The 72,089-nt window shown below is 33.4% G+C and overlaps 6 protein-coding genes across 7 annotated transcripts in view; 4 read left to right on the forward strand and 2 right to left on the reverse strand.

The window, feature by feature from the left end:
• Positions 1–351: 351 nt before the first annotated feature.
• LOC132714776 (solute carrier family 40 member 1-like) lies at positions 352–4,603 on the forward strand (the record flags this gene model as incomplete). The annotated part of the gene is made up of 5 exons (XM_060697694.1): positions 352–622; positions 1,085–1,303; positions 1,770–1,943; positions 3,718–4,140; positions 4,512–4,603. Coding segments are annotated over 5 exons (1,179 nt in total), but the record flags the coding sequence as incomplete, so codon positions are not given.
• Positions 4,604–8,660: 4,057 nt separating this feature from the next.
• Positions 8,661–17,915, forward strand: LOC132714789 (solute carrier family 40 member 1-like). 2 transcript variants are annotated; one of them, XM_060697713.1, is made up of 9 exons: positions 8,661–8,761; positions 10,171–10,277; positions 10,508–10,566; positions 11,460–11,619; positions 11,773–12,018; positions 15,188–15,406; positions 15,704–15,883; positions 16,212–16,613; positions 17,548–17,915. In XM_060697713.1, the coding sequence occupies exons 1-9, from the start codon at positions 8,757–8,759 to the stop codon at positions 17,898–17,900; spliced, it is 1,731 nt and encodes a 576-aa protein (XP_060553696.1). In that variant the 5' UTR covers positions 8,661–8,756; the 3' UTR covers positions 17,901–17,915. The 2 variants fall into 2 exon arrangements, with proteins under 2 accessions (XP_060553696.1, XP_060553697.1); XM_060697714.1 differs by having other exon boundaries at positions 15,707–15,883.
• Positions 17,916–23,250: 5,335 nt separating this feature from the next.
• LOC132714792 (uncharacterized) lies at positions 23,251–34,165 on the forward strand. The gene is made up of 5 exons (XM_060697716.1): positions 23,251–23,629; positions 26,628–26,806; positions 27,801–27,878; positions 32,987–33,133; positions 33,445–34,165. Exons 2-5 carry the CDS (start codon positions 26,638–26,640, stop codon positions 33,999–34,001), a joined length of 951 nt encoding a protein of 316 aa, XP_060553699.1. The 5' UTR covers positions 23,251–23,629; positions 26,628–26,637; the 3' UTR covers positions 34,002–34,165.
• Positions 34,166–35,685: 1,520 nt separating this feature from the next.
• Positions 35,686–43,676, reverse strand: LOC132714791 (translational activator of cytochrome c oxidase 1-like). Its single transcript, XM_060697715.1, has 6 exons — positions 43,584–43,676; positions 40,507–40,869; positions 40,025–40,131; positions 39,160–39,296; positions 38,151–38,343; positions 35,686–36,372 (listed from the first exon to the last, which is right to left on the reverse strand). Exons 2-6 carry the CDS (start codon positions 40,838–40,840, stop codon positions 36,154–36,156), a joined length of 990 nt encoding a protein of 329 aa, XP_060553698.1. The 5' UTR covers positions 40,841–40,869; positions 43,584–43,676; the 3' UTR covers positions 35,686–36,153.
• Positions 43,677–45,192: 1,516 nt separating this feature from the next.
• LOC132714793 (tubulin alpha-3 chain-like) lies at positions 45,193–56,069 on the reverse strand. Its single transcript, XM_060697718.1, has 3 exons — positions 55,951–56,069; positions 54,395–54,617; positions 45,193–46,664 (listed from the first exon to the last, which is right to left on the reverse strand). The coding sequence occupies exons 1-3, from the start codon at positions 55,951–55,953 to the stop codon at positions 45,412–45,414; spliced, it is 1,479 nt and encodes a 492-aa protein (XP_060553701.1). The 5' UTR covers positions 55,954–56,069; the 3' UTR covers positions 45,193–45,411.
• Positions 56,070–67,512: 11,443 nt separating this feature from the next.
• LOC132714794 (E3 ubiquitin-protein ligase TRIM33-like) overlaps positions 67,513–72,089 on the forward strand; it is a 7,563-nt gene continuing 2,986 nt past the window's right edge. The window contains exon 1 of the mRNA XM_060697719.1: positions 67,513–72,089. This exon is cut by the window's right edge and continues 2,986 nt beyond it. Within this exon, the coding sequence (XP_060553702.1) occupies positions 71,005–71,988 (984 nt within the window). The 5' untranslated portion in view covers positions 67,513–71,004 and the 3' untranslated portion in view covers positions 71,989–72,089.

The raw sequence follows: 72,089 nt of genomic DNA on the forward strand, positions 1-72,089 counted from the left end.
ATTTGTTCTGAAGCCATAATAACGAGAATCAAACGTTGTTAACTGCTTTTTAGTTTGATTTCTAAATATATTTTCTAGTACATCTTATGATCTATGAAAACTCTTAAAATATCTCAACATGTTTTGATATTAACTTTTTTCTGTGGAAGTGACACTTTATATGTAAATTATGCTGATTTGAATATATTAACAATTAACTCATGTTCATGCCAATACAAAAACCATTGTAAAAGTGGCCGTCTAACCGTTGTTTACGCTATATTATGACATAGTTAATTTTATTTTTATTTGATTCTATTTTTCTTTGTTTAAGAAAATTCGTTATAACGAGATTTTTTATGACCTTTTTAAAATGCTTTATTCTTACTTCTGGCAGCTGCAAGAATATCTTTGATTGTCCAGAATTTGAGTATAGCGGTGTGTGCAGCGGCGGTTTACTTTGTTATAATTTACAAGTCTGAGATAGAGACACAATGGCCGGATTATGGACTACAGACTCTGTGTTACGCTGGCATCATCCTGATTGCCGTGATAGCCCAGTTAGCCAGTACTGGCAACACCATAGCTGTAGAGAAAGACTGGATAGCAGAAATTTGTGGAACAGACAAAGATCTCCTTGCAAGTTAGCATAATATTTAATGTCGACTTTCAAAACAAGTACATGTATATGTTAACATTGTTAAGCCATTAATCAAAGTTCCGTGGTCGAGTTGGAAAAAGGTTTCACAGTTTCAGCTTTTGATGCTATCCTCTTTGAGTTAAGATTAATTAAGGTATCCAGCTAGCTTAAGAAAGATCGATTTTTCTATGATTGTGTTCGCTCGTGCATGAAGACTGACCTTTGCTGTGTGGTTGTGATAAAATACAACCTTAAATATATAGTTTATTTTAAGTAAGACAAAATGCTTGCGAAATTATGCTTCCTTATAAACACAAATTTTGAAATATCTTGTATTAATGAATGCCATTTTTTAAATTATAAAAAAAGGATAAATATGACGCAAAATGTCGACATGTTATAAATTTCATGCCATTTACATTTTGTGAGTATGAATACCATTTTTAAAATGAGTTGTCTTTTCAGCTACAAGCGCCATACTAAAGAGCATAGATCTGATCACGAATATTGTAGCGCCTATTGCTACCGGCCAGATCATGACATATGCATCTACCGAGATCGGCGCCATCTTTATTGGCGGCTGGAACGTCATTTCCGTTTTCGTGGAGTACTACTTACTGTGGAAGGTCTACACTGTCGTTCCCGCACTCCGGGCAGTGAAAGATAAATGTGTCGTGGATAAAGGTAAACTTACTTCTCACAAAATGTGATTGTAGAGCTTACAAAATGCTGGACAAGTAATAATTATTTGTAAGTGATTGTACTTTGTAATGCATTCATCCTTTGTGAAATGAACAAGTAAGCTATGACATAGTAGAATTAGATAAATTTTTATTGAGTATAAATTTTTACTTTCATCTGTTGACGGACCAAAGACAAAACTTAATCCATAAATCGGAATTAATGGCATAGGAATGTATTGCAAACTGTTATATACATGTAGTACTTATCATATTTAAATGGACCGGAAGCTTCAAATTCTACTTGTGAAATAATCAAAACATCCAAGATAAAAAAGTAATAAAAATGTAATGAGAAAAGAATGGAGTGTCTTAAGTTCGAAAGCATATTCGAGCTGTTATGAACATTACATAACTGGTGAAAATAGACTACATGCCCTGAACTGAACTTACCTATCTTTTTCTTTCAGATATAGAGAATCAGGAATCTGGGAAATGTGCCTCTTGTATGAAAGGTTTGTTGGGAAGTTTCTTGACGTTGATCCGCGGCTGGAAGACATTCATGAAGTACGAGGTGGCTTTTGCTGGTCTTGGGCTAGCGTCCCTGTATATGACAGTTCTTGGTTTTGACAACATTACTGTTGGTAAATATTTTTATATGTACGGCATATATCACTTGCAATTATGTATTAGTAACAGAAAACATTTGATTAAAAGATACAAAAAAGTGTTTATTATTAATAAAATGATATTTTTACACTGACAGCCTTAATACATCAAATTTGAAAATCTTACGTAGACTAACTTTGGCACTTAAAGTTGAAAAAAAAACACAACAAATGAAAACTAATAAAAAAATTTATCATATAAACCGCGGCGCAGGAGTGCAATAAAGCCATTTAATAAAAACGATATTACACTAGTGACGTGACGTCATTTGCGCTATATAAACATAGCGTTAAAGCCTCGGTCTCACTTACTCCCGGCAGAGCCCAGGACCATCCCGGTAAGTTACCGGGATGATCCGGGACGATCCGGGATGAAATTATTGTTGCGGTCACACTTACCCCGGCAGCACTACGATAGTTCCCTACTAACCACCCAGGATGCGCTCCGGATCATCCAGGCAGAGCCCAGGTGAAGCTACGGTTTATGCCGGTGCTTCCCCGGTCGTTCCCGGATGACGCCGGAAGAGCCCGGTTGACCCAGGCAGAGCCCCGGTCGATCCAGGCAGAGCCCCGGCAGAGCCCAGGACGATCCAGGCAGAGCCCCGGTAGAACCCCGGTGGATTGAAAACGCCCGAAAATGATAACTTTGATACATAATTTTTATTTAATATAATATCTATTGTTCCAGAATAGTAATTCATGATGATTTTCTGAAAAATCCTTATGCCATACTGGAAAGAAGAGAAATGGGAAGGCTTTTAATACACAAACAAGTTCAATGATCGCAAATTGTCCTTATTCTTTTGAAATGATCCGGGCTTTGCGGGGCTCTACCGGGATCAACCGTAGCTCTACCTTTTATCCTCCGGGGCTCTGCCTGTAGTTACCGGGGCTCTGCCGGCATATACCGGGCTCTACCGTAGCTCTACCGTAGCTCTACCGGCTATATCATACCCCGGATCATCCCCGGTTTGTGCCGGCAGAGCTACGGTGCTTTCCCGGTATAACCCCGGTCGTTCCCGGCAGAGCTAAGGATGAAGCCGGCAACGCTATACCTTCCCGGATCATCCCGGACCACCCCGGTGATATTAAATATTTTATTCCATCCGGGGTCGAATGCCGGATGTTCCCGGATCATCCAGGACGTTGCCGGCAGAGTTACGGATGTACCCCGGTTGTTCCGGTCGTACCCCGGTCGTTCCCGGATCACCCCGACGTCTACCGGGGCTCTGCCGGGATGTAAGTGAGACTGTAGCTTAAAGCGCTAATGTTAGCGTCGTCATTGAAAAATTACTCATTTTACTGTTCTTATTTTATATATGTGATAAATAGAATATTATATTCGTGTAGATTTAATACTAAATTTATTGAACTCGTTGAATAAAACAATATTATGCTCGCCAGAGGCTCGCATAATATGATTTTATTCAACTCGTTCAATAAATTTAGTATTAAACTACACTCATTCAATATCCTCTATATACGTAAAATTAATAAAGAACCGATATTTAGTGGAATTCTTTGCCCGATCTGAGTTGTAATTTTAGGTCATTTTGCACAATAAAAATGATTCTACTGGAATAAACGGAGGGAGCAAATGATCTTTTGCACACAAGTTAAATTATTGGGATAGATCTCCATCTCCATCCATGGTGTACAAATCTCGAAAATAATATTTCCAGTCCCGTCATGTCAAAAAACCTCAATGGAATCTCTTATAAATAACTTTATATTTAAATTTCAAATATAGGTTTTGCGTATACACAAGGGATAAACGAATCCATTATGGGTGGTTTAATGGCCGCCGGTGCTTTGGTAGGAATCTTGGGTACCATCATTTATCCACGCATGCGCAAATGCATAGGACAACAAAGAACGGGTCTTTTTGGACTGACTTCCCAGCTGGCTTTCCTGACGTTATGCGTTGCTTCCGTTTGGGCTAAGGGGTCACCGTTTGACCTTAATTATGCAAGTAAGGCAAGTGAGAGTGATGACGTATTGGACACAAATTCGACGGCATTTCCGCCTCTTTTCAATAGCACTTCCATACCACCTTTGTTCAACAATACCACTCCTGTACCATTTAACGACACATCATTGTCCGAAAGCGAGACTTGGGAAGATTACATATCAGTCGGCCTACTTATGACAGGAATTATCGGAGCCAGATGCGGTACGGGAGGGCTCTTTATCTTAATAATACCTTTTGAGCTTTATTAAGTTTATTTTTATTTTTTTCTGAGTTCACTCTAAAATTCTTTTTCTGTACCTCAGTTTAAAACCGTTTGTATTAGAATAAAATAAATCAAACAGTTTAGTTACAAAATTTCATGTTGCCTATACATATTAAATGCAAAGGGTTTCTTATTGTATGTGGTTTTTATGACCTATAAGTAAAGGTAATGTCAATTAAAGCTGAATTGAAGACTACATAATTAAGCTGAATTGAAGACTACATAATTTATTTATTTAATTTGTCCAATGCCTTGCACAGTTTATTTATTCCTAATTGGCTTCTGTTATGTGACGTCAATTATATTGCAGGCTTATGGATAGCTGATTTGACAATCACTCAGCTGTTTCTAGAGGCTTCGTGGGAACAAGAAGTGGAACGTGTTCGTGTTAAAATTCACTAATCAGTTAATGGACACGTTGAAAATTCTCAGGGTGATCGTGCGCACCGGAACCGGGGAAGGTGCGGTCTTTCGTGTTATTTCGTTTGATTTGGCAATGCGTTAAGATTGACACAAAGTATGTTTGCAGTGTGCGTGGACAGTTATCAAGGGTGAATAGCCACTCGGAACCAATAAGCGGTGTTGAATGTTCCGAAACTGAAATTATTATTAAAGATGACAGTGTCAAGTATAAAAAAGACGATACAGATTATATGTAGAATAACACATTTTCTATCACATTTACATGTATACATGTTTTGAACTATTAAATTTCAAAATATAAATGTAAAAAACGCATGTAGTAGTTCTATTGAATTACATTTTATTCATATTTTTTGATGGCAAGGGACTATTTAGATACTATTTATACTATTTAAACGTATAGATATGCATATATTTGAATAATAATGATAGCGTAGTAAAGTGTACATGTAAAGTATGTTGAGGGAGCGACTTTCTAGCTCTCTTAAACAAAAGTAAGCTATTTCGGGGAACGACTTTCTTCCTCGCGAGAACAGATTAGCTATATGTTGAGGGAACGAGCTTCTAATCCGCGAGAATAAGCTTTGTTGAGGAAACATTTGTTTCTTACTTGAGGGAACAGGTTAACTATATGTCGCACTATTGCCACTAGATGTTGCAACCGCCGCTATATGTCTTAAATTATTTTTTATTCCGTTACCGTTAAATGTCACAACACTGCCGTTATATGTCGCTGCTTTTTACAAATTCAGCAGGTAAGATAAGATTTGCACATATGTATGTAGTCTTACCAGTGTCAAAATTGTCGGCTGCTCAAGTTTAATCTTTTTCTTGCAGCCAATCACATTACCTTTTCTGTTATTTGAATGTGTATTTTGGCAAAAATGCCCCCAGGCTAATATTTGAAACAGAGTGTGAAATATATCTTCAATATTTAATGCATATAAAACGTTTTAGAAACGTTCATGTTTTGCAAAATTGAAATAATTCTGTAACACACATTTAATGAAAAGTTAAAAAATCTTTAAATTCAAAATTTGCCAAGAAATTAAATATGATCTTTTTGAAATTTCATAGCGGACTTTAATTAATGTAATCTGATAACCCGTTCGGTTTGCATTTCTATGGTTGTATATAAACCAATTCAAGACATTTCTGGGTAAATTAGCCTACTTATTAATAATAATAAGATATTGGCATATTTTGTAAAGTCGGCCCTTTAATAAAAGGGCGGACATCTCTTTGTCCCTTTCTCTCAAAAGAAAGGGAATCCTGTGATGCGTGTATGTGGTCGCACGGTCACTTTCCTTACACAATGTCCTCGATGCATGTATGTGGTCGCATGGTCGATAACCTAAAATAAAATTACTGCTTTGCTGCAAAATCCTAAGCTTAATTAGGACTTTGCTACGTCTTTTTAGTGTTAAAAGCCTAATAAGGACGTTTTCACTTTAGATAAAAGCTATAAAAGCCTTATTTGGATTCTCCTAAATGGGAGAGACAAAAATTTATTTGTTTCTACCAGTTATAACTAAATAAGAAATTTTACTCATAAGAAAAATTAGGAGAAATAAACCTAATAACAACTTTGTTACTCCTAATAAGAAGTTTTAAAGGCCTAATTGGGATAAATAAAATCTTAATTAGGAGAATCTCCAAAAGACTAAGTATATAGGATTCCGGTTTTTCGTAGCGGAATATTTAGCCACACCTTTTCCATTCATTGCTCACAATTATAACCACGTGTTCATTAAAACTGTAAACACTGGAAAGGTCCATATAACCATCGTACCATCGCGTTTTCACCATAGTGTCATCGTAGCTTCGTGTTTTCACCATCGTACCATTGTGCGCATCGCGAGTAAGGACGAAATAAAAAAATCACGATTGTCAAAACGGAATACTGTAATATACTTAAAAGATGGAAATTATATGCACCTAACAGACAGCGAAGTTGCAAACTATTCTTAATTCTATGGTTTTTACATTATAAGTGGAAACAAAAAGGATATTTAAAGTGTATTGGTCTGTAATGGAAAGTATGCAATACCATCAATATTTATGTTGATAATATCAAATACTATGTGTGATAACAAATCATGAAAGAATCTTAAACTGTTCTAGAAGAAAATAATAGTAATTCATCATATAAAAGTCATATCATGTAGAACAAGGTAAAAAGAATTCTTCAAGCAATATTTCGTAAGAATATCGAAATGATATGTTAAATTTCTATTGCTTTCATCATTATTTGAAATATTTCTTGAAAATGTGCCATTTTGTAGACCCATCCACTTAAAAAAATTCGCATCTTGAGTCGGCAGATGTATCGGGACATTCTTTTATGTCTAAAAGTTACTAAATACTGTATGTCGATACATTTACTAAATGTCTATATGTTTATTGTAATTTAATAGTGTTTGGCAATTTTGATCTGAGACTCTTAGCTTTTCGTTAGTTTCCGTAATTTGTTTCCGTAATTTATTACGATTTACTAACAGAATTTTGGTGAAAGTAACGTACCGATATGGCCTAGTGGTTATTATTTTACATCTGAGTGAAAACGTCTTCAACTGGTAAAAGCTGTCAATTTCGTTTCTCCTCCGTGGGGGAAAAACATCCTAACAAATTTAAAATGAGTTTGGTGAATTCGCTTTTCTAGCATTTCATTTTCAAATCTGGTACCAATTCGCAGTTTTAGAAAATTAACACATAACTGTTTAGCATTATAACATTAAAAGAATTTCGTAAAATAAAGTCATTATAAGTTCTTATGTTAAATAAAATGTTCACTATAAAGTGTAATGAGTCTAAACGCTGTGTAAAAATGTTTTCTGGGATGGAATATGATTAAACAGAACTTAAATATTATAGCAATTTATATCCTTAGAACTTTATTTAAGAATAACAAGAACTCTCCTTTACATTTTATTTTAGAATGGCCAATGAGATTCCCTGATTTCAGTTTGTAATTTTAAAATGACCAAAAAAATATATACCATTTTCCTATCCCATCGTGATGATTTACTAATAGATACGATTTCGTTGCATATTGGCATGGAAGTGCTATAACTTTAATTTACCTGTTCTTTATAGGTATATTTAAACATATTTATTTAAGCTCGATTGCGAAACAAGTTCTTGCAAGTTATATTAATCACTTTAGAGTCTGCTTCCTGGAACCAACCATTACTGGTGCCATATGAAGAAACATGGTCGTGACCCGAGTAGGACTCGGACCCATGATTTCTGGGTTGAGAGGCAGACACCTTAACCACTAACCACTTAAGACACTTAACAAAAGCAGGTCATCGTACACCGCCTGGTAAGGTTGAGCGTTGGACTGTACATTTGGTTCGACTTCCGCACGGTGCATGTCAATTTCGTTGTGATTGATCATGAAATCCTTTCCCAGGAACGATGCGGTGGCTGAACAGTCTTCTGGTGAATTTAAAGTGGCTTACTGCCGTGATCCTGTGACCACCTTCACCAGGCCATGACAAGGATGATGAACTGGTACAAACTCGCCTGCGTATCATCAAGAATAAATCAGTATGTTCCGCATTTTGTAATAACTATGGTGGCTGATATATGCCATGCCGTATTTTTGCTTCACGGAGCGTATTGCGAAAACGCGAAAATACGACAAGTAAGTCGTACATTTGCTCCGCGGGGCGCCATGCGAAAACGCGAAAATACGACAACACTATCTTTTTGTCGTACTTTTGTTATTTCACCTTTATCAGGGCGCCAGACGAAATTACTTTAAATTGTACAGTCGGCCCGCGGGGCGCCAGGCAAAACAAGAAGAACTTACAACAATGTGTACTTTGGTGCTAAATACGACAAAGTGGTTACTTTGATGACGGATTTTCATGGTTTCGTTTGGAGCTCCTCGGAGGGACAATACGACATGGCACAAATCAGCCACCATATATTAGTGATGCAGCTGACTATGCATATTTTACAGTTATAGGGAGAGTGAGTGGACATTAAAATGCAATTAATGAGGTACAAAAGAAAAACAAACGTATAAAGATATATAGAAAGGTAGTACAAGTCTAATCAGTAATTATGTGGCATTAGCTTGGTTATTGCAAGCGCTATTGTGTTTTTTTCTAACTTGGATAAAATGTCGTAAGTTAAAATATTTCTTAGGCCACTGTGTGTTTTTTTTAATTTTAGTGTCAAAATAAAACATGCGATAGGAGCAAGGAATATAAATAATTAAAAGCAAAAACTTTCAACATTTAATAATACATATAAAATAAAGTGAAGATTTTTCACTAGAGCAGCCGCTAGATAGGGAGGAAAATTTTACATTTAGGCTGATGAAGTTGCTTAACATTTGTTTCGTCACTTTTTAAACATTTTATGACAATCAATGAAGCTCAATATTCTAACGTTTAATGTTAACAAATATTGTATACGAATATCCAGATCCGGAAATTGTGACCCCGGACACTTAATTCGAACGTTCGGATATCCGGACTCCAGATGACATCCCTACTTTTTTCAAAAGTCAAACATTTTTGAAATACAGACATTGTTTTGGAAATAATTCTCAAGTTTTAATAATTGAATAATTTTAGTTCTTGGGTTTTCGTATTTTTCAATCTGGCAAAATTAAGGGCAGGAGGGTGTGAGATACAACAACAATAATAAGTAAATTAATAAACAGAAAAATGAATGAATCCAAGATTGTTGGTCTTCTGCTGAAGCAAAGTTCTCATTGGTTTTCTTTAACGTGTAATCCCTATCATACGCAACACACCGCTTAAAGCTCTAAAATCGTTTTAAATCAACTATGCGTGACAAAAGGGCAGAAGGGGAGTAAAATAATTATAGAACAGTAGGCTTTGTGACCATTTAATTATACAGTATTATAGAGGAAAAAATGTCAAATATTACGTTCCACAATGTGCATAACAACTTTTATTATATACTTAGAAATATTAAGAAATATTGATGAAATAAAATACGAATTTTTATTTTCCGTATTTTCACTGTAAAAATTTATTTTTCACTGCAGTGAAACATATTTTCCGTATTTTCACTGGTGTCTTGCCGGACTACTTTCTTTTAAATTCTGCCAGTACTCAAAATTTAAGGTTAAGTCTTGCAAACTTTAATGTCCAGAAAGAGAAAAATGTATATAATAAACAGAAAATTCAAGTTTTTTCTATAAATACATGATTTATTTTCATCTTGTGGCATGAAAATTACCATATTTCACTTGTGGCTACCGCCACTCATGAAATTTTTATTTTCATACCACTCGATGAAGATAAATCATGTATTTATAGAAAAAAGTTGAATATCCTCTATGGCTTAGGCATAATTTCTTTTTTTAAATCACTGTTTACTTGATCAATCGACGAGAAAAAATGAATAAAACAATGTAGGTGACTTGACATCCTTAAATATTCATATGTACATGTTATATTTCAAATATCATTAAGATAATTTATGACTAAATATTTTGAAACAAATTTGAATTTTATACCGACAAAATATTTTCTTCATTGCACACTGATTATTTCAAGGAAGGCTACCGCTGACAAGAATGCACATGAGGAATTTACTCATACTGACGCCGACGACGACTGTGAGGATGGTCGACCATTTGATGACAGTTCTCCTTTAATTGAAAGTATTTATTTATTTATTTCCATCAAATTTTTTTTTGAAGGAATACAATTTCTTTATAATTATCATTATTATTCTTGCGTGCGTGCGTGTGCGTGCGTGCGTGTGCGTGGGTGTGCGCGCGCGTGTGTGTGCCTGCGCGCGCTTGTGTGCGTATGCGTGTGTGTGTGTTAAAAAGCGGAGGGAAATACAAACAGCACGGAAAAACAACTGACAATTCCTCGTTTTTTTCAGGTGGGTCATCTAACTCTGTGTGCCGATATGTTTACTTCAGCCATTTCCTGTCTGCTTGGGTGAGTATATGTGCATCTGTACTTGTTAACTTGACCACTCCCGATGCCCCACTCCCTTTCAACCCTCTTGATAATTTGTGTTTTATTTAGTGCTCAACAATGCCAATTTTCTTCTAAGAAAATTGATTGAACCATTACTCATTGATAACTTTTAGTGTTAACAACATCAAGGCTTATTTTTTTTTATTGTTAATGGACATTTTTTGTTTTGTTAAATAGTAAAATACATGTAGTAAGTCGCAGAGCTATTCCTATAAAATTTATCAGAACTTTAATACACGAGTTCTTGATCATATTTCATTGAAACTACTCTCTACATATGACCTTTTCACCGTAAATTTTCCATTATTTTGTTGTGATTGAATTTTACATAATTATAATTATGTGGACATCAGAATAAACTTATATTCGTACGGAAATGACGTTTTTGTTCATTTGATATTGTATAAATTAATATTTAAATGACATTTTTGCATCAAATTTTGTAAATTAAAATAACTTTGCAACAAATTTTGTTTGACTACATAATTGAACTTTTAGTATAAATAAATCTAGATCATTTTGTCCTTACCTTTCTCAACTCGACATATATTAATAGCCATTAATATATGCAAACATTCGTTTATTTTTGACTATATAACCCCTGTCAAGAATCTTTTCAAACTATTCGATTATAATAGGATCGAAAAGTTAAATAATACTCTGAAACTTTAATACTAGTATTACATAAAAATATTAGATACATATTATATATATAATCAGTTCAATCCAAAGTTTTTTTTTAGTTTTTTTTTTAATTTTTTCTTTACACATATTACATAAAAAGAGTGCTAGCCATATAACATAGAAAAGAAAACTCTCCGCCATATAACAAGATGTCGTCTGTTATTTAGGGTGCCCGGATGTGGCAATTTGGTGCAGGGCTATTTCTGGTTATCATCAATCCGGACTCTTTGTTGCTTACTGCTGTGTATGGGTTTGTTATGGGTGCAGCCATGTTGGTACTGGGGCCACTGGTGGGCGACTGGGTGGACAATACTCCAAGATTATCTGGTATTGTACATGTACTATGCAGTAACAGTAATTTAAAATTTGGAAAAATGCCAATTTTCTAAAAATTTATCTAAATTATAATTATTTGAAATTTAATAAAATATTTCAAAATACCAGTTTGATATTGTGTAATTGCCGAATCTAACATTTCAGCTGCACGTTCGTCACTGATTGTACAAAATCTTAGTATAGCAATGTGCTCTGTTGTCGTGTATTTTGTGATAATTTACCGCACGGATATAGAGGAACAGTGGCCAGATAAATCACTTCTGACTCTATGTTTTGGTGTTATTATTCTTATTTCCACCATTGCACAGTTGGCAAGCTCTGCAAACACGATAGCGGTAGAGAAAGATTGGATAGTTGAAATATGTGGCTCAAACACTGACCTTCTTGCAAGTAAGTCTTCCGTATGTCTGTGCTACCAAGTAAATTACCCCGGTAATCTACATATGAGTATTTACAACGGCTCCACTAACCATGGCTGGGAATCAAAACTGCGTCGTATCCTACAAAATGTAAACAAACGCCGCCATCTTGGAACGAAAAACGTATGTTTTGGTTTATAACTTTTTTTGTTGGAAATGACTGAAAACCAGATATATGTATTAACACGCTTCACTATTTTCCGCTTCGTTCGGTATATGTTGCTTGCACAACTATTTTGTAAAACAAAAGTTATAGCGAACTTGCAACTCGAAGCGGAGCAGAATTTTTATGAAATTGTGTGGATACGACGCAGTTCATATTGCTTTATCTATCGTTTTTTCCTTCAAATCAAAAATATATTCGTTTTCAGAGTTCACCATAAACTTCAAAACATAATTTTGCATCATTTACTAAACTTTCACCAAAAAGAGATGTTTATTTTCCAAGAAAATAATGATTTTTACGAAATGATACGACGCAGTTGAAAATAAAATATGATACGACGCAGTTGTATTTTCATTGCAGGCTGCATATTGGTTAAACTATTTAAATTATGTGCTAGGTATGCTAATAATGTCCAACAACATTTCTTGTTTACAACTTAAGTCAAAAGCAGAGGTCACTCATTGGTTCCATAAAAGTGGAAATGTAATACAATTCTATTAAGGCTGCATTTTTCGGTCGCATTTTAGTACCTATCATAAGCATCTACAAATTCCGAAAAGCTGTATCAAATGCAATATATATTGAAACACGTGATCGCACACCCATATGACAACGTGTTCCAGTGTTGCCTTAGCATGCTTCTAAAAGTGTTCCCGTGAGTTCGAAATGGGAGTGATTACTATTTTTGATACAAAATTCAATATTCCAGTGTAACCTCTCCTGGACCCTGTATTAATCAAGAATGACCCTTTTTTTTTAAAAAAAAAAGAGAGAAAAAATTACAGATTTTGAAAAGGTCCCTTGCTATCGGAAGAGAGCTAAATGTATGCGCAAATTGCATGTCTACCTTTGTTACTTGTAATTAGCAATAATTTCCGTCAATTCCGTTATTACTTACGTCTTTTACGTAACGATTTTATTGTATTCATTTTCGTAATAATCGGTGAGAACAGATGAGCAACTGAACTTTAAATTTTTAAAATTATATTATAAATGGTTAAGCTACAATATAGTTTTGCAAGTAGGTTATGCGTTCCGTTTAGTCATTTTATGTTCAGCGCTGCTGAACTTTACCGCTGATTTTGTCGTATCGCATTTCTTTATCGCCGATGAGGAAAGGTCTACGGAATGTATTTTCTATATTTGCACTGAATTAATTAAGTATAATTCTTCTCCATTAAAAAACTTTAAATTTTCAAAATCGAGTTACATAAGATACAACTACAAATTATTTTGTAAAGAAGGTGTCCGTTTTGCAAAGGTATTTTACGCTGTGCACCGATAAATTTGATACAGATATAGGCAGACATGATCTTTCAACAGTATTGAAGAAGTTTTCACAATATTGAACAGACAATTTAGGTCAGATTAGCGCATCGAATTTTCAACAGACTAGAGAAATGGCATCTTAACATACCTTCATACTAAAGTGTGATTTTTATTTGATAGTGAATTGCCTGAAAACTTAACAAACCATCAGGGACTTTTATTCTTTCGTATGGAAAACCTATCAAGCTAGTTTCAAAATGTCGATCGTTCTCTGCCGGTGCAACATTTTGCCTGAAATAATGCACAAAGGCGTCCCCTAGTAAAGCTAATGTGTAGAGACAAACCACAAAAAAGCAGTCATTACCCAGAACATGCAGAACCACAGTTAACTTAGAGCGTAGGTAGCCAAAATGAATTAAAGTTAATAGATTTCTACATTTTTTGCGAAAAAAATTAGGGATAATATTGAACATATCACAAGAACTTATTTCAGATATTATGATCAATTAGGTAACCTGTTCATGTTTAACTGAAAAGTAGCTTCCGCAATGTAAACTTTCAAATTAAATGTTATATTGGACATGACACAATGTATTCTAAATAATCAAAAGCAACATTGCTTTACACTGCAAATGATCTGGGTTTTTTTTTCTATCTATCGCAAGTGATTATTCCATAAAATAGAAATCTATTGCCAAAATTATACCTGTTGAAAAGACTGCTAAAAATACAACTGCGTCGTATCATATTTTTTTTCAACTGCGTCGTATCATTTTGTAAAAATCATTATTTTCTTAGAAAATAAACATCTCTTTTAAATGAAATTTTAGTAAATGAGGCAAAATTAAATTTCGAAGTTTATGGTGAACTCTGAAACAAATATATATTTGATTTGAAGGAAAAAAGGTAAATAAAGCAATATGAACTGCGTCGTATCCACACATTTTCATAAAAATTCTGCCCCGCTTCGAGTTGCAAGTTCGCTATAACTTTTGTTTTACAAAATAGTTGTGCAAGCAACATATACCGAACGAAGCGGAAACTAGTGTAGCGTGTTAATACATATATCTGGTTTTCAGTCATTTCCAACAAAAAAAGTTATAAACCAAAACATACGTTTTTGTTCCAAGATGGCGGCGTTTGTTTACATTTTGTAAGATACGACGCAGTTTTGATTCCCAGCCCTGGTTAACCAGACTTGAGCATATGAAAAATATATCAACTACATGTATCTTATTTTATTGCTTTCGCTGATTTATTTTAAACAATGTTCATTTTCAATTTTGATGGAGTAATTCAAATTTTGACCGTGTGAGTGGTTTAAAGTTTGCTTTGATTTCATTGTTTGCAAATCGCAACACCTCACTGTTTACTTACCGAAGTATGACGAAAAGAACCGACACATTGCAATAGTTAAAAATAGACTTAAAAATGCAATGTCTGAATCAGTATGCTTTGTCAATACAATCAAAAATTAGAAACTCCTTCCATAAACAATGCATTTTTTTACTTTCCGATATGTAATATCATTGAAGTTGTTTATAGTTTCGCATTTGCTATAAATATGGTATTGAACTATTTGCAAACCCTTCGTCGTGACTGTGTTTAAAGTTAATAACATTTTATTTTAAATATAAGGAAATATTGACATCTATTTATTTATTTCAATGGTCGTCTGCAATTTATAACATTTTTGTGTTTATAGCAACTAGTGCCATTTTAAAGAGTATAGACCTAATTACGAACATCGTTGCTCCTATTGTAACTGGACAGATCATGGCGTTTGCTTCAACTGAAGTCGGTGCTCTTTTTATTGGAGGATGGAATGTTGTCTCGGTTTTCCTAGAGTATTATCTTCTTTGGAAAGTTTATAATGTAGTCCCTGCATTAAGAGCTAAGAAAGAGAAATGTCGAGTTGAGAAAGGTAAGGACAAAAATGATCTAGATCTATACTATTTATACTAAATGTTAAATTATATATATGTAGTCAAACAATACTTTTTGTAAAGTTACTTTAATTCTAAGAGTGATAAACACCTCGCCGACTTTTCGTGAACATTTTTACTGACCTGAGACGAAAAGAGGCGAAAACATGCGATTGGTTTGCAGTTGAAAATACGGCTGCAAGATGCTATTATAATCTGATAATATTTCTTTTACATTTATGTTACTGACTTCATTTTTTTCTTACCATTTTCTCTTTTAACATCATTTTCAATAGCAGCCGACATCAAACACGAAGTATCCATTTCTTGCACTTCCTGTATGAAAAGAATTCTGGGTACATTCGTCACGCTTGCACGTGGTTGGAAAACTTACATGAAGTATGACGTAGCGTTTGCAGGTTTAGGTCTGGCCTTCTTGTTCATGACAGTGCTCGGGTTTGATAACATTACTGTGGGTAGGTACCCAAGATACTTTTATTTACTAAAATTTATACCTTCAACTTACTGGTTATAGCCTTGAAGAAAATACATATTAACAAAATTTAGTCAATTAATATTCAATCAAAAATTCTTTACAAAAACGGTTAAAGAGCATCGGCATACGCTTTGAAATAATTTACACTAGTCCTAATGATTCTAAAATCACAAACATAAATTATATAATTGAATTGAAATTACATTCCGTCAAATGAAATTGATTCCAAAATCACAAACATGATTGTTGAATTTAACCACGTATTCAATTACATTTTTATTTAGATTTATACAAAATCAATTTTGCAGGTTTTGCATATACACAAGGCGTGAACGAATCTGTCATGGGGGCATTAATGGCAGCCGGAGCTGTAATGGGAATTCTTGGAAGTATAATTTATCCGCGCATGCGCAGTCTTGTAGGGCAACAGCGGACAGGACTTTATGGACTACTTTTTCAAACAACTTTCCTGACATTATGTGTAGCTTCCGTGTGGGCACCGGGGTCTCCGTTTATTCTCCATTATAACAAAGAAGAAAAACTTACACTTCAAGAACTGAATAAGACGACAGAGTTATCTTTCTTGAATATGTCAACATCCGGTCAGAGTACGTCTGCTACCAACACTACACGAGGATCGACAGACAATGTTTGGCAAGACTACATATCTATAGGCTTGCTTATGACAGGAATAATTGGAGCTCGTTGTGGTATACTCATTTTTGCGTTGAATATAATATTATAGAGTATATTTAATTTTTTTCAGTAAATACAGGATTTATTTTTTATTGTGTTGTATGAAAATAATTAGTTCATGACTGGTGAAATATGATTTTCGTACCACAATCCTGCATTTATAGAAAATTTTGAATTTTCTGTTTATCATATACATTTTTCTCTTTTTTGAAATTACAATTTGAAAAACCTCCCCTTATATGTTGTGTATTTGCTGAATTTAGAAGAAAGTAGTCCGGCAAATCCCCAGTGTTTATATATGATATATTTTTCATTGCAATGTAAAGTAATTATACAGAAAATGAAAATGCGCATTTTGTTTCATCAATATTTCTTAGTATTTCATTTAAAAGAATATAACATTGCATTTTACTGATTTGCAACAATGAAAAACCCAAGATACTGTTTTTTGATATGGGTCTCGAATATCATGATTTTCAAAGGTCAGTGTACAATCTCTGCCCTGGCCATACCATTCACAAATACATGTACTTTAGGTCTGAGTTTGAGTTACATAAATTTCTAGAGTCTAACTTATTGCGTTCAAATCCCACTGCCCTGCCACGTGATGTTGAAGTTGCTGCTACATTACAACATTTGCAGCTTTGAAGTTATACGGGTCACGAAATGATATACAGCTTTCCGGAAAATGTGTCTGGATCGTGCATGAACACAATTTTCAAAATGCTCGTCTCATTGTATAGATGAATAAACGAGTGTTTTAATTTTCATTTTTTTGTTCTTAGCATTAGTCGCAAATATTACATAGCAAACAGACAGCTGATAGTACTAATTCAAAATAATTTGACGCTGTTTTTTCCGGTAGCTAGGCGTAAAATTTATGTTTTTTAACAATCAGCATATGGTGAGATTACCCCTTTATTTGACATTTTTTTTATATTATTGCAGGCTTATGGATGACAGATTTGACAATAACTCAGCTGTTTCTAGAGACTGTCGCGGAACAAGAACGTGGAATCGTGTTCGGTGTTCAAAATTCCCTGAATCAGCTCATGGACACGTTGAAATTTGTCATGGTGATTGTGGCACCGGAACCGGAAGTGTTCGGTCTTCTCGTGTTAATTTCGTTTGCTTTCGTTCTGATTGGATGTGCGCTGTACGCCAAATATTCACACAGTGTCAGAGGTCATTTGTTTCATGCGTTCGATAAATTAAAGGCGTTAAAACGTGTCGATAAAAATACATTGCTTTCTGATAATTTTGTCACTTATACCAAAAGATATTCCGATTTTACAGAATAAATTTTTGAAATCACAGTTAATATAAACGTACTTCCTGTCAGTTTGTTCTAGATTTCTAGTCCATTGCATTGAACAACAAATATGCATGATGATCATGTGGTTAGAATGATTTTTTGTACATAATAATTTATTTCTGCCAGACATGGTAGGTTCTTTTCCCAAACGAATTTTTTACTACATTTATTTTAAAACAGGAACGCGAACATCAAAATACAAAAAGTTATTAAGAGGAAAAAATCTCGTTGTGAGAAATTTTAGCTAAAAAATGTAAGATCAATTTAAATATGTTATCTTTCACTATTGCTCTTTTGCCCTACGCTGAATGCGCAAGTGCGAAATGCTGCCACCGTTTCAATCGAAATATATTGTAAAAAGGGCACTCTTTAAATATCATTATTGCAGCTTTTGGTGACTCAAGGATTTCATTTCTAAATTAAAGTTTGCTAAAGATCAGATCAAAATTAAAATAGAAAAAGATCTATCTGAGTATATATAAGCGGTACGAATTTTAGTGTTGTGAGAATGAAAATGACAGGATTGATGGAAAGGAATGAAAGAAAAGAACAAAAAAATCAACTGACCTAAAGTCTTAACGGCTGTGCGACCAAATTAAAGTGTAGATATAAAATAATAAACTTAATGCAAAGAAGTTATATATACATTTACATATAATACACCGGGTTTAGAATTAGACAGGACTGATTTTAAGAAAATATGAATGCTAGAGGCATTTTATAGTACAAGTATTATCTTGGTATTTTAAACCTAAAACGGGTATGCTGAAGACGATGAGGGTAGGGATACCAAAGAGAAAATAAAATTGACCTTGACCTTTAAAAGGTCAATTCAAAATGGCCGCTTGAAAATACTAAAATAGGTCGTCAAAAAACTATGATACAATATGATGCAATTAATTATTGCTTGTCAAAATCAAAGTGATTATTCAATATGATAAAGATTTTAATGAGATTGGCCACCCAAAATTTAGCGAATATAAGCATATATTTCGCTAATTAAGATTTTTATATTTCGTTAAAAACGAAATAATATTTCTAATTGGGAATCTATTATCCCGTAAATTCGAATTCAATTTAGGCGAGAAAAAATGTAGAAAATGTCACTTCAGGATGTTTTCGTAATTTTCAACATTATTTTTGTACGCTAATGATTTTTTTAAGTTGTTCACCCCCCCCCCCCACCCCGTTTTGTTTTCATACATTCTGCACTTGGTTTTTAAAATAAATATTTTTTAAATTTGTTTTTGAAATTCAAAAATGCAATTTTCAATGCATAAACAACAACAAAAAAAGGTTTAGAATATATACTGCGCCCCCCCCCCCCAAAAAAAAAACCCCAAAAAACAGGTTTTTTAAAACAGGCAACAATAGGAATCGAACTTTAGACCTCTCATACATTCAGTCTATATCACTTAACCGGTCTGTGCTACTACAGAACGTAACCCGATGACGTTTACCATTTTTAGCAGATATGACTTTCACTAATATAAGTTTTATAGTTTTTTATTTTATCCTTTAAATGATTACTGATTTATCCATGAAAATTATATTTTTGATTAATTTTTCACAGTGAAAATTTATGAAAATATAATTTCCACACTTTTCAATGACAAAAAAATACTTTCTTAATATTTTCCCCATGTACCCGGTACCTCAATTTATTTTTGCTTGACAATTCTGACAATGGTCAGAGGGGCTGTTCGAGAAAAGCAAAGCTTGAAATTGATAAATAAGTTAAATGCAAAAGTAAAAAAAAGAAGAAAACATTACTTCATTCATCTTAATACCAACAGGTAATATCTCTCTTAATTTTCTTGTTTGTTTATTTTAACAGTCTGAAAAATACATCATCCTCCACATGCAAAACTGCTGTCGATGACATTGGCATATTTAAGTTCACCATCTGTTTAAAAATAAGTACTATTTAATTTGAAAATTTAAAGTTAAAGTTAAAAAACAAAAACAACAATAAAAACACCATATTTTCATCGAGTCAGAAAATGTCTGAAACCGGGAGATACTAACGTGGGTTTGCTATACCATGCAGCTTGTCGAAAATTTTGAGTTCAGTCACTGGTTTTTGAAAAAATTCCTCAAGAAGCATTATCACATCATTCCGGGTAACCCTCAATTAAAATTTCCAGGATATCTTAAAATAACAGCCAATAGTATTTATACAAATATTACCTTGTAAAAAATAGAGTAATATTTTTTCTTGACCATATATAAAAAGTCACGTGCGGTGGCTACATAGTAGTAGGTGTTAAAATAATTGTAATACACCTTTTTACCATTGAAATAGCTATTTTATGTATTAAAAGGAATTTTTCAAAAATGGTTATTATTCAAGAGCGGGGCGCTAATGGCTAGTTGGTAACACTGTCTGCCTACAAATCAAGGGGTCGTAGATTCGATCCCCCGCTACTCCACTACGAATACTGACAAAACTAGACATAGACACAGAATGACCTGCGGTAACGATAGCTAGAAAACAAGAAAAGACCTATATCGGAGAAAGAAACAATACCGAAGTACAAGACCGAAGACGACGACGATAACAGAAGGAAGAACGGAGACAATGACTCGGCAACAAGCGAACAGAAACGAGGCCTCTAACATCAGAGGCACGAGCACCAGATAACAGACAGTACTGACAACAAGCATATATACGTCGACCGAATAGAAACAAGAAAAGACCTTAACGGAGCTGGAAACAAGTACCAAAAGTACAAGGCCGACGACGACCGATAACAGAAGGAAGAACGGAGACAAGAACTGACGACGACCGATAACGAAATAACAGGACAAGCACCGATAACAAAAGAACTGACAATAAGCGAACAGAGATACGTAGACCGAAAACAGAAAAACAGAGACAAGGACCGATAACAGAAGAACTGACAACAATACAACAATCGATAACAGAAAAACAGAGACGAGGACTGATGACAGAGGAATGGAGACGGGGATCGATAACAGAGACGAGAACCGATGACAGAATAACGGAGGCCAAAGACGAGAACCGATAACAGAAGAACGAAGAACGAAGACGACGACCGATAACAGAAAATCAGAGACGAGGACGATGATAGCAAAGGAGACGGAGGGATCGTAAACAGAGGACGAGACCCGATTGACAGTAATACGGCAGAAGAACAAAGACAGAACCATAACAGAATAAGACAGGACTGATAAAACAGCAAGAACTGACAAAACGGAGACAGGGATCAATAAACAGAATATATAGGACGAGAAAGACTGATGACAGAAAATAAGACGGGATTGAACAGAGACGGGACCGTATGAACAGAAGAGATTGACAACCTTGAAAACCGAAAACACAGGACTGATTACAGCAAAGAAAAGAGACAGAACGAGATAACAGCAAGAACCGGAGTTAAGAACGAAGACGAGAACCGATAACAGAAGAACGAAGCCGACGATAACAAAAAAACAGAGACGAGAACCGATAACAGAACATCTAACAATAAAAAAAACTGACAGGATCGATTACAGAAGAACGAAGGTCACGGCCAATAACAGAAGAACTGACAACAGGACAACTGCGACGAGGACCAATAACAAAAAAAAAAAAAACGAAAGTCACGACATAACAGAACAACTGACAGAAGAGAACCGATAACAGAAAAACGAAAGTCACGACCAATTATAGAGGAACTGACAGCAGAGAAATGCGACGAGAACCTATAACAGAAGAACGAAGATGACCGATAATAGAAAAACGAACACCAAAACCCAAGAGTACTCAGAGAAATTAATGCACACGTTTTAACCTGTGTAAAAGTTAGGCATCTGACTACCTCTATATGCGTTTCAGAGAGTCCCAGATAAAGTTACATGAAAGCTCTATATCTAGCAGATAGGGACATGGAAAGAGTTGTAGTGTTCGCTGCGTAAATCTTTAAGATTTCAGTACCATCTTTAATATTACTTCTATATTACTATTATATTGGCATATAGAAAAAATGTCTGCCATCTTGGATTTCGGCCATAAATGGATTGTTTTTTTTAATGCTTTGTGACAAATTTCAAGGCTTTTCCTTTCTTAAAAAGTTTAATTTGATCTATCATCCATTTATGATAAAGAAATTTGGCGGCCATTTTAGTGGTCATTTTAAATGGCCATTTCACTGGTCAAGATCAAGTTTTTCAATTTGGTATCCACCTTTATCGGATTCAGCATACCTTAAATAGGTAAAATACACCAAATACTACAAAATGCCTCTAGCATCTTATAAGGAGCCCAATTCTCAAAATCAGTCCTGTCTAAATGGAGAATGTGAACGCGCCTTGTTCAATAAAGTTTGCGAGTACGTTTAAAGCAACACGTCTCCAGATTCAAGTTATCATTTAAAAATTTTATTCTTCTAAATTCTTATTAGGTAAAAGTGGTGAAAAGAAAGTGATTAAACCTATTAAGGCCTGTATTATCCATAGAAAGTCTGAATTATTATAACATCCCCGCCCCCACAATATGCAGAATTGCCCGTTACGTTCTCGGTATGTGCTGCAATATAGAAGTATGGAGATAAAAGAAGCAAAACATTATAAAATCAATTAGATTGTAATAATTTACATATTTCCATGTTGTTGTTTTTTCTCTTTAATATTTCCCCGACAAATTTGTTAATACATGAAGAAAATAAAGGTTGTGGGACCGATCGAGAAAACTTTAAATTAATTACGATAAGCATATTCATATCTAAAGTTTTTCTTGATATATAAACATTTTACAAGATGAAAATGTGGGTGCTAACAAGGTGACAGCGAAAGAGAAAAAGTAAATGTGAAGAAATGTTATGTTTTTATAATAATATTTAATAAAACTGATAATGAAGAAAATCGGGGAAAATGGCAGGATACATTATTGTAATGAATTTTATACTATATAGGTTTCGACTGAACTAAAATCCATATACATAATACATTAACTAGGGTTTTCGCCATAAATTGTTTATTAGTTTTAGGAATGAAAATGCCAGCTTATATTAATGTTCCATACTATAAAGCCGGTAATCCATTATTCATTATCAAGTTTTGTTATTCCGACACGTAACAGTTGGTCGAGCAATTAACAGTTCCGTTTATATGTTTTTCATACAGACTCTGGGGACTACAGCTGGATCACAAAGTGTTGTCACAAAGACTGATCTCTATGTGTGAACTATATCGACATGTTTTTTTTCGTTCGTCGATAACGCAATCATTCATCTCAAATTTCTAATTACGTACTATATATACTCGTCCATATATAATATACCTACCAATAGAATGTCACTGCAGCAATTACGAATTGCTGATCACATTAAGACAGTTTAATTGGCTATCCCGATATACCTTCATTATCTAATAACCCACATGCATTAACTATTCATATAGTTTAATATATATATTTGGAATTTTAAGCAGTTCGTGAATGAGATCTGGTATTGGTTTTTTATTAGATTTGTCACACAGTAAATAGCTTTCTCTCTGATCAATATATAATACGATCTCAAACGTTCACCGCGTTTAATTTGAATTTCTGAAGGATTCACTTGTGACTATTTACCTTTAATACTCGAAGAATAACACCCTAGCGAGGATTAAAATATGCTTTAATATGTTTTAATTGAATAAACCAAGTTTCAGAAATTAAATGATTGGAAAAAAGTTCGGAAGTAGTACAAAATTCGGAGTATAGTTTAAAAGGTACGTATTTTTATTACATACTATAAATTGATTTTATTCAATAAAATATAACCATGGCGTATTTCTCTATACTACACATGTTAGATGTTAAAATTGCGATATTGTTCGTATTTTCACAGGCATTTTCTGCCTTCATTAGCTTAACTGTTGCCTTGTTGATTTTGTGTTAAGGATTTGCATTAACAATCCACTCGAAGTTAAAGGGATTCAATCATCAAAACACAATAGTTGAGCTACCAACACTATTGCGCATGGTAAGACTGCACTGATGTGAAAACTGGCTAGCACTAGACTATATACTGATGACGAATGGTTCCGACACGTTAACGGCTGATTATATCATTTCATATAAAGAAACATTAACTCTCCATATGTACTGTGCCATAAACTCGCCGTAGGTACTGTGTCATAAACTCTCCATATGTACTGTGTCATAAACTCGCCGTAGGTACTGTGTCATAAACTCGCCGAATGTACTGTGTCATAAACTCGTCGTAGGTACTGTGCCATAAACTCGTCGTAGGTACTGTGCCATAAACTCGCCGAAGGTACTGTGTCATAAACTCGTCGTAGGCACTGTGTCATAAACTCGCCGCAGGTACTGTGCCATAAACTCAACGTAGGTACTGTGCCATAACTCGCCGTAGGTACTGAGTCATAAACTCGTCTTAGGACCTGTGTCGTAAATTCGCCGTAGGTACTGTGTCATAAACTCGCCGCAGGTACTGTGCCATTAACTCACCGAAGGTACTGTATCATAAACTCGCCGTATATATAGGTACTGTGCCATAAACTCGCGGTAGGTACTGTGTCATAAGCTCGCCGTTGGTACTGTGTCAAAACTCACCGTAAACTCACCGTAGGTATTGTGTCATAAATTCGCCGTAGGTACTGGTACTGTGTCATAAACTCGCCGTATTTACTATGTCATAAACTCGTCGTAGGTATTGTGTCCTAAACTCGCCGTAGGTACGGTGTCATAAACTCGCCGTGTATACTGTGTCATAAACTCGCCGTAGGTAAAATCTATATGAAATTGACATACATGTATAGATAGATAAATAGATTTATTTCAGTATTCAGTAATAACATGGTAAAAACATATCCAATACATGATAAAACAATAAAAACAAATATCAATGTAAAGAAATGAACCATATCAAAAACACCAATGATAACACAAGAAAGAGAACTTAATCTCTTATTTCCATTGTGGTCCTTAGATACTGATGGTTTTGACAAAGAGAGGCATGAAAATGACTTATCACAGTTTTAAATTGAAGGAAGACGATAGTATAAATAAAATAAAATGTTTAAATTAAAATAAATAAATAAAAATAATATATATTAAGACTAGAGGATAGACACCCTTAAAAGAGATAATTACCCATTAAGTAAATGTTTTTTAACAGATAATTTAAAATTGTTGAATTTTAATTCCATCCTAATAGAAGAGGGTAGTTTATTCCACAATACACATCCATTGTAAGCAAAAGACTTTGATCCGAAACCTTTGACCTTAGGTAGCATATAACACCCACTGTCACTTGACCTGGTCCTGTAAGTATGAACAGAATCTAATGGAGTAAAGTTTTCTCCCATATATTCAGGGGCAAGTCCATGTTTTATTTGAAAAAACATTTCAGAGGATAATTTCATCGACTCTTTTCTGGACAGGTAACCAATTTAAGATTTTAAAGTGTTCATTATCAATATGTGACCTATAACCAAGATTTAGAACAAATCCTATTAATCTATTTTGTGTGACTTGGAGTTTATCCTTCCAGTATTTAGTAACCCCAGGAAACCAGAAACAACGACATTTGATGAGGGCCATAACCAGAAGTTTTTTAGTGTGAAATGTGAGACAATCACGTTTTCTATACAGAAATTTTAGCCTTGCATCGGCCTTTTTAATAATAGAACTTATTATATTAATAGACTGCAATTTAAACATTTCATACTTATAGAATGAGTGTGCTTATAGCACCTAGCGATCGTTTTTGATACTGCATATATATAGATACGCATTTATTTCTTGATATATATACTAATATTCTTCAAATCCTTTATGGACAATAGAACGAACGTTATTTGCATGATAATGTTGCATTTAATACCCCTTACCAATGTAACAATAGACAATGTAAAACGCACTTTATGTCTGAACCGATTTTTATTGAGAAATAAGCGAGCTATAAAATCTATGTTTTTTTAGCCACCTTTAATTTCCTATTGATGATGACGTGCTTAATATCCACCTTTCTTTCATTTAAGACCTTATGTTATAACATAAGGTATATTGATTTAGGAATATTTATATTCCTGGGGATTGCTTGTTTTATCGTGGTTTAGAATTTTTATGATCAGATTTTTCTAGAGACCCCACCACCCCACTACCAATATAAAACGACCACACCAGCTAAATCAAAATTTTGTACTACTTCACTACCAAGACTCTTACGAAATATTGTTCCAAAAATAATGTGTACAATCAAATCTTCATCAAAGACCACTTTCACATAAAGATCAGCCTCTATCAGACAAACCTTTAACAAAATTACCTCCAGGTAAAGACCACTCGTCTGTGAAGGTCATGTTCAGTCTCTCCTTTGGACGGCCTTTATTCACAGGATTGACTGTACTTCAATATCAATCATACCTTTATGATAAATTAAACTGAAATGTATTCTATACATAAAACAATCTTAACTGTTGTCCCTTCTTCGTTATGAATGCTCAGAAAATGCAGAACTGATGTCTGTGGGGTTTTTTGTCTGTTTTTTTTTTTTTCGTCGACTGTTTTTTTCATCGGCAAGCCAGTAGACGACTGATTGTTATATAAGAAGTTCCACACACTTTGGTTCTTTATATTCGAAGAACCGAAAACCTTTAACAATACATCTATCATGTTATATGTGCATTTCCTTTATGCTATTAATTAACATTTCTCTCCAGTATTATGATATTATTCATGTTTTTGTTTTTCATATTTTAGCTGAATCATCATGACTAGCAAACTTACAGTGCTTTCGCATTTTGCGTTGGCGTTTATTCTACTCGGTATGGGGGCGCATGTTTTGGGGTTTGTCACCGACTTCTGGTGCTCGGGGTCAAGGACGAAAACTTTAGATCATACATCCAGTGGCAACGACATCTTAAATGAAAATATAACAGGTAAGTTTTAGGTATATTAAAAAGTTCATATACTCCAGGAAATGACTAATATGTTGCGTGAAATATTATTGTCTGAAATATTTTCGATGCACAACAAGCGACCGGTGCAGACCAAAATCTTAGTGTGAAGTGCTCGCTTTTGAGTCAATACTCTTTAAAAAAAATTCCCTAAATTGGGTGACTGAAAGATGGACAAGTGCATATACAATATTTAGCGTGGAAAGGGGTAAACACATAAACATGAAAATAGTTACCACATGCTTCATTCCAGTACACACATATTTGTTCATTCAATATGATAAAGGAAAGGTTTAGATGAATAATATTAAAAAAAATACATGTTTTCAAAAATATTTTCTTACTTTCATGCCAAATTGTATTCACAATTCAGTTCATCTTAGAGTCATCGTTTCTAAATATACACTCAAACTCAACAATAATTTCAACTGGACCTTTGAGTTTTGTGGGATACACAGAATAATAGTGTTGATCGGTATAGATATTCAAGAGAAATTAAAACTAAAACATTCAATATAATTAATATCATATTTTTAAATTCTTTAACGCACTGTGCATTTGATCTACACTACCTACGAAGTGAAAAGTTGCAAATTTGATGTGTTATGTAAAAACCAACTATGCCGAGTGTGCGGTCTTAATATTTTTATGAATCCAAACAATTCATTAAATTATTTTTGCTCCCTTTTAAGACCATACGTTCGCTCGATGTGCAACTAAATTTACAATATACATTACTAACAAATGAAGCATTTCATATAAAAGCCCATCAGTTCATTTGAAAAATACGTAGCTCTTTCTCTTTTCTTTTAGATTCTGGGTTCTTTCATTTGTTACAGACATGGTAATAAAAGCTCATAGATGAATATGAAAATAAACCAAGATAGTACAATAAAACTACGGATATTTTCGATATTTCCATGCAAATATGTTATTGTTGCTAAGAATGTTCATTTCCTTATTATTTTAATTTCAGATGCAAAAGCCTTGCATGTCAACTTGGGGCTTTTCAGACAGCAAGTGGAATATGCTGGTGGAATGGTATACAAAGAGGGTAGGAAATATTTATTTTGAACTGTCGTTATAAAGCTCGACTTTTACCTTAAAATGTTATGTTTGTGTAATTGCATATCGAGCAAAAAAAAAAAAAAAAAAAAAAAAAAAAAACAGCACCCATCAAATTTAGTAATAACAGGTTACCAAAACAAAGCCAACAAATGGACAATATGGACAATACAAAGCAGGGACAAAACTTCGTTAAATTTCGTCGCTGTCCTTTTCCGAGAATGGGTTGGCCATGATTACAACAATCAATCGATCGATCTATCGATCAATCAATCAATCAATCAATCAATCAATCAATCAATCATGACATAAAAAAGCCTTTGGACATTTACAAAAACAAATGTGTATTTTCTAGAATATGGGCAACATACAAAGATAAAAAAATAGCTTTTGAACAAGAAATAAGAGATTATAAAACTTTCACCAAACAAATGTGAATGAAAAATAAATGTCAGCGAAAGGTGACTCCTTCATCAGCAAAAATTAATCTTAAAAATATACTCTATTTAAATTCAATTTAAAAAATGCTGTTAAGTGAAAAAATGTAAATACCTGGAGTGAAAGGTTGTTTTGTGTTATTAAATACGATTATATATTAATCTTTAAATCCATATTATTTAGAAGGATTATTCTTCACCGCGGGCATTCACATACGGCGATTCAATTTAAAAACATACTATATAAGAAACTATATATATATAAGAAGTAATATTGTACACGGAACATATTTAATTTGTGTAGGAAGATCATTTTAATTAATTCGCTTTGGAAGTTTTATTATCATGAATGTTACAGGGGCTTCATAATCTAGTCATACTTGAAAAGTATAAATTTGTAATATAAATTTGGAAACTTTTTACAACTTGGATAAAACGATTTAACTTGTTAACATTATGCCTCAGAAAAAAATAATTCTTTACTTTTAAGAAAGGGCAAACATTAATTTTATAATGATTAAATACTGGTTTAGAGAACTGTTAAAAAAGTAGCGAGAAATTTGAAATAATGTGTCATAAAAGTAGCAAAATTATATATAGAGGATATTGTTGTTTGTTTTGGATGTAAGATTGAAATATAATTTCACTGAGTGAACACCAGATGCAATATTTTCACGAGTGGCGTAGCCACGAGTGAAAATATTAATAGCTGGTGTTCACGAATTTAAAAATATTTCAATCTTATATGTAAAACAAATAAATTTTCTTAATTTATTTTATGCTTTATTAATGATTAAATTAATTTTTATTTATTTGAATTTTGCCCGCGGTAACGTGCGCATTTTTTTAGCATACTATTATAATATACTCAATATTTTAAATTATTAAAATATAAAATTTGTTTCAAAATTTTTAATTTTGTGGAAATTTTTTAACTTGATTTTAATATAGAATGATTTCTCCTTAATAAGTCATACTTAAGTATGAATGTAATATAAATTTGCTGACTTTTTACACTTGGATTAAAAGATTTTCTTTTATGCCACAATTCAGAAAAAATGTTCGTTACAAGTGGAAAATTAATTTTTACAAATTCAATATGGTTTAAGAACCAAAAAAGTAGCGGAAATTAAAACATTGAAAAAGCAGAAATAAAAACAAAGTACATCCATACAAAATACTAATTCACTATAACTGTACTTATTGCCAAAAAAGCAACATATGAAAAAGATGGTTCGGGAAATTGGCCAATGAGTAACTTTTTGGATACTATATATGATGGTGCACCCAAATTAAAAAGCTTTTGAGAAATAAAAGTAAAGTCATTTCTGAGACGTAATGGGCCTTTAAATTATCTAGCGTAATTGCATGCCTTGTTCATATGACAGGTGTGTCGCAAGCGGCGGGATTCGAACAATCGGTGTCGAGCGGCAACCTGACCATACAGGCCACGTCTGTTCAATTGAAAAAAACAATCAATGATATTAACTTCGATGATGATGACAATGATGATGATATAATAAGAAAATGATAATCAGATAATATCTGAGACAGGCCACATCTATTCGTTTTTTGTTTATGAAAATGTAAATGATGATAATAATACTGTTGTTGTGTTGTTGTTGAATATGATGATGATAATAAAATGATTACATCTGATACAGGCCAGACCTAAGGTTTTAAAAAAATGTAAATGATGATAATCTTGTTGTTGTTGATGATGATGATTCTGACGATAGTGATGATAATAATAGAACTACTTTCACCATAAGCTAGAGTGTCACTAATACGGCTAGTTGGCACAGTGAATTGACTAGAAAGAAAATGACATCAGATTAGAATCAAATTACTCTTGTTACTATAGTATTCTGTTTACCTTTGTTTTATAGAACAATGAAAGACATGCCGTGATTAAATTCTGAAATACCATTTAAGCTGTTCCTGATTTGAACATGATTATATATATGTAAAAGCAAATTGAACGAAGGATAAAATCAAAGGGGAAACACACATAAATAACCAAATTAATCAGAACAAAATTAGACGCGGAGGTTTGTTTGTTCACGATGAAAATCAAATTATAGACAAGAATCGACCGAGTTCTTGCAGTTTATCAAGTTATCATTGAACAAGAGTGTTGAATTTATTACTTTTTCTATATCTTAAAGAGACTCCAATGTGATTTTTAACATGATGGGTCTGGATTTTTTTTTCGAGATTAATGTTCCATTTTATGTTCAAGTCTAGACCCAAAATTTTAGATCATTCGCTCATGAATAATTATTCTAATTGTGAAAAATGACCCAAAATTGAAAAACTTTGAAACGCTTTTAACTCTTAAAGGGCTAAGAATGGCTAAAATACGATTTTCAATTCATTTTTGAGTAAATTTCTTATTATTTTTTTGCATATTTTTCTGTTTTAGATGCCCCAGCTGATATATGTAAGAAATTCAAAGTTTATGTTTTTAGCCACTTGAACCTCAGTAGAGTTCCTTTAAGACATTTTTAAATGAAATATAAATGTATATCACACTACAAAACTAGATCTATTGAATAATCCATCTTCTGATTGACTTGAGGAATAAAATTGATAAAAAAATAAAATATTTTACACTTTTTACAAACTCAAATGTGAGACGGTACCTAGCTTAAGTCAATATCAAAATGTTCTTTTTGAACACACATTATAATTGAATTAGATATTTTTTCCTAGGACACGGTTTTAAAGCAATTTCTTTACACTTTGAAATATGCATTTAAAATATGCGAAATACATTAAGCTCATACTGTAGATGATGAAAATTATAATCATAATAATGATAATATTAATGATGATGATGATAATGATAAAAATAATAATGATGATGATTGTAATGGTGATAACAATAATGGAAGTTATAATCATGATGATGACGATGATGATGATGATGACGACGACAACAACAACAACAACAACAACAACAATACTCTGCATCTTCTTTTATTAGCAGTATTGTAATAAATAAGGAGAAATCTAAAATCTAATAATAACTTATATTATACCTCATTTGCATATGCTCTTCTATATTTAATATGACGTCATCCGGTCCATAAACCACATACAGACCGGGGGCGGTCCATAATTCTTATGAAGACCGTTTTAACGTAACTTTCACGACGTGCGAATTTTACGACGACACAAGAAACAGACGATAACTGTCAAAATGGCCAGGCGAATCGCCTTTTTATCAGAGACATAAATTTATTACATGTTGATCAAAAGTCATGATTTGTCTTTAATTTAATTATAAATTTTATTTATACAGTTTGTGAAAATTTTATTTATACACTTTGTGAAATTCTTAAAGTCCTGGTTTTTTGCCTAGTAACATTAAATATTTAATTTGATTAACAAAAATGGAATATTAAAAAGAAGAGCATGATTATTTGCTGCATCGCTTGAAAATAATAAAACAAAATCCGACTAGAGTTTGAGATAGTTCACACACTTAACAATGAAATTATTATTTAAAAGCAAATTATAGTAAAATGACAGCACAAAACAAATGGATGAAAGGATTTAGATTCGGTATAATATACCAAATAAAACATGGCCTTTCGGGCAAAATGCAAGTTTACGGACTGGTTGGTCAGACCTCGGAAGGAATATGGCCCTCAGCTGCGCTTCGGGCCATATACCTTCCTCAGTCTGACCAACCAGTCCGTAAACTTGCATATTGCCCTTAAGCCCATGTTTTATTTGTTAAATAATGGTAATGAAGACGGTGAGCAACGAGCAAAGGTGAATTAACTTCACATATTATTTCGAGATATATAGCTAATAATCATGTAGCATTTCCGATATACGTGTTGCTAGGTTTCTGTATAAAAATTACAAAAGTATCTCCATGTATTTCTTTGTCCCTCGGGTATAAATCAATAGAACTGAAATTGAAGATAAGAGAGCAAACAATGGAGTTTACTGTCTTAACGCATTCTAAACAAATCGGCGGAAGTCCTCCGATATATTATTTTAGATCGTAAGCGTTTAATTTCTCGTTTCGAAGCAGTTTTAAGAAAACTATGTTATTTTCGATCCACAAAAACCATGGTAACGCGTAACTCAAATACTAGTTAGTATATACCGGAAATTATTGAAACATCAACAAAAATCTCATGCAGCGGTTCAGTATGGTTCTTATTTCACAGTGAAATTCACATTTTTTTTGCAAGAGTTAACTATGTTTATTTCTTTTAAAGGCACATTATGCCTCAGAAATACTGAGATTAAATTCTTAAGAAATATCAAACTCGTATCAAATAATGTTTCAATAATTGATTTAGAGCATGTTTAATAACTTAAGAAAGTAACGTTGACAGTGCAGTAATGTGTCGTACATGTAACAAAGTGTAAACAAATTATTATTTTGACTTCCAAATAAAATACTAATTCACAATAAGTATACAAATTGCTAAAAGAGCAAACGAAGCAAAGAAAGTACATTATATAGCAAATGAGTATTTTTTGGAAACTGTAACAATACGCTAAAATAAAGAATTTTTTTAATAGTATTTCTGAGGCATAATGGGCCTTTAATTAGCAGTCCCGATAATTATCGCTGCAGACGATTTTTAAAAAATAACATGTTCCCCTTTCAGAATTTTCCTTTCCATTTCAGAAACGGCCCTGAAAATACGAGAAGAACAGATATTAATACTGGCGATTGCAGGAACAAACACATTACTGTGTTTGATTTTATACATCCGGGCAATTCACATATTTGTTGGCATTTCCTCATTCATCATTATGTCGCTTATGCTTTTATGTAAGTCTTAAAGAAATAAATGCCGCGTCTATGTCTCTGGTCTAAATCTAAAATAAATGAATAAATAAAATAAACGAGAACCCCCTCTAATTAAAAAATAAAGAAATAATCATATCAATACCAGAACCACAGCATCGACAAGACCGTGTCTTATTGACAGCATTGCTATCAATACATGTACATTATTGTATTATTTTGTACATTTAATTAGACAGTCTAAACTTTCAAAATCTGGCATATTTTGCAAACAATATTCAATTTTAAATATGCCAATAATTTTGTTTATAAACGTTCTTCTTTTAAATTTTCAGCCGCGTTTTATACATTCGAACATACCAATGACAGTCTCGCCAAAGTTCAAGCATATCACTCCCAGTGGCCTAAAATGGCGTTGTCATGGTCTTTCATATGCGTATTTGCTGGACTTCTTGTTAATATCATTTCAACTGTAATATTTCTGTCAATTATACTGATAAAAGGAGAACGCAAAGCATCTAAATCTTCGAAAGGATTGGGCCCTTCTCATGTTCTTGATGCAGACGACAAAACTCCAATTGTAAGCGTCATTTCCGGAAACCATACATACGAAAACGAGGCTTTCACAAGGGAAAACCAAAATCATTCACAAACGAACACATCTAACGCAGAAAACGCGAGTACCAGCTATCCGGTACCAGATAATTTTTGTAATGAAACGGATATTGTGCTCGAAGACAAGGGCGACAAATCTGTGACAGATTCAAACGACTTATCATTTAGTTTTGTTCCTGGCGAGCCGTTCACGGACTTAGATGCTATTGAGTCTGATAATGAGTTTGACAACAATGAACAGAACATAACTTCAATAACAGAGAGTATTCGATTATGATATCACGTGTGCGTTGATTCCGTTTACATATGCAAGGGAGGTAACTGTACCGAAATATATTTCTATATAAAACGGATTAGTTAAATAATCAAATCATTTACGAAAAGTAAATATACTTTGTGCATAATACTTACATTGTACTTGCGATTCAGTTATCTGGTTGTGTTTTAAAACTTGTATAAAACGAAGACTGCAAAAATTTTATTGCACTAATATGCAAACTTACATGAATCGTATGTTGTTAGATAGTATGCAAAAACCTTTTTGCTGTAAATCTGCAGCATATATATAAATAGGACAATTGTTAAGCATTCGTGCATATTGCAAAGTGAAGACAACTTAGTATATTTATTTGTATAGATAATGAACTTGGTAGTAGAAAGCGATAGCTGTGCTGATATTCAACATTGTCCGAGTCTGATTAATGCAATTCTATTTTGGAATCAGGACGTTTCTATTTTTTTCCTTAGTATCACTGCGAAAAATAGTGAAACTCAAGTACATGTATTTGCAGAAAAAATTCCAATTCACTTTGTTTACGCATTTGCAGGCACTGTATACAAAATGAATATGGTTTTGTTTAATTCAATGGAATGGAGATGTGATTAGAAATATCATGTTAATCATATGATTCGTGCCACAGAACGTGTTTTTTGTTTATTTTAGAAAATCAACGATTATTTCATTTATTTCACGCAGTTTCCAAACAAACTTTTAAATCTTTTATCTACATCACATATTATAGTGTTTCTTGAGATTGACAAATTTTAAACAAAACAATTAAAATGCACTGTTAATATCAATAGTGAATACAATATACGTGTATAGTAGTGAAACAGTATTCATTGAGCATAACTTAAAGACTTTAACACTTGCAAATAACGACTTATTTGAAAAGACGTAGATTTATTGATAGCAAAAATGCGTGTTTTTTTATTTTGTTTTGTATAATCAAACACTCTATGTACATTATTTTAATATTTGGTTGTTTAAACCTCCAACAATGATGACGTCATTCAGCAAATTATGTTAACATTTGTAGATCAATAAATGTATTTTTTACTGTATATTCATTCTCAATATAAATGTATATAAACATGTACATGCATATTTAAAGTACTATATTTATACCATATGCACCAAAAATACGCTAAATATTTATTTTATAAATAAATTTATCATGATGAAAACATTGCAGAAACTTTGCTTAAATGTAATTTAACTTATGCAAATACATATATCTACATTTTGTAAATGTTTCTTTATTTCTTTTTTTGTTTTCCTTGTGGACCTAACTCAACAGTTGTTATTTTGCTTCCCTATTACTGTATATATGAAATTATACAGTATAACTTGATTGGGTTAACTATTGCCGTAAACAAAAGCGAACCTAATAGTTAAGAGAAAACAATTTTCAACAATTTTTATTTATTCAAGGGCAATAACTCAAGAAAACTGTTTGAATTGTTCTTACAATCGTATTAAGCCGACACATGATGATCATATAATAAACATTTATTGTGCCTAACCTGTAACCTATAGTCCTATATATAATCAATTAGTGACTACTCTTAGTTCCTCCGCACTTGGCGGTAGCTCAAATTTTGTATTTTATTTAAACTTAATGTTATAACAAGATGAGATATGAAATTAAAATTTTAATTTTTTAATTGAAATGTAAGCATTTACAATAAAAATCTTTATTTCTAAATAAACACATGTAATACTATCCAATTCCAAGTCAAATTGACAGACATGAACTGTAAATGAGAACTATTTTTTTTGACTCTCAAAGTTGACAATTTGTTATGAAAACAGCATATATAGCAAGGCATTTATTCCAAACAAACTAATAAAGGTTTTATCTAATTAACATAATTAAATTTACCTTTACCAAATTTGAAATGAGCCTGCCGATCTTGTTTGTAACAAAAATCTCTCAGAAACCAAACATCAAACAAATGTTTTGAATCTGACTAAAGGATATAGTCTTTCATAATTAATTTCTTTCAAATATCAGAAGTTTTAAATAACAAAAACAAGTGATGAAATAGATATACACTGTATCACAATATTTTTTTTCCAGTTTGAAAAAATAACTTATTTGTTAAAAGAACATGGTAGTTGTTGCCTAGTGTTACGAATGCCTAAATCAATCTTCCGGTGGGGAAACATTATCAAACAAGCTGACAAAGTCCGGATGTGACTGCATTTTATTGGCAATTTGTGTGCAAGCTTTGAGGTCGTCCTCGGACTCGATGGTGACGTAATGATGAGGTATAAGCTCCACGGCACATGATGAATATTCTAAATTATACGACTTCTCGATCTCTTTTGCTACCTTTCTGTACGAAACAGGGTCACAGTGAAACTGTAATAAATCAAGTGCAAAAAAAAAAACATTACAAAGTAATATGACAATATCTATTTAATTATTAAATTAGCACACAATAAATGTTTTAAAGCCACTTTCCTCCAGATGAGCGAAAATATTTCAATAAAATCAAACTTGTGAAAAATGTACTAAGATTTTAGGAAAAGTAGAAAGATTCAAGATTCAATTAATAATTTTCATGTTATGAGCGATTAATGGTGGATTTTTCATTATGTGTAACTATATTTCTACTGCGTTACTAATGCAGTAAGGGCAGTTTTTTGCATATTTTGACCTCTTTTTGTAATTAACGTGGGTTGTAAGTGCCATTGATAATGTGTAAATTGCTTCCTTTTTTTACTATACAATATTATACATTTAATTTCATTTTTAAAATTTTCATGAAAATTAGCATAAATCTGGAGGTGTGTTGCTTTAAGATTCAAAAGAATCACAAAAGCACTGCATGTGGTGTAAATGCTAAAATTCTAAATTAAAAAGGGGCATAACTCTAAAAATATGACTTTCAGAATTATGCCCCTTCCCTAACAACTGCATCTTGCGGCCATAAGCAAGTATTTTAAGTTTCATGTTGATACATGTAACTTTAAATTGTTTGAATAATGGGCAACCAGTGATTTTTTCACTGTATTTTACAGTCGAATAAAGGCGGTTTCCCCTAGCCAAAAATAGGTATATTTTCCCCTAAAAATGCTAATAATTTTCCCCTAAAATGCCTCTTGCTCTTCCTTACAAGAACCACACTTATCAGCATCTGACATATTAGCCAGAAGACAGAAATCTGTCCCAAAAGATAGCCTCTGCTATGTACCATGCATGTTAAATTGATTGAAATTAATTTCTACATAAAATGTGTGGGTAAATTCCATAAATTTCAATTGTTGGAATTGGATTTAAGCTTTCCCCTTTTCAAGATTTATCGTGCTCCATTTTCCCCTTCAGAAAGCCACAGTTTGTTGGAAATTGGAAAAAAAATCACTGGCAACATTAAAGATTTTGCACGACAACAGCCATCATAATAGATCAACTTCTTCAGAATGGACAAGCTGAAAATAACTCTTTGAATGCCTCAATTTTCTCTTTACAAAAAGTTGTTAGTGGTTGACAAGAATAAATGGCACTGGATCGCTCACATGAAAAAAGTCACCATTCTTCTGTAATTAGGTCAGACTATGTTAAAAGTTAAAAATTTCTGATTTGAGGGGCATGACTTTAATAACTTTTGTAGAAGAAAACCAGGTGTTGCTACACACTAAAATTTTCAATATCTATACTCTTGGATTTTTTAGGAAATTTCACTAAACAAGTTTATGTATACTAAGTGCCCTTCAGATCAGGGCCCTTTTTAAAAGGGGCATCATTAATATTACTTTGTAGAGGACCACAAGATGATGCTACAGGCTTAATATCTAAGCTCTGGGTATTGTAGTTTCTGAGAAAAATTTCACTTTCAAAGTCTATTTTTAGCTCCTGGGTCCTAATTATATATCATTAATTTATACAACTTCCATAGAGGGAAACCTAAGGACCATTTCTGTGAAGTTTGGAGAGACTGTTAAAAGAAATTGTTGCTAGCAATGAATGAATGGACACACAGCTGCCACAAAAGCTCAACTCTGTCCACAGCTCAGGTGAGCTAAAAGGGATGTGTTGATAACGAATATTGTGTAATGTGGCTAGCTCACTATAAATTCTGTGTTGATATATAATTTAATATAAGGTTAAGTACTCCTAATAATAATTCAAGTTGTTACCTTCAAAACATATTCATACTCCTCAAGTCCACTATCATCTTTTGTCATTATAACATCCTCAGCTCCAGTTTCGATAGCTATTTCTAGATACTCATCCATGTTAGATGTCTGCATGTCCTTGGTAACTGGCACGGTTATCATTCCCTTCATATCAAAAAAACTTTGAAATGATGGTACATCTTTAACTTTACCTCTATAAAACAAAAAAAATACTTTAACACAATGCTAATGTACATGGCCTTATTGCATTAACAAGTACATTAATCTAAGGAAGAAGGGAGAAAAAAATCTGAAAATAATGAAACAAATTCTTTTTATCACATCTTTTGAGCCACGTCACGACAAAACCAACATAATGGGTTTGCGACCAGCATGGATCCAGACCAGCCTGCGTATCTGCACAGTCTGATCAGGATCCATGCTGTTTGCTTACAGACCCTATAACAAGTAGAAAAACTGATAGCTAACAGCATGGATCCTGATCAGACTGTGCGGATGCGCAGGCTGGTCTGGATCCATGCTGGTCGCAAACCCATTAAGTTGGTTTTGTCATGACATGGCTCATTTTTATTTCATTTTACCACAAAGACCAGCAGTTATCTGGTTTAAAGATATTTTATTTATTTAAGCTTGACTGTGGAACAAGTTCTTGCAACTTATAATAATCACTTTCGAGTCCGCTTCCTGGAATCAACCAGTACTGGTGTCATATAAAGAAACATGGTTGTGACCCAATTAGGCAAACACCTTAACCACTAGGCCACAAAGTTGCAATTATTTGATTGGTTGAAAGCATTTCATTGTGTAAACCCAACACAGGAAATATTACAGAACAATTTTTTTTGTAGATACATCAACAAGGTCAATGAATATGAATTTTGTTTGAAAACTCCGGGAACTATTACATGTATATAAACTGCTTAAGTCACAAACGTGCTGTCAGCTGGTTAATATTGAAAGAAAAAGAAAAACACCCAGCAATTTGATAACAGTAGTGTTAACAGCTTACATAGTTTTCTTTATTAAAGTATTAAGCGAGTCCCTAGCTTTTTTTGCACTTTCTGTCTCAACTTCCATCACAAAAATTGATCCTGCAGGTCCTCGTACTTCATAGTAAAGTGTCTGCACTGTACCCGCTTTCTTCGTCTGGAAGACAGATGACAACATTTAACCAGACTAAACAAGCATGGATGTGATTGAAATTTACAAATATTTTTTGTTTGAATGGGACAGAACTCCTAAAAATATATCTTTCAGTATAATGTCCCTTGTCTAACAACTGTTCAATGTCATGATTATCAAGTGTTCAACGTTCCATGTTGGTAATTTCGAAATTGACAGTTTAAAAATTATCCAACTTAACTAGAAATTCTGACAAAAAATCTATTTAAAAAGGGGTATAACTCCATAATTTATCCATCACAATCATAATCATTGCCCCTAATTTTTTTTTTCCTTTTTTATTCTTTTTTTTTTTTTTTTTTTTTTTTCTTTTTTTTTTTTTTTTTTTTTTTTTTTTTTTTTTTTTTTTTTTTTTTTTTTTCTTTTTTTTTTTTTTTTTTTTTTTTTTGTTTCACATACAAGTCATTATACCATACATTGTCATGATTAAAAACTATTTCAAGTTTCATGTAAATTACATTCATAGTTTTGTAATCATTTTACTAAATTGGCAATTTTGACCCAAAAAATCTACATTAAAAAGGGGCATAAGTCCTGAAATATCACTCCTGAAACATTGTTAGTTAATAATGCTTCTTATCTCAAAATATAAAGTAGTCCAGGGCTTCAATAAAGCTTTTGCACTATGATGACAACAATGATGATGATGAAAACTAGAACTAGAAAAGAAGTGTTAAACAATCTCTACTTACAGCATTTTCCAGATATCTTTTTATATCATTTTTCGGTATATTTGCATTTTTCATTCTTTCCAGAATTGTAGCCAGTTTAGAGTTAGTCTCTGGGTTTGAGCCATTATCTATATGACAATGTAAAAAAATGTGTTAGAACTATTATTTGAATACATCAACATCTGATTTAAATAAAGCAAGATAAAAGTCCAAACTTGTATAAACCAAGCATGTTTATTAAGCTTGGCACTTTCACCTTTAAAACCAAACTTTTGTTGTTGTTTTTGTATGATTATTATTGGGTTTTATGTCAATTTGGGCAATTGGCACTGTATTAAAAGGTATTTATATAATGATTCTACAGGTCACTGGGTCTTAAAGACAGCACAAAAGGTGGGCTAAGTAAGTTAAGTATAATTGGTCTTTTAGCTATGTATAATGGGCCTTAAATTTACATATAATGCGCCTTAAAGTTACGTATAATGGGCTTTTACGTTACGTACCTGTGATAGCTGCTTTCATTTGGGAGACATAACTCTGCACCATCAACATATGTTTGTTATCTGCTGCTTCTTTTGTACTTTTAATATTTTGCCAATGGGAGTGTCCTGCCATTTTACGCTGAGGCACAATCAACAAGCAATGTTGGCTACACTGATATTGATGTTTGGACAAATAATCCATTCTAAAGGCTTTATTCACATGATTTTGTACACTATGTAGTCTTTGTCTTCGAGCAAATGTTGAAAACTGTAGGTTTGATTGTAAGGAAGTCTTGGCTGAATGCCATAAACTGCATCCCATGAGAGAATTTCTGAGAAGGTCTACACTCCTCATTCTTTCAATAGCTGCTGACTTATGAATTCCTAAAAAATATGATTTCCTGTAGATTATTTAGTGGTTAATACTTGGTTGCTGCTTGCCATTAGGACCTATAGAGGTGATAATCACAGGTACTGTTTTAGAAACAAGAGGGCCATGATGGCCCTAGATCGCTCACCTGACTTATCAAACTCATCCAAACAATTACCTAGACAAGCATTCTGACCAAGTCTCATGACCGGTGAATCAAAAATGTGACCACTACAGTGTTAACAAGGATTATCCATATTTGAGCAGTGCGACCTAGTTTTTTACCCAGGTGACACATATTCAAACTTGACCTAGAAATCATCAAAACAAACTTTCAGACCAATTTCCAGGATACTTGGATCAAAACAGTAGCAACTAGTGTTAACAAAATTTTTCTATTTTTAGCTCCGGTGACCTAGTTTCACATGCGATTTCGAACTCATCCAAGCAATTACCTACACAAGCATCCTGACCAAGTTTGATGATAATTGAGTCGAAAATTTGACCACTAGAATGTTAACAAGGTTTTTCCATATTTGGGCGGTGTGTCCTAGTTTTTCATCCAAGATGACCCATGTTCGATCTTGACTTAGAAATCATCAAAACAAACTTTCAGACCAATTAACAGAATATTTGGATCACAACAGTAGCCACTAGAGTGTTAACAAGATTTTTCTATTTTTAGCTACTGTGACCTAGTTTTTCATCCGAGATGTCCAATGTTCCATTATTCCCAGCAATGACCTAGACAAGTTTCCTGACCAAGTTTGATGACAATTGAGTCAAAATTGTGACCACTAGAGTGTTAACAAGGTTTTTCTAATTTTAGCTCCTGTGACCTAATTTTTCATCCGAGATGACCCATGTTCGAACTCATTCAAGCAATTGATTGGACAAGCATTCTGACCAAGTTTGATGATGATTGGTTCAAAAATGTGACCACTAGAGTGTTCACAAGGTTTTTCTATTTATAGCTCCTGTGACCTACTTTTTCATCCGAGATGACCCATGTTCAAACTCATTTAAGCTATCATCTAGATAAGCATCCTGACAAAGTTTGATGATGATTGGGTAAAAAATGTGACCACTAGAGTGTTCACAAGGTTTTTCTATTTTTAGCTCCTGTGACCTAGTTTTTCATCAAAGATGACCCATGTTCGTATCATCCAAGCAATTGACTAGACAAGCATTCTGACCAAGTTTGATGATGATTGGTTCAAAAATGTGACCACTAGAGTGTTCACAAGGTTTTTCTATTTATAGCTCCTGTGACCTACTTTTTCATCCGAGATGACCCATGTTTGAACTTATCCGAGCTATCACCTAGACAAACATCCTGACCAAGTTTGATGATGATTGGGTCAAAAATGTGACCTCTAGAGTGTTCACAAGGTTTTTCTATTTTTAGCTCTTGTGACCTAGTTTTTCATCTGAGATGACCCATGTTAGAACTCATCCGAGCTTTCAACTAGATAAGCATCCTGACCAAGTTTGATGATGATTGAGGCAAAAATGCGACCGCTAGCGTGTTTACAAGCAATTGTGGACGTACGACTGACGAGGGACATTCACCAATCCTAAAAGCTCACCCTGAGCAAGCTCAGGTGAGCTTAAAAATGCAAATGACATCTCCAGAGACATAGATAACAGAGATAAACAGCTCCTATATACATGTACTCCATTGAAATATCACTCATGCCTAATCTTTTAATCTGGTAAATCTTTTATCTATAGCTGCATGTTAAAATACTGGTAACTTTCCATGCCTTTCACTTAGAAATATATGGCAAAACATACCCACTGAGCCAGTTTTTTTGTCATATGAATAGTTTGTAACAAAAATTATCAGTGATTTTTCTCACTTAATTGGGAAGAGGCCTTAGCCTCTTGATATTGGGAAAAATTATCGCTAAAATTGCTGATTTGGGAAGTTAAAAAGCTGGTTTAAGTTCAGATTTTTGGGAAAACTGCATGATTTTAAAGAAAATTTCAATTGGGAGGAGGCCCTTTTTCGGAGTCTGTTATATAAGTAGGAAAATCACTGATTATTAAGTAGTTCTTTTTAAAAAATGATGTAACATTTATTTAAATGGGAACTGTAAATATTTTTACCTGCAGCCATAGACAAATGCATAAGCTTTAAGAAAATGTATTGTTTTACTTATTTTGATATCTGCCATATCTGGTTTATAAGTTTTACTTGCTACAAGTTTTAAGTTTAGCAGGCACATGTGATATTTTAACTGACTAGGAAGTTGCCTATCTTTGTTATCTGTCTCTGACATCTCACATCAACACTTTGGGGCATGTAAGAAATGTAAGACAGACATGTCACAATCAGGTCTGGAAAGCCTGAAGAATTATATGCTTACAATATATCACTTAAAACTTATCTGTCACAATAAAAATGATATAGGCTACTCAGACATTTGTATCTATTAAACTTAATTACTTTGTTTCATTCACAGGCCCTACACACAAATACAATATACACTTATAAACACTATAAGAATATACTTTATATAAAGTATATAAGCGTATACATGTGTCTAGCGCGTGTGGTTTCATTACAACATATCCGAATTACATCATATCCGAAACAGTTACATTTTATTCTATATTATATCTACGTTTTGCTTACAAAAGGAATAATATCAGTCGAAAATTAAATACGTAAAAGCTTATGAAAGTTGAAATATTTAAGAAAAAAATGTTGCTTGTATCTTACTTTTTGTGATAATAGTTTTATTTTATTTTTTTTACAGCTCAAAGTCGTGCTCAGTTGTTGTTGTTGTTGTTGTTGTTGGTAGGTAGAACACTGTCAAAATACTTAAACTCCTCACAGTGTGTGTAGCGATGCGAAGGGGGACCACTGCGTCGGATTTTGCAAAGTACTATAGTAGACATCACCAGACTGCATATGGATCGGCAGAAGTTTAGTATTTTCAGTAATATCTTATAACAGCTATTTTCCACAACTCGCCATTCTTGTCAGTACTGTATACATGTGTACTTGGATTTCAAAAAGCACTATTTAGATCTAAGAAGAAATCTCAAAAGCACGAAGATAATTTTAGGATGATACATTATATACTGTGCTCCTCTTAGTTCACGTTACTTAACACTTTAAACAAGAAAGAAAACAATAAATGAGGCGTACGGTACAAAAATTGTCATGAGCTGTAACATAAATTAAGTAGGGATTTTCTGCAGTATGACACAAGGAAACATCAATATATTCAGTCAAAATCAGTTTAAAAAAGACAAGACATAGACCATATGTCGGTCATTTTGAAAACAGTATGTCATGATTCAAATCACGGTAAACAGTGTTACACAATAGTTTTTTTTCTTTTTTCAGTTAAAATTTCTGAATGTTATATTGCTTAATTTTTAACATTAACACTATCTTTATTTTGTAACTTAAAACTAATTTTTTCAACAAACAGGAACAATTTGAAAATGATGATTGTTTCAGATGTATGCACAAATATAATGGACTCTTGTTCCTTTTTACAGAAATTTGTAAAATGTTGTTCTGTTTTACGTAAAAATTTCAAGATTTAAAATATTTTGCACAAACACTTCCTTGTTTAGGTGTAAGAATAAAATATGTCAATTCTGACCAATTTTAACACTGGCCACATGAAAATATGCCATTACAATGAAATGAAAGATGTTGCGGAATTAGTGATGTTGAGTATATTTCCAAATATAATTGCTTGTAGTCATTTATTTTACCCATATGTCCTTATTATTTTAATATATTTACAGCTTTTATTAAAGATGAACAAATAAGTCTCTTAATTTTTTATACAGGTTATTTGTTTGCATGTTAAAGGATAGCCTGTTATGTGCATTTGTTTTAGTGATTACTTTCATTTCAGTCCCAAGATCACACTTGTTTAAATGCAAATCTATTTTTGGTGCCTTGGTTTGGAATAATCTGAGCGCACTTTCTATTAAATTCTTGCTGGCAATCTCATCCACTTAATAAACCTCCTGCAAAATAACAGTGTCTCAACCTCTAGATACATGCAAGAACTTCATATCCCTGTAATATGAACAAGAAAAATGCGCGATATGTTTATATTGACAGACACTAATGCACAAAACCATCTGCACAGGTTGAAATCTGCTTAAAATTGCAGAATGACATTTTGTGGAATTATGGAAACAGTCTGGGACAAAAATTACAATGTACCTGAGACAGAATTTTGTCCTAAAAACAGTAAAATGTTACTGTTAACAAATTTTATTCAAAATATATTACTAGATACACATTAATACCTCTTAAAAAGAGTAATCAAAAATTTCTACTATAATTATAACCAGACATTGAAGATTTGGTTAATAGAATAGTTCGTTATCTTTTAATTTATCATTTTTTGTACATGTGGAAAATGAAAACAGAAACAAATTTTCACGTTTTTGCTAATTTGACCTATATAATTATTGCAGAAATTGTTATATCAGACGCGTTTATAAGGCAAAATGAAAATGATGTAATAATTCAGTCTCATAAGAAACACAAGAAACATCCGTGAAGTAGACATCTATTTCTCCTGGCCTTCTGTGACATCTTCAGCTTCATTGTTATCTTCTATCTGTTGTTGTTCTTCACTGACTTCACCTTCAGCTTCTTTCTCACCTCCATGTACTCCAACAACTTCTTCCTCGTCCTCATCTTCATACTCAACTTCATAATACATTTCACCAACATCTGTAGAAACTTCCTCAAAGTCTTTCTCCAACGCAGCCAAATCCTCTCGAGCATCGGTAAATTCACCTTCTTCCATTCCTTCACCAACAAACCAGTGAACGAACGCTCGTTTAGCAAACATCAAGTCAAACTTGTGGTTGAGACGAGCAAATGCATCGACAATCGACGTGTTGTTGCTAAGCATGCACACAGAACGCCTCATTGCAGGCAGATCGCCCCCAGGTATGACAGTCGGTGGCTGATAGTTTATACCAACCTTAAACCCAGTAGGCGACCATTCAACAAACTGGACATTTCTGTTTCTTTTGATTGAAGAGATCGCGGCATTGACATCTTTTGGGACGACATCTCCTCGGTATAACATGCAGCAGGACATATATTTCCCTCGGCGAGGGTCACATTTTACCATCTGGTTTCCAGGCTCGAAACACGCGCGGGTGATCTCTGGTACCGTAAAACTTTCATGATATGCCTTTTCTGCAGAACTTAATGGAGCGTAAGTAACCAGCGGGAAATGAATGCGAGGATATGGCACTAAGTTTGTCTGAAATTCTGCTAAGTCGACGTTTAGAGCGCCTTCAAATCGCAGTGACGCTGTAATAGAGCTAACTACTTGTCCAATCAGTCTATTTAAATTTGTGTAGCTTGGTCTTTCAATGTCCATGTTATTATTACATATATCGTAGATTGCCTCGTTATCGAACAAGAAAGCGCAATTAGCATGATCCAGTGTATAATGAGAAGCTAGAATAGCATTATACGGCTCCACAACAGCCGTGGAAACTTTCGGGGACGGATATATGCAGAACTCGAGCTTGGCCTTCTTTGGATAATACCTTGAGAGATATTCTATAAGCAGAGAATGAAAACCGGAACCCGTGCCACCACCAAAACTGTGAAATAGTAGAAAACCTTGTAGACCGGTGCAGGTTTCAGCTATATTGCGGATACGGTCAATAACGAGGGGAATAACCTCCTTGCCGACAGTATAGAACCCACGACCGTAATTATTTGCTGCGTCTTCTTTACCACTTATCAGTTGTGACGGATGGAACAGTTGCCGGAATGTTCCCGTACGAACCTCATCTGGAAAACAAAAAGTAAGCTGTAAATATAGGCGCTGTAAATATAGTTTTTATAGGCATTGGGAAAGTAAGCTGTAAATACAATGTATGGTTTTTAGGAAAACATAGGAAAGTAAGCCGAAAATATGATATTTCTTAGAGTCATTAGGAAAACATGGGAAAGTAAGCCTAAATATGATATTTCTTACAGTTATATGGAAAACATGGAAAAGTTATACGTAAATATGATATTTCTTACAGTTATTAGGAAAACATGGGAAAGTAAGCCGTAAATATGATATTTCTTACAGTTATTAGGAAAACATTGGAAAGTAAGACGTAAATATCGAGGGTTCAAAGGTAAAAGGTTATAACTGCCACTTTTGCCGAAATTGACTTTTTATGTTTTTTATAATGTACTTATTGTCCTTTATGTCTGAAGAAAATATCATATAAATATTCAATCCTTATAAGGGCAAAAAATTAAAAAGTATTTTGTAATAACTTCTTTTCTACAAATTATTTAGGGGTAAAAGGTTCTAAGTGTACTTATTACCTGTTGTTTACTTGTTGTTCCACATGTTGTGAAGAATCTGTAGTGGAAAAAGGTTATAACTGATTTTATCACCTTTTTCCCCTGACAGAATGCTGCATTCATACAGTTCACAAGGCACTATCTGTTATCTCTTTTCCCACGAAATTTATCTTTTAGAATTAAATGCAGCGAGAATATAACCGAATATGAAAGACAGAAAACATTCAGTACATACTGGTCAATGGGTGATTACATAAGTCAGAGGCAATTCATTTGTTTCCATGTTGCCAATAAAGAACCAGAGAATGTATCTAAACAGAGAACAAAACAAAGACCTATTTCGAATTCGTTTTTCACACAGGTAGAAAAGAGGGCGTGAGGGATGTTGCACTTATTCATTATCTCTCATGTACAGACTCAATCAAACCGAGTCTGCAATTTTTATGTAATTTTGTTGTGATTAATGCTTCCGAGGGATCACTTTGTTTCCAGAATTTTTTACTAAAAACTATCGATGTCGGTTCCAAAACAGTTGCAAACGCAGCTAAGCACAAAGTGGCAGGGTTATATGTTGGAAATGACAAGAGAGGGAAAGCTGTGCCTGGAAATAAAACCACGGAATATCACAGATCATTTGTAAAGAAACACAACGAAAGCTTTCCGACTAATGAATCACACTACACACGAAGACCCCAACAGGAAGTATCTAACGCAAGATTTAAATATAAAACGAATATACTCACTGTATGTAGAAAAATGCAAGGCAAAATAGAAAGTGTGTTTCAGAGGCTGTGTACAGAATCATTTTTAGTACAGAATATAACTTTTTTCTTCCGTCCTAAGAAAGATCAATGTCCACTCTGCAATCTGTATGACACTTAAAGAATAGAAGATAGACTAGATGAGGCAACAAAAGCAAAATATCAAGTTCACCAAGTGACCAAAAAGAAAAAAAACAGTGCAAGAATGCAAAAATCAGCCGATAAAAAACGCACAAAGAAAGATCCAAAGTTTTCTGTGTCGGCATTTGATATCCAGGCTATTTTGAAAACACCACTCAGTTTAATTGGTGATCTTCGTTACAAAAGAAAACTGTGTTGTTGCAATTTGTCATTCTATGAACTGGGAAATGGTAACGGGACTTGTTATCTGTTGGATGAGACACATGGGGAAACCAGGCTCGTGCAAAGTAGGAACTTTTGTGTACTTGTATGTAATCTCTGTTGCAAGTAAGACATCTGGTATTGAAGAAGTGGCATTATATAGTAATGCATGTGGAGGACAGAATTGCAATCAGTTTGTTGCAAGTTGCTTAGTTCACTGTGTCCAAGATATACCTCACATCAATAGTAAAACCACACATTTCTTGAAATTGGCCATTCATTAATGGAATGCAAAGTCCATACATGCATCTATCAAGCATGCAAAAAGCCTTACAATAGTTCATGTTCCATCGCAGTGGGAAACAGTTATATCATAAGCACGCCGGAAGCAACCATATATTGTCGTTCTAATAAAATACAATGACTACAAGTTGTACAAAGAACAAAACTTTGGCTCAATGAAAATCGATGTTGATGGTGAACGTGTTAATTGGCTGAGTATATATGAAATACATGGTTGATTTAGGGATGGATAAAGCTTATCCGGTGAGCTAGAAAGTGTATCTTGGCGAGCTTTAGCAAGCCAAGATTCACTTTCGCAGTGAACCGGATAAACCTTCTCCAGCCCGACATCAACCATGTATTTGTTTTATCCTGCTTTTAATAATGTTTTTAGAATAATTAAATGGTTTCATTCTTCTTTTTCCCCGATAAAATAACATCTATATGTAGTTTTGTTTTGCTGCTAAACATGTGACGTTATCAAATGATGTAATGACTGGAGATAGATAAAGACAAAAATACAGTATTGTTGTGAGCTATGGTTTTGTGGTTAGTGAGTCCAATGCAGTTAGGTTAATGCAGAAGAAGAACAGAAGCAAAGAAAAGTCTCTTAATGCTCCACGAAAGGCTTATACAGAGAAGCTTCCAATATCTGCTGCAAAAGCTGATTTGATGTCACTTGTTGCCTCTGGGACAATTCCGAAGGAGTAAGAATCATACTATGAGTCATTGCCATGCAGCAAATCTATAAAAGATAAACTTCCAGTGCCTTCTGTTAGTGAGAGTTTAGAAGATGAGTGAAAGCCATCGAATAATTAATGACAAACATTCACATTTTGTGACATGAAACAGTAGTCTTCATTTATTTAAATTTGCAAAACATCTAAATTCTTTTCAGAAGAACAAGTTTATAACTGCACTTATAACCTTTTACCACAGTTTAACTCTAACTTTTATTGCTAAACCTTCAGAAGTAAAAGGTCGTAAGTGCAGTTATTACCTTTTACCGCTCAAACTTGTAGTCTTGACAGGATCTAAGTACATTTATTACCTTTTACTTCTGTAAAATGATATTATTTTGATCTTAGAACTATAATTACAGTGTTTTATCAGCACCTAGCAATGTAAACTAAACAAAATATGATCTAATGTAGTCAACAGATATGGGAGAATCAAAATTGTTATAACAATATTACGGAAAATAAAGTTGTATTAAAAAGATATGTTTTTTGCGTTTTTCTCGAAATCTTGAAAATGGTAGTTATTACCTTTTACCTTTGAACCCTCGATATGATATTTCTTACAGTTATTAGGAAAACATGGGAAAGTAAGCCATAAATATGATATTTCGAAACAATTGAGTAAAGAAGTTGTAAATAATTAGGAAACATGTTTAATATGCTTAAAATCCTCTCAATATATATTATATGCTTATTAGACAGGACTGATTTTGAGAATTTGACTCTAGAGGCATTTTGTAGTACAAGTGGTATCTTGGTGTATTTTACCTATTTAAGGTATGCTGAATCCGATAAAGGTGGATACCAAATTGAAAAACTTGATATTGACCATTGAAATGGCCATTTATAATGACCACTAAAATGGCCGCCAAATTTCTTTATCATAAATGGATGATAGATCAAATAAAACTTTTAAGGAAAGGAAAAGCCTGAAATTTGTCACAAAGCATGTAAAAAAAAACCAATCCAATATGGCCGAAAAATTCAAGATGGCAGACATTTTTCTATAGGCGAATATAGTAGTAATATAGAAGTAATATTAAAGATAGTACTGAAATCTTAAAGGCATTTACGCAGCGAACACTACACTCTTTCCTGTCCTATCGGCTAGATATAGAGCTTTCATGTATTTTATCTGGGACTCTATGAACGCATATAGAGTGGCTAGTCAGATGCCTATACTTTTACACAGGGGTTAAAACGTGTGCATGCAAAATATACATTTATTAATTTCTCAGTACTCTTGGGTTTTGGTGTTCGTTTTTCTATTATCGGTCTTTGTCTTCGTTCTTCTGTTGTAGGTTCTCGTCGCATTTCTCTGCTGTCAGTTCTTCTGTTATGTCGTGACTTTCGTTTTTCTGTTATTGGTCCTCGTCGCAGTTCTCTTGTTGTCAGTTCTTCTGTCATTTTTTTGTTGTTAGATGTTCTGTTATCGGTTCTCGTTTCGTTCTTTTGTTATCGGTTCTCGTCTTCGTTCTTCTCCGTTCTTCTGTCATCCCTTCTCGTCTCTTTTCTTCTGTAAGAAGTCCTGTGTTTTTGTTTTCAGGTTGTCAATTCTTGTGTCATCGGTTCCCGTCTCTGTTATCGGTCCCCGTCTTATTCACCTGTCAGCAGTTCTCGTCTATTATTTTGTTAACGATCCCTGTCTCCGTTGTCTTGTTGTCAGTTCTGTTAACGGTTCTCGTATTTGGCCTTCGATAATTAGTCCTGGTCTCCGTTTTCTTGTTGTCAATTCTTTTGTCATTGGTTTGCGTCTTTAATTGTTATCGATCCCCGTCTCCATTCTTCTGTCATCAGTCCTCGTCTCTGTTTTTCTGTTATCGATCCATGTCTCTGTTTTTCTGTTATTGGTCGACGTATTTCTGTTCGCTTATTGTCCGTTCTTTTGTTATCGGTCCCTGTCCTGTTAATTTATCGGTCGTCGTCTCTGTTAGTCAGTTCTTGTCTCCGTTCTTCCTTCTGTTTTCGGTCGTCGTCGGCCTTGTACTTTCGGTACTTGTTTCCTGCTCCGTTAAGGTCTTTTCTTCTTTCTATCGGTCGACGTATATATTCGCTTGTTGTCAGTACTTCTGTTATTGGTCTCTGTCTCTGTTAGAGGTCCTCGTTTCTGTTCGCTTGTTGCCAGTCCTTGTCTCCGTTCTTCCTTCTGTTATCGGTCGTCGTCTTCGGTCTTGTACTTCGGTACTTGTTTCCTTCTCCGTTAAGGTCTTTTCTTGTTTCTATCGTTACCGTCATTCTGTGTCTATGTCCTGGTTTTGTCAGTCTTGTAGTGGAGTAGCGGGGGATCGAACTCACGACCCCTTGATTTGTAAGCAGACAGTGTTACCACTGCACCATTGCGCCCGCTCTGAATAATAACCATTTTTGAAAATCCTTTATACATAAAATACTATTTCAATGGCTAACAAAAGGTGTATTACAATTATATTTTAACACCTCTACTATGTAGCCAACCCACGTGACTTTTATATAGGGTCAAAGAAAATATTACTCCATTTTTTTACAAGTAATATTTGTATAAATAACTTTGCTGTTACTTTAAGATATCCTGGAAATTTATTGGAGGGTACCCGGAATGATGTGATAATCTTCTTGTAGAATTTTCTCAAAAACATGACTGAATTCCAAAATTTTCGAGAGCTGCCATGGTATAGCAAACACACGTAGCAATCTCCCGGTTTCAGACATTTTCTGACTCGATGAAAATATGGTGTTGTTATTGTTGTTTTTAACTTTAACTTCAGATTTCAAATTAAATAGTCACTTATTTTTAAACAAGATGGTAAACTTAAATATGCCCAAATGTCATCAAGAGCAGTTTTGCATGTGGGAGGAATGTATTTTTCAGACTGTAAAAATAAAACAAACAAAAAATTAAGAGACGATATTACCTGATTGGTAATTAAGATTAATAGAAGTAAGTTTTCTTCTTTTTATTACTTTTGACATTTAAGTTATTTATCAATTTCAGCTTTGCTTTTCTCGAAACAGCCTGACTTTGTCAGAATTGTCAGCAAAAATAAATTGAGGTACCACACGGGGAAAATCTTAAGAAAGTAGTTTTGTCATTGAAAAGTGTAATTATATTTTCATAATTTTCACTGTGAAATTATCAAATATAATTTGCATGGATAAATCAGTAATCTATTTTAAAGGATAAAATAAAAAACTATAAAACTTATATTAGTGAAAGTCATATCTGCTAAAAATGTAAACGTCATCGTTACTTCTGTAGTAGCACAGCCGGTTAAGTAGCACAGCCGGTTAAGTGATTGACTGATGTATGATAGGTCTATAGTTCGATTCCTATTGTTGCCTTTTTTAAAACTTGTGTTTTTTTTGTTGTTGTTGTTGTTTTTTTTTTTGGGGGGGGGGGGGGCGCAGTATATATTCTAAAACATTTTTTGTCTCGGTTTGTGTTGTGTTTATGGCATTGAAATGACATTTTTTGACATTTCAAAAAAAAATTTAAATATTTATTTTAAACCAAGTGCAAAATATATGAAAACAAAATGAACAACTTAAAAAAATCATAGCTACAAATAATGTTGAAAATTACGGAACACCTGAAGTGACATTTTCTACATTTTTCTCCCTAAATTGAATTCGATTTTACGGGATAATAATTCCCAATTAGAAATATTATTTCGTTTTAACGAAATATAAAATCTTAATTACGAAATATTGATTCGTTATTACGAAATATTATTTCGTAATTACAAAATATTAATTTGTTATTACGAAATATTTATTCTTTGGTAATGTTTATAAACAAAGTTTATTGTTAAATATAAGTCAAGACAAAACATTAAATTTTTTTTTCAATCATTAAAACATTTCAATCTTAATTAGTCTTATACCTTAACGCGCTAGTAAAACAGTACTGTATATAACTGCTAATTGAGCCAATATGCTTATAATCGCTAAATTTGTTGGCCAATCTCATTAAAATCTTATCATATTGAATAATCATTTGATTTTGACAAGAATAATTAATTGCACCATATTGTATCATAGTTTTAATGACCTATTTTAGTATTTTCAAGCGGCCATTTTGAATTGACCTTTTAAAGGTCAAGGTCAATTTGATTTTCTTGGTATCCACCCTCATCGTCTTCAGCATACCCATATTAGGTTAAAACACACCAGATATTACTTGTACAATAAAATGCCTCTAGCATTCATATTTTCTTAAAATCAGTCCTGTCTATATTACAAAGTAGGCTAACATGTGCCACTTAGATACATTTATACGATACAAACAATATATTTTATCTCTGAGTAATTGGAAGGTACAGCTGACCAGTATAGTATAGATATCCTAAGTTACAAAAGTGTTTTATGTTTACTATCTTCAGTTCAAGAATACATCAATAATTTACAGGGTGGATTTTTGAAATAGTTTCATATTTCAAATCAATATAAATTTCTATATTCGTTATTTGTTTAACATTGCACACGCTGAGTAGCAAAATCTTTAACACGTGTTACTATTAAAAGTCTACCGAGCTTCATGATACTAAGCAATAATAACTTAGTTCAAAAAGAATGCCTGACCGAGTCCAAAAATGTCAGAAGTAAAAATGTCAGTCCGTGTTTAGTTACTAACAACATTATAAAATGTCTAGCTGAGACTATTTCAACAATGTCTTGCCGAATCACTTAGGTATTAGTAAAATGTCTTTGACGGCCTCGTTACTAAGTCCAATAATGTCTTGCTATTGGTCAATAATGTCTATCCGCGTGAGTCTCGTTACAAAGAAATTCATTTTTAAGTCTAAAATACGTATCTCTGGTATTCTCTTCTAAAACGTATGAATCTCTTAATTATTGTATGCGTTAGTTTTGGAAATATTTCCAATAAACAATAAAAAAACAACAACATCAACATAAATTTGTCTTTGTTTAAACTGTAGCATAGTAATGTATAATTCGACAATGTTTAAGCTCGTGTTTTTTTAAGGAACAAGACAAAACAAGTGTTTAATTATTCATTCACTTACCATAAAAAGTTCTAAATTTGGATACGGACTTAAATTAAATAAAGTCCGTGTTTTTCAAAAAGGACTTCAAAATCAGTTTCAAAACTTGCCTATAACTGTTGGTTCAAGGTCGATAAATACAGCCCTTGGTACAAACTGCCCGCCCTCGGTCTCACTGAAAAATGTGTTAAAGGAGATGTCATTCGACTCTACAGTGTCCTTGAATGCCATCTGACCGTCTGGTAGAATACCATGCTCCATGCAGTACAACTCCCAGCATGCATTGCCCATCTGAACGCCAGCTTGACCAATGTGTATTGATATACACTCACGCTGTAAAATCGACAAACCAGTCTATAAACGAAATCACTGTACTCTGTCTTGTGAGCCTATAGAATTTAATGTGTACCCTGTCTTGTGAGCCTATAGAATTTAATGTGTACCCTGTCTTGTGAGGCTATAGAATTCAATGTGTACCCTGTCTTGTGAGCCTATACAATTTAATGTATACCCTGTCTTGTGAGCATATTCGATTTAATGTGTTCCATATCTGGCGAGCATATACAATTTAATGTGTACCCTGTCTTGCGAGCTTATACAATTTAATGTGTACCCTGTCTTGTGAGCCTATAGAATTTAATGTGTACCCTGTCTTGTGAGCCTATAGATTTTAATGTGTACCCTTCTTGTGAGCCTATAGAATTTACTGTGTACTCTGTCTTGTGAGCATATAGAATTTAATGTGTACCCTGTCTTGTGAGTCTATACAATTTAATGTGTACCCTGTCTTGTGAGCCTATACAATTTAATGTGCATCCTGTCTTGCGAGCCTTTGCAATTTAATGTGTACCCTGTCTTGCGAGCTTATACAATTTAATGTGAACCCGTGTACCCTGTCTTGCGAGCTTATACAATTTAATGTGCCTAATGTAATACGGGGAGCAGGACCCGGTGTCTTTCTACTTCAGTAAAAGCTGATAAGTCAACATATAACCATATACGTGATAGCATGCTAGAGTGAACAAAAATGAAGTCTTTACATGTGACGTTTTTAAATCAGTGCGTGGTCAAGAAAGCACAATTTAAAAAAAAAAGGCTTTTTACAAAACAGAGGCTTGTGACCCCCATTATTTCATTTAAAATGTGTCTGTTATCATATTCTAAGACCATGCAATGTCTAAATAAATTCTATGTTTTAATTTTTATCTGTTATATTCCCATATGTAACCCTAACGCTACATATCAAAAACAAATTTTTGCTTGTTATGATTATGTTATAACGGTCTATAATCTTAACAATGTATTTCTCCATACAAAATAATTATCAATTCTAATTTAAATTCCAATCATAAATTCTAGATAGATGGACATGTTTCGAACTCTTAATATATTTCTTGTAAAAAGTTATAAACGAGGCTTGGTCGATATGATAAAAAATCGTTTGTATTAATGGGTTCCTGTTAAAATATCTACATGTACATGTATGTACAAAGTATACATTTTTTTTTAAAAGATACCACATTCTTAAACTCTTATATAAGCGGTATAACTATTATAATAATGAAGTTATAACTTCTCTAAAATTACGGCTCTACTTATATTAGAAACGAAATTATAAATTCCTTCATCATTTTAATTTTAGCAATTAAATTAATATTTTGCTCACCATTTTAAAGTTTTGTATCCAGCTTTTTATAAATTTTAACAATATTTCTTCATTGTTGTTTTGTATAGACACCGATAGCAACGCAACGGAATAAATATTTAATATTACAGGGTTACCATTTAACGTATGTAAAATTACTGTTTTAAAACAGAATTCATTAATATTATATGTGAAGTCAAGCCTGTCAACTATAATACTTTCTATACTAAATCAAGGAAGATGAAGGTCAACGGGATTTTCTGAGGAGTGAAGATGAATATCTTGAGCTTCAACATTTTATGAAGAAATTTTGAAACTTACCGTATTGTTTCCAATTAACGCCCCTCCCTCTCTAGTTAGCGCCCCCGCCTCATTTTGGAGGAAATCTTATCTCCATAATGAAAGAGCAATAAAAGAAATCCAAATATTTTGATAAAAAACAATTAATGACACCGCAGGAATGTAAAATCATTAAAAATAATTATGTATTGTATATTAGATTGTAAATACCCCCACCCTATAGAAAAGAATAACAAGCCCCCGGGGACGTTAAATTGAGATTATACGGGCATGTGAACCACTCATGGTCTTGCTTCAAGGATTTTACCAGTAATCGGGTGTTATATGTGAAAAAAAACAGGGTCGTGACCCTGGCAGGGGTTTTACCCACAATGCCTAGTGGAGTTGTACGTAGACTGAAATCAGTGCTCTCTTTAATATACTTTCTGACCTGGTAGGGTTTAAACCCATTATGTCAAGTGGAGTACGTTGTACGTAGACTAAGTCAGTGTTCTCTTTAATATACTTTTTTTTCGGTTTTAATATTTCGCTTAATAAATATACCTAATCCTCGAAACATCTACTATTTTTAAAACATATCATATACTATTTTCCAGACCAATAAATGAAGTATTTCTATGTCAACGATTATAGTAATGCCAAAGATCGGTTTATGTGCTTATAGATTTGAATATATTCAGTTTCAAAAGAAAGTGTGCACTTTTGATGAATTTTGATTTCGTGTAAATACCGAAAGGATGAAAAGTAAAAGTTGCAAAATTGCAATTGTACGATATACCAAATCACTATAACTGTAGTTAGAAGAAACAGATTGTTCAGGTAACTGACCAATGAGCATTTTTTAAACTCTAAAAGCATACTGAATATAAAAAAGTTATGAGGATAAATAAAAAAAACATTTTTAGGCATAATGGGCCTTTAATAGCTGTAATATGAGTGTTTTGGTTGTAGGAAAAAACCCACAAACGGATAAACAATTTGAGAACATCATTTTAATCGTAAAAAAATGACATTAAGTTGTTTTTTTTAGCGGAAAATTGAAAATGAGAATGAAATTTAATTGCAAATTATTCTAGAGCTCCGAGAAAGACTGAAAATAGTACAAATGTATATGGAAATAAATTATCACAAATATCATTTAGCATTATCCGACCTCTTTTCATGATTTTCTGTCAGATTTTATTTAAACATTTTTAACCATTACCACACCGTACAATCAAATGGGCAGACAGCTGTTCCAGCGTCCACAGCTGTACCAGTATATACATGTCGGCGCGGGGAATACAATTGACGTACGATAAGTAATCATCTATTTTTAACATGTCCAAACTGTGTTCGAGAAAATCAACGTTATGGATTCATAGTCAACATCCAAAGAAGCATGCTAACAAATTTCTGGCCCTGTGCAAGCTTTACTTCACATGAATTTTGATTGAAAATAACCACTCTTTCCGATGAGATGCGGTATTTTTAGTTTGAAGTCACAAAAACTTATATTTTCGCATGATAATTAATCATTTTTTTCATACGATTCGTAAACGTCAACATTTTGTCATTAAATATTCCAAACCATATACCTTCAAAAAAGCTTTTCTGTTAAAGTATTTAAGTTTGAGTGTCATCAAAATTTTAGTAACGTCATCAGCTGTTCGCCTCTTTTTAATGATAACATCGACAGCAATTCATCGGCAAGATGAATAAACGCTGAAAGCTGTTCAAAGAACAATTTTCAGCGCTTTTGTTGCTACAGTAACTAGGAAAAAGTAAAAACATTTTTGTTCATTTAAAATATTACTTTATTCATGATACTTTCTAATTATATTATTTTTATTATTACTTTCTATCATTTGTTGTATCTTAGCTTAGAGGCCTATATCTCCATTTACCACACTGTATTTCAATATTGATATTGTTCATATGAATGAATTAGTAAGTGAATGAATGAATGAATGAATTAATTAATAAATGAACGAACGAATGAACGAACGAACGAAAGAATGATGCAATATACGTATATGTTAAAACAAATTATCTGTAGAAAGTATATGAGTTGTAATATTCTAGAAATTATATATTATACACTCATTTTTCTTCCTATGCATGTCCTGTTGTTGTTGTTTTCTGTTTCAGAAGGCCACATTGGAAATAAGATATATATGATTGTAATTGTATGTTATTAATGTATAACCTTCTTTAAATAAAGATATTATTTTTATTATTATTATTATAATATAAAAAGGTAGCAAGATCTATTAATATGTTTCTGAAATGTTAAATCCAAAGAAAGTAAAGGCAAATTTAACGCTTAATACGAATACTCTGTATTATAACTAAATCCATCAAGTGTTATTATAAATAATGGCATATAGTAGACATGTCCCATGCAGTAAATTTGGATGTGTAACCCGAGATGTCTGCCATATAAAATGATTTAATTAAAAAATATAAATTTAAATAATTTTTAAGAATGGTTATTATTTCTATTGCACTATACATTAAAACAGATTTCAAGGATAAATAACAACATGTTTTTCCATGCACATTCATATCTCGGGTTACTAGCCATTCACTGCATAGGACTTGTCCATTATATGCCTTTATTTATAATAACACTTGATGGATGCCTTCATTTACAAGACTGAATATTCATATTAAGCGTTAAATTTGCCTTCGCCTTTTGACTTAAACATTTCATAAACCTATTACAGGAACTCCACTGAGGTTTATAAGCCTAAAAACATGAACTTTTATTTTTTCACATAAAAAAACATGAGCACTAAAACATAAATATTAATAAAATAAAACCAAGAAATATAGGAGAAATTCATTGAAAATAATATGTTTGTGCTATTCTCAGTCCGATTTAAGTGAAAAGCGTTTAAACTTTTTTCAATTTTTGGTCAAAACGGAGCAAGCTAATGATCGGAAATTTTGCATATAAGTTATTAGTATATATCTACATCAAATGGAGAAATAATCTCAAAAAATTATTTCCAGCCCCGTCATGTCAAAAAAACCTTAGTGGTGTCCCTTTAATAGGTTTTGCTACCTTTTTATATTGAAATACAGTGCGGTAAATGGAGATCAAGGTCTCTAACCTAAGATATAACAAATAATAGAAAGTAATAATAAAAATAATATAATTAGAAAGTATCGTGAATAAAGTAACATTCTAAATAAACAAAAACGTTTTACTCTTTCCTAGTTACTGTAGGACAAAAGCGCTGTTGTTAATACATGTAATTGTTTCTTTGAACAGCTTTCAGCGTTATTCGTTCTTGCCGATGAATTGCTGTCGATGTTATCATTAAAAAGAGGCGAACAGCTGATGACGTAACTTAAATTTTGATGACACACAAACTTAAATACCTTCTAACTTTAACAGAAAAACTTTTTTGGAGGTATGGTTTGGAATATTTAATGACAAAATGTTGACGTTTACGAATCGTATGAAAAAAGGATTAATTATCATGAGAAAATATAAGTTTTTGTGACTTCAAACTAAAAATACCGCATCTCATCGGATAGTGTGGTTATTTTCAATCAAAATTCATGTGAAGTAAAGCTTGCACAGGGCCAGGAATTTGTTAGCATGCTCCTTTGGATGTTGACTATGAATCCATAACATTGATTTACTCGAATACAGTTGGGATATGTTAAAAATAGATGAATACTTACCGTACGTCAATTGTATTCCCCGCGCCGACATGTATATACTGGTACAGCTGTGGACGCTGGAACAGCTGTCTGCCCATTTGATTGTACGGTGTGATTACAGTGCTGCAATAGGAAGTGAGTAAAAGGACTATCACAGCATGTGGCCATTGCTATATTTTAATGCAGCCAGTCCATTGGCAAAATACGTGAGTTTAGCAAAATCTTCAGACTATTTGTCCGACGTATTAACCACTTGGCAATACCTAGATGACGTCACCGTTGTGCTACTGACCTGGGTCATGCATGCTCACGATGCTGGGACTGGGCATGAAAAGAAGACTTCAGTTTTGACCTGTATAATTGAGCTAGACCTTAGACGGATCTGAATCTTGCTTGGGACCTTATTATCCCATGATAACCTCATCTGATCCAAACAGAATGACATTTTATGAATTGTTCGCGAATTGAGACAGACTGACGGACGGATTTCCACTTAAACAGACTGAGGGGATATTTCTTTGTTTAGTAAAGACCCATGGGCAGTTATGTTATTGTATTGGAGAGCATATATTGTTCTTTAACTGTTATTTGGCGCAATGGTTGGCCTGACAAAATGAAAGAACTGGCATTTACTATATGCACACCTTTGAGGCCATAAAGTAGAAACATATTATAGGTAGTCAGGCGGCATGGCGAAGTTGTTAACACGCCGGAATTAGATTGTTATCTGGATGGTCCAAATCCCGTCAGTGGCAAGCCGTTGTTTCCTTAATCAAGGAGCTTTACACTCATGCTTCGAAAGTGTGTCTATTAGCTTAATTATAGCTTCCTACGCAATCGAACTCAGATAAATTCTGTATAAACCAAACATTTAAGATTTGGGTATTTAAAGGTCACGGTCATTTACAAGTCAAGATTATTTTTTAATAAAACGAAGTCTTGTTGAAAGGTATGATGTTTCCTAGTTACAAAAATCTCAGGATATTGAACAAACATGTTACAACAAATAGACAGAACAAAACAAGAGCTGTCGGTAGGACAGCAACGCTCGACTATTCTTAGTGCTTGATAGTAAAAAAAATGCTTGATAGAGTTACCTCCTCCTGTTTACAGGTTGGGGTCATGATGGTGAACAAGTGTGCAAAGTTTCAAAGCCATATGTCAATGGACTTTGAAAATACTTGAACTATTACAAAAACTTTAACGTAAATTCTAAGTCGAAAAAGGGGCATAATTCTGTCAAAATGCTTGATAGAGTTACCTCCTCCTGTTTACAGGTTGGGGTCATGATGGTGAACAAGTGTGCAAAGTATTAAAGCCATATGTCAATGGACTTTGAAAATATTTGAACTATTACAAAAACTTTAACGTAAATTCTAAGTCGAAAAAGGGGCATAATTCTGTCAAAATGCTTGATAGAGTTACCTCCTCCTGTTTACAGGTTGGGGTCATGATGGTGAACAAGTGTGCAAAGTTTCAAAGCCATATGTCAATGGACTTTGAAAATATTTGAACTATTACAAAAACTTTAACGTAAATTCTAAGTCGAAAAAGGGGCATAATTCTGTCAAAATGCTTGATAGAGTTACCTCCTCTTGTCTACAGGTTGGGGTCATGATGGTGAACAAGTATGCAAAGTTTCAAAGCCATATGTCTATGGACTTTGAAAATATTTGAACTATTACAAAAACTTTAACAAAAGTGGTTTCGCCGACGCCGACGCGGACGCTCGGGTGACTGCAATAGCTCTACTTATTCTTATCGAATAGTCAAGCTAAAAATATGTACGCCATTCCGATCTTTGGATGTTTGATCATTTGAATACAGGATATTGGGATGCAGGATATTTGGACTACAGGATCATTGGAATACAGGATCACTGGGATAGTGCTGGGTACTACAGGATCATTGGGATGCAGGATATTTGGACTACAGGATCATTGGAATACAGGATAACTGGGATAGTGCTGGGTACTACAGGATCTTTGGAATTTGGAATGCAGGAAATTTGGAATACAGGATCATTGGGATGCAGGATATTTGGACTACAGGATCATTTGAATACAGGATCACTGGGATAGTGCTGGGTACTACAGGATCTTTGGAATGCAGGATCATTGGAATACAGAATCATTGGGATGCAGGATATATGGACTACAGGATCATTGGAATGCAGGATATTTGGAACACAGGATCATTGGAATGCAGGATATTTGGTATACATGACCTTTGGAAAACAGGATCATTGGAATGCAGGATATTTGGAAAACAGGATCATTGGAATGCAGGATATTTGGTATGCATGGCCTTTGGAAAACAGGATCATTGGAATGCAGGATATTTGGATAACAGGATCCTTGGAATATAGGATCAATGTAATGCAGGATATTAGGAATACAGGATCACTGGTATGCAGGGTATTTAAAACACATGATCATTGGATTGTGGGATATTTGGTATACATGACCTTTGGATTGCAGGATATTTGGTATATATGACCTTTGGAATATAGGATCAATGAAATACAGCATATTTGGAATACAGGATCACATACTGTATGCCAAGTATAAGAAAAGAAAATAATTTTAGTTTATTTCTTTTATTCCTGATAGGCACCAAATATTGTTTACATAAATAAAATCTATAATAAATAACACTAACATACTTTTCACATATAAATAAACATTTTCATTTATTAATTCATTTATAAATCATGGTAAAAAAAATAAATATAAATCTGAAAGGGTACTTTACTCAAGATGGTATTAAAGTCGACACTTTTACAGTAGTTACCTCCCCTTATAAGGATGAACAACCCATGAATATCAGAACCTCTTTCCCTACCTAGCCATAGAGCATTAACTCCCAAGGCTGTCTTAACCAGTAATTGCACTCTTTGTCAAAAGTTGGACGAGAATTAATCTCACCTCCGGTTGGATATTTCAAATTATAATTCTGTAATCTTGATTTACTGGTGTGTAGACATTCTTAAATTCATCCAAATTGACAAATTATGCAATTAGCTGGTAAGGCACACTTGCATAAAATTTTTTCTTAAACAAAGATACCATCTGTAAAATAAATATCTGTAACAGGAGGTAGTTACTATGTCATTAATGAAATATAATATGTTTCTGTAAAATGTAATTACAATTTAGTACATGTATATAAATAAAAGAAAACATAGTCACAGTTAATATCCGATAACCCTTGTAATTAAGAAAGATAAAGAAGTGCCGAACATTGAAAATTCAGTAAAAGAATCAAAATAAATTTTATCATAATTATGTGCAATATAAAACAAGAGGGCAATGATAGCCCTAAAATGCTCTTCTGAGATACTAGAAAAAGGTAATGACTCTTGCAGAAGTAGGTAATTAGTTCATGTTGAGGAAGACCCTAGCATGCTTTTAGTAACTACTTTAGTGGTCAACTAGGTAATGCTACATAACAAAAATCTCAACTCAAGCAAAGAAGTTTCACATAAGATTTAGATGCTTAAATTCTCTATTTGTAAGTCATTAAATAAGTGACAGGATGTGGGGAATTTTGACCTCAGGGGGGCTAATATACACTTTGTATGGCATTATGCTACATACCAAATACCTTAGCTCTAAGCAAATCAGTTTAGATGTTGCCTCCAGTATAAGTTAAGTCTTTGTAAACTACCAAAGGGCAAAACCTAAGGGCAGAGAAGTACCCAAGGGTAGAGGCAAGTCTGACCCCAGGGGCATAATAAATAAATAACTTTTGTTGAGGACCACAAAAAGACGGTAAATATCTAAGCTCTGGGAAATGTGGTTTCTGAGGAGAAGGTATTTTAAACATTTCCTATTTAAAGACCATAAGTATTGCCAGTGGAAGAGTGGGGATCAAGCCATTGACCCCTGGATTACAAGTACAGATGTTACCACTGGACCATAGATCCATTCCTAGCCTTCTTGTGCATCAGACTGGGATCATTCATATATCATAAGTAGAGGGCCTTCTAAGGACCATTCCTGTGAAGTTTGGTCAAAATCTGTAAAAAGATTGAAGGAATTCTTGATTAAAACACATAACGGAATGATGGAGAACATGCAATCTCATTAACTCAACTCTGAAGACTTCTGGAGTAACACATTGTGTACATGTACATGTATAACTATCTATTCACAACTTCTACTAAAATTATACAAAATATATAATTACAACAGAACCATGGCTGAATTGTATTTAAATAAAATCAAACATGGATTATTATCACAGACATGTATCAAAATATAACTATATATCACAATTATCATTCAATAATAATTATACATTTATAACAAAATCAACTAGAATTAACAATTTGATAAAAAGCATACTGAATTTTTTTTTGCCCTATAAATCACACTGATTACCTGCGATTGCTAATAGCTTAAAAGTTTGCAAGTTCTTTAATATGTCACCAAGATTTGAAAACAAGAGGGCCATGATGGCCCTGAGGTCGCTCACCTGTATATAGCCCCCCCCCGGCCCAATTTTTACCCAAGGGCTTTTATTTGTTTATTTGAACAGACTTGGTAGACACCCATAAGAAGATGTTTCATGCAAAACATCTAAGTTCTAGCTCATTGGGTTTTTTAAAAGAAGATTTTTTAAGTTTTTACTATACACATATAGTTAAAAACAATGACACCCCTCGGGCAGGGCCAGTTTTGACCCCTGGGCTTTTATTTGAACAAACTTTGTAGATATTTACTTAAAGATGTTTCATGCTTAATATCTAAACTCTAACTATTTGGGTTTTTTCAAAGAAGATTTTTAAGTTTTTGCTATGTATATAAGGAAAATCAATGACCCCCGGGGCGGGGCCAGTTTTGACCCCAGGCCTTTTATTTGAACATACTTGGTAGACACCCATTAGAACATGTCTCATGCTAAATATCTTAGCTCTAGCTCTTTGGGTTCTTTAAAAGAAGATTTTATAAGTTTTTACTATATGCATATAAGGAAAATCAATGACCCCCTGGGGCGGGGCCAATTTGGACCCCAGGGCTTTTATTTGAACAAACTTGGTAGACATTCACTAGAAGATGTTTCATGCCAAATATCTAAGCTCTAGCTCTTACAGTTCTTTAAAAGAAGATTTTTTAAGTTTTTACTTTATGCATATAGGGAAAATCAATGACCCCCTGGGGCGGGGCCAATTTTGACCCCAGGGCTTTTATTTGAACAAACTTGGTAGACATTCACTAGAAGATGTTTCATGCCAAATATCTAAGCTCTAGCTCTTACAGTTCTTTAAAAGAAGATTTTTTAAGTGTTTACTATATGCATATAGGGAAAATCAATGACCCCCCGGGGCGGGGCCAATTTTGACCCCAGGGCTTTTATTTGAACAAACTTGGTAGACACTCACTAGAAGATGTTCCATGCCAAATATCTTAGCTCTAGCTCTTACAGTTCTTTAAAAGAAGATTTTTTAAGTTTTTACTATATGCATATAGGGAAAATCAATGACCCCACGGGGCGGGGCCAATTTTGACCCCAGGGCTTTTATTTGAACAAACTTGGTAGACACTCAGTAGAAGATGTTCCATGCCAAATATCTCAGCTATAGCTCTTACAGTTCTTTAAAAGAAGATTTTTTAAGTTTTTACTATATGCATATAGGGAAAATCAATGACCCCACGGGGCGGGGCCAATTTTGACCCCAGGGCTTTTATTTGAACAAACTTGGTAGACACTCACTAGAAGATGTTCCATGCCAAATATCTCAGCTATAGCTCTTACAGTTCTTTAAAAGAAGATTTTTTAAGTTTTTACTATATGCATATAGGGAAAATCAATGACCCCACGGGGCGGGGCCAATTTTGACCCCAGGGCTTTTATTTGAACAAACTTGGTAGACACTCAGTAGAAGATGTTTCATGCCAAATATCTAATCTCTAGCTCTTAGGGTTGTTTAAAAGAAGATATTTAAAGATTTTTCTTTCGGTTGCCATGGCAACCAGAGTTCTGCATGGAATTAAATTCTTTGAACAATTTTTAAAGGTGACCACCAAAGGAACATTCCTGTGAAGTTTGGATGAAATTGGCTCAGTGGTTTATGAGGAGATGTCATTTAAAGCAAAAGTTTACGGACGGACGACGGACGGACGGACGGACGGACGGACGAAAAGCGATCACAAAAGCTCACCCTGTCACTTTGTGACAGGTGAGCTAATAAGAAAAAATTCACAACAAAAATTCTATTAAAAGAATATGGGACAAAAGAAAACATTTTAAGTCCCAAGTAAAGCATCCTCTTTAAATAAAGAAGAGTTTCATAGTCTATGTAATATCTCTGACAATAGTGTAATATAATCAAATAATTTTAATTTACATAATGTATGTTTAAGAAATCTTTCTGGAATATTCTTTTCGATAGTTTACAGTTTTACATTTAAATATAATTATGAAAAATTTGACATTTGAAAAAAGTACTTAAAAATATATATTCCATGTATATAATTATACAAATTATTTTGATAAATAAAGTTGAAACTAATTTTTTTTTTAACTGTGTTTTAATTTGCACCAACTCTGTAAAGGTCAATTGGCCACTTTCCAGCTTTACAAGTGGATTAAGACCTAAATAGAGCCCCTCTGTGCATAATATTTCAGGCACAAACAGGAACCCGAGTAGAACCACACACATTCTGTAAGCTAGCTGAAAAACTTTTCTCACATGAAAAAATCCAAAATTCCTGGTGGGATTAGAACCCACAGTGGTGAGGGCCAAGTGATAAATATGAAGTCAATATCCTTAAAATCAATGTTTTCTTAATATATATAATTATAAATACAATGACTAGCAGTGTATTATTGCAATAATATTTTCAATTTCTACCATTTAAAATGGTTACTTATTTTACAAGAAAAAATTATCTGTCCATGAAATAAGTTATTTTTTCAGCATTTTCAAGCCTGCCTCGATGTCCCCCATTACACGGAGGACCAACTCTTCTTGAAACGGAAGTGCCGCACACTGTACTCCAACTGGTAATCCAGCCGAACCTACACTGTACTGTAAACAGATAAAACATTATATTGTATAATTATAACATATTTCTATATCTGATCTGATCTGTTATGGCTTACAAACTGGTTGTAGACAATTTTTTTAGTTCAGTAATTTTTTATTGCACCGGGCATGTGAACCAAATTTATAATTTCAATACAATTAGAAATTGACATTCAATGTCTTCTCACCCCCCCCCACACAATTCTTAGGGCTGAAATTGTACAGTCCATGCAAAAAGTATCCTTTTTTTCACGATTGTTTTATGAGAACTCACAATTGCCAAAATATAGTTATTAAATGACAAAATTATTGACACCTTAATACACGAGTAACTGGCAATAATTTTTACATTTCAAAGAGCTAGAGGTTCCAGAGACAAGTGATTTGAGTCCTGGCTCTGGCATGCTGATTTTTTCATGTGATTTTTCTGTGCTTAATTTCCCATTCATGACTTTCTTACTTTCGTTTATGTATAAATGGTCACATCATTTCTCTGCATTGCTGGTCCAGTATGCTAACCACTACACCATATATATGAGCCGTGTCACGACAAAACCAACATAATGGGTTTGCATCCAGCATGGATCCAGACCAGCCTGCGCATCCGCGCAGTCTGATCAGGATCCATGCTGTTCGCTATCAGTTTCTCTACTTGAAATAGAGTTGGTAAGCGAACAGCATGGATCCTGATCAGACTGCGCGGATGCGCAGGCTGGTCTGGATCCATGCTGGTCGCAAACGCACTATGTTGGTTTTGTCGTGACACGGCTTATGTGTACAGTGCATAAAAGTGATATAAAAGAAAAGGGTCAAAAGTTTAAACACCATTATCATAGGCACTTCCTCTGAAGAAACTATTGACTAATTTAAATGTAGAGTTTGGTGATTTTAAAATTCCAATATTCTTTTTTCAAGTAATTCATATTTTCGTAACTTATTAGATTCAACAAATGTTTATGAAGAATGAGAAAAAAATGATTAAATCAATCTGTTTTGTTTGGTTTTACAATGCACCAACAAAATCTAGGTCATATTGCGCCAGAACAGGAAAGATGATTTTGGCTAGCCTCAATTTTTAAAATTTTTTAAAACATCAGGGTCCAATATTTATTGACAGCCCAATATTTGTATTTTATTAAATGAAATATCCTTAAAAATTCAAATCAAATAGACAGTTTCAAATTAAAAGCAGGGCATATGATATTCATTGCACAAATTTTATAAATCACTCAATTACAGAGATAAAAATCAGGACCCTTGCTAACATTATCCAGGTAAAATACACTTAATCATTTGAATTTAAGCTATTGATATCAACAACCGGAAACCTTTTGTAAATGGTAGCCTACCCATAACATGTCAGTATCATTAAGTACAGAAAAATTTGGTAATGTTGCCATAGAGGGTTAATATCATAATAGTGCAATTTCCCATGATTACTTTTTATTCATCACCTTCATTATAATCATTATCATCATCATCATGGTCTTATCATCATCATCATCATCATCTCATCATCATCTCTTCATCATCATCATCCTTCTTATTCTTCTAATTTTCATTATTAACATTATCATCATCATTATAATCATCATCATCATCATCAACATCATCATTGAAGTCTTAAAAGTCTTCTCATCACCATTATTATCATCATCAGCAATTGAGCATCTGATATTATTATCATCATTCAAGATGATCAACATCACCATCAGCAATGTCTAAAGCCACAGAATTAAAATTGCAAACATATGAGAAAACATGTTTCCTTGAGGAAACCAATTAACATATTTGTAAAAGAGAAGTGGGGGAACAAATTCAAAAATAAGCATAAAACACTTTCAAGAAACATTACAACCTTTGCATAGAATAAATAACATGTTCATTACAGAACATACACAGAAAATATTTTCAACCTTTGCATTAAGAGCTTGTCGGAAAAATTTACAAAATTTTGTATAAAAACCTAGTTGAAATAATTTTTTATTATCACTGGTATGAACCATTTTACCTGCTATGTAACGTACATATAGCTTTTTATTACATGCTTTTCGGTGGTTAATAGAAATATATCAGTGAAATACCTGCGTGCACATTACTGGAAACCAACTTAATGACGTGACATCGTAAATGATGTCACATTCTATTTTTATTTGGCGCGCTTTTCATCTAGTATTAGGTTAAAACGTCTTTTTAAACGTTTCTTGCATATAATAAAAAGAAAATTTGTTTAGTTTAGTGTAAGATCCAAAATATATTTCACTTCGTGAACACCAAAAGTTTATATTTCACTTATGGCTGCGCCATTGTGAAATATACCTTTTGGGGCTCACATGGTGAAATATATTCCAATCTTACACTGAACTAAACAAATATCCTCTATCTAATCAGCTACATGGTTGCTGACAAATTCAATGACAATTTTAGGAAGTTATACATGCATAAAAAGCCCATCCCAAATTTTTACAAAAGATAAACAAGATAAAATTGTCCCTTATAAGTGACAATCACATTTTTTTTCAGCTGAAAGGATGAATAACTGTCATCATTGCTTAAACACACCTCTTTTTATCATTCAAGAGTCACTTCATTATAACGGGACAATAACAGGATATGCCTTGACAAACACATGCATATCAAATAACTCAACAATTCATTAAAGATTTTAATCTGTTCTGGTATGTTACCAGGGTATTTATCAATATTTGAAATTTTCAAATTTTACTTCCTTGTCTGGACTATTGAACAAAATTATGGTCATTTTCAAATGAATAAAACATTTTTTCAAACTAATATGAATTCATATGAGATATGAGTATAAAATTGTCAAACTTCGTCAAACAAGCTTATTTTATAGGATGTTTCTGCATGCTTTAATTTTTAATACATTTATTTTAAATCTAAATCTGTTGCTCACAAATTCATTTAGTACAGTCTCTTTGAGTCCCCTTGTGAGCCCCTGCTGCAGGGCAGAATGAAGCATAATGGGCAGGGAATGCTGAGAATTAACCTTCTGTCCTACCCTGCCCTGCCAGACTTTGTTGTTGTTGTTGTTTTTGGTGCCAAAATAGAAGGGGAAAATTACAGATTGAAAGTGTAAGGCATTAAGCAAGGTTTTTTATTAACCATCTGACTGCCTGCATGGTTTGATCTTTACCAGGGTTTTAAAAATCCAAAAACTCAAAGTCCTTGCTTTTTCCTTGAGTGCCAGCCCAGGCTTTTAATATTTTTTTTTGTATAAAAACACTAGCATAAAAACAGTAATACATAACCAAACAAAGCCCTCATTTCAAGTCCATTGACAATATTATCAACTGCTATGGCAAAATTTTCTGAATAGTTAAGAAAATTACCTTTAGATTCAATGTCAAAGGACCTTGGCCTGATACTTCAAATTATGATAAAATGAGATTTTTCCGTGTAAAGGTTAGTTAAGGACCACGGTCATACTTCAATATGATAAATCAGGTTTTTCCTAAAATGATCTGTCCAGGATTTAAACTCTTATTAATTATAGAATGAAGATTGTTTAATAATATAGTAACTTAAAGAGTTGTTAACAAGCAGACAGACTGAATAAAAACTATATTTCCACTAATCTACACTAATCTACAATTGCAAGGGTGTTGTCTCAGGCACGATTGAAATAAACTGTAGTGCTGGTGCATTATGTCTAGCGTGTTCATAATTGTAGTTTACAGAAAACACCCGTAAAAAAATTTAAACGCATAAATATCTGTATTTTGTTCATAAAAAGTACCTTGCATATCATATTACCATGGTAACACAGCAAAATGAGGACAACCTGTAAAGTTGTTATCAGATCAAATGTTCGGAGGTAATTTTTTACTTCAGTTGTGTAACGGTTGAATTGGCGGGAAGGTATCTATACACATGAGTTCTATTTTGTTAAATGACATGTGAAAAATCAGTTGAACTATTTGCAAAATATATAGAGAAATGAAGGATTTCTATTTATAGGAATTCTAACTAAAATTAATTTTGTTCATATCTGGATGGTTTACAAAACAGCATTTACTAAATGATATAAAGACTTAGATATAAATTGTAATTAAACTTAAAAGATGGATAAAAATAGTGATATAGTTAAAACTGGAACAGCTTTATGTGAAACGTGCCAACGAAGTGGACGGCAAAATCTTGCTGAAACGTTCTGCGTTCAGTGTCAGGAGTACATGTGCAGACAATGTTCCGATCATCACTTCCTGTTGCCCGTGACAAAGCAACACCGATTGATTCGGAACACGGAAATGCCATTACACAAAGTGAGCACATCCCTAGCAGAATTCTGTTCCGTGCATTCTGGTGAGATATGTCATTTTTATTGCAAGACGCACAACGCTTTAATTTGTTACATGTGTAATACAAGCATACATAAAGACTGTCGCAACAAACACCAGCTATCTGAATTGTCACATGACATAGTTATATCTGAGAAATTCCTGAAAACTAGAGCTGAGGTAAAAGAAATGCTACAGTTATTCAGCACACTTAAAACACAGCTTGTTAGCAGTTTACATGCCGCACGTGCTAAACATGACTACTCCGCTCAAGTACAGCAGACAACCAGTTTGGATAATAGCGAACAGATTCAAAACCTTATAAACACACATGAAGAGTATAGAAATAAAGAGGCAGACGAGATATGCCATCTCCTTTATCAATGCGACACAGAAATTCATAGGGCCGACACCCTCAATACCGATCTCGACACTTTACGGCGCACCCAGCAACATGTACAATTACATATTTCTCTTCAAAATGCCTTACAAGTACTTCCACATATGACGGCAATTTATAAAGAAATTGTTAGAAAAAACAAACAAAATACTCATGCAATACTAATCATTGAGGAACCAGTGCCAATACCAAAAGACAAATGGAGGGGTACTATTAAAGAAAAGTATCCTAGGCCGACAAATGAATTTGAGAGATATAAATTGTGGTTGAGCTTTTGTTGCTTATCATATCTTCCTATGTTATTTACGTTTAAGGTCATCATTACATTAATTTTGATCCTGTGTTGGTATATATTTAGAGAAACATAGCGACCCAACTTCTTTTTCAGCATGTGAAGATATCAATGTATGTGCTTTAATCCGAGTTTTACATAGTTAAAAGTTCTTAGCATGAAAAAAAAAAAATGTTT

The sequence above is a fragment of the Ruditapes philippinarum genome, unplaced genomic scaffold (assembly GCF_026571515.1).
Source record: "Ruditapes philippinarum isolate M1 unplaced genomic scaffold, ASM2657151v2 ctg626_1_1_1_1, whole genome shotgun sequence".
NCBI lineage: Eukaryota > Metazoa > Mollusca > Bivalvia > Venerida > Veneridae > Ruditapes > Ruditapes philippinarum.

Excerpts from the sequence above, each read along its gene's own strand:
- LOC132714789 (XM_060697713.1), top strand. Across the intron at positions 10,567-11,459 it reads GCCATTTCCTGTCTGCTTGG|GGTGCCCGGATGTGGCAATT; the intron begins GTGAGTATATGT and ends TCTGTTATTTAG. Across the intron at positions 11,620-11,772 it reads CAATACTCCAAGATTATCTG|CTGCACGTTCGTCACTGATT; the intron begins GTATTGTACATG and ends CTAACATTTCAG.
- LOC132714792 (XM_060697716.1), top strand. The coding sequence starts at position 26,638 with ATGACTAGCAAACTTACAGTGCTTTCGCATTTTGCGTTGGCGTTTATT. Across the intron at positions 26,807-27,800 it reads CTTAAATGAAAATATAACAG|ATGCAAAAGCCTTGCATGTC; the intron begins GTAAGTTTTAGG and ends TTTTAATTTCAG. Across the intron at positions 27,879-32,986 it reads TGGAATGGTATACAAAGAGG|AAACGGCCCTGAAAATACGA; the intron begins GTAGGAAATATT and ends TTTCCATTTCAG.
- LOC132714791 (XM_060697715.1), bottom strand. The coding sequence starts at position 40,840 with ATGAGGAGTGTAGACCTTCTCAGAAATTCTCTCATGGGATGCAGTTTA. Across the intron at positions 39,297-40,024 it reads AAAGATATCTGGAAAATGCT|ACGAAGAAAGCGGGTACAGT; the intron begins GTAAGTAGAGAT and ends TCTGTCTTCCAG. Across the intron at positions 36,373-38,150 it reads AGTATGAATATGTTTTGAAG|TTTCACTGTGACCCTGTTTC; the intron begins GTAACAACTTGA and ends GATTTATTACAG.
- LOC132714793 (XM_060697718.1), bottom strand. Across the intron at positions 46,665-54,394 it reads CCTTGAACCAACAGTTATAG|ATGAGGTTCGTACGGGAACA; the intron begins GCAAGTTTTGAA and ends TTTGTTTTCCAG.